Raw genomic sequence first — 71,238 nt, forward strand, 5'->3', positions numbered from 1 at the left:
GGTCACGTGACCATTTTGCCAACAGGTCCTCGCTGCTTGGTAGCCTCCTAGTAAGTCAGAGGCTGCAAGTAATTGCTGTGACCTTGTTATCTTGGTTTTGTGCCACAGGATGATCCTGAAGGATGGGAGTAGACTTACATATGTATGCCATGGAGCAGAAACTTCTGCTTCCTCCGTGTGCTTCCTCCCTGTGCCTGTACTAAGTACCTGATTTTACTCTGGCATCCTGTGACATGTCCGTCCTGAATCCATTGATGTGGAAAGAGAGAAACTCCTCCTCTTTTTTTCCTTTGAAGCTGATCTAAAAAAAGAAAATGGTTTCATTAAAATGAATTGTAGCTTTGGGAAAACTAATATCCCAGGCAGGTTCCTGAAAGAGGATACCTACGTTATCCTAGCGTGAGAGCTGCCGTAATACATTAAGGGTGTGTTACTCAGCCTCGCACCTCCCAGTTGCTCCAATTCTGCCCTCTCCTAGGCTGCGCCGCTCTCCTCATTCCTTCTCCTATAGCCTACCTTCTTCCCAAATCCCCTGTATTTACTTCCTCCATTTTTTTCTCATTAGTCATCTTCACCTTTCTTCATTTTTTTCCACAGACATTTCTTAGTCGGTACACTGAATAGTGCAATTGAGCAAAAACGAACTCGCCAAAGAAGATCTCTATCTCCTGTAGGGAGGTTTGCCAATGTATCACCCGTACCTTTTGGAGAAGAAACTCTGTGTGAACAGAGGTCAACACTGCTAGTAGTGTCCCACGTGCTAAACTGTGAAGCTAGAGCACCACTAGATTGAGTTGCAAGGAGTTACATGTACAGAAAATAAACACTGAGGCCTAAGGTGAATTCTTTGTCCTGAAATTTTATAATGAAGGTTTTGCCATTGACTTCAGTAGACTAAGATTTCATATACTCTATTATAACGCAGATAAAAACCAGAACATATAGCGCTTGTCTCATGGGATCTCAAAACAGGTTCAACTGATCAGCTCCTAGTGTTGTGGGAATTGCTTCTGGTGACTGAGAGATGCCCTTTTCTCTCTCTAATTGAGAACTAATTCACTAGAAGAGAAGCTGTGGGGGAGCACAGTCTTGCAAGAGCTACCGCCTTTTCAATGAGAAATAAAACGTAGTCCAGCCCATTTTTAGCAATTCTCAAACTCACAATGCAATCTTCCCAAATATTTTAATCCTAAAGCCACTGACAAATCCTACACGTCATTGTCCTGAATTCCAACAGAGTTTCAGCTGAAGGTTTATGTAGGTAATGCTTCAGCTAAGTTTGCATGGCAAGCTGATCAGCTCTCTTCTCGGCTTCATGTGCCACACATGGGAATGTCGGGGGCTTTAGGAAAGGGCTTCGCAGAGGCCGCGGACCAGAGCTGAAAATGCCGCAGGCAAGGACAGCGCTGGGCACTGCAGGAGCGCTCGCCGGGATTATCAGACCATTGGCCTGTCAAGTGAGAAACTTGCTTCAAATCCCCATCCTGCCGGTTTTTTAGCAAAGTCTTGAATCCAGTTTCCCTTCATTCTAGGAGCACCCAAGGACTCACTGGGTTACAGAGTCATGTTTTCTGTCCCTCCTTTCCCCCCGTTTTTTTCCTCCCCACTTTCTGGTTCAGAGCGTATTTAACAATTTTTAGCAGCCTAGCTACTTTTAGAGAAGAAATTGGGGAAGGAAAAAAAAAAAGCCTTGCTCCTGAAAACCCTCCCATCCAATATCTGGGATTTCATGGGCTGAAGGAAACTGGATGCGAAGTCCGCTGGGGGCCCGCGGCCGGGGCGGGGGGGGGCGGGAGGCGGCGGGGCCCGGCCGGGCCCCGCCGCCTCCCGCCCCCCCCCGCCCCGGCCGCGGGCGGCACCTTTACGGCGGAGCGGGGAGGCGCCTTCGCTCGCCTTCCAGTAAAGCGAAATAGAAACCGGGGCCGGCGCTGGCGGCGCGGGGAGGGCGGCGCTGCCCGGCCGCCCCCGGGAGTTTCCAGCGGGGCCGCGGCGCGCAGGGCAGCGCGGAGCCCCGCGGCGGCAGGTGAGGCGAGGGTGGGGGGCGGCGGGTCGGACGGTGCCCCCCGGCGGGTCTCGCTCCCTCCCTCCGCGGCTCCCTGAGCTCCTGGGCGGGGGCGGGGGGGGGGGGGCGGCGCTGCGTGCTTGGGATTTGGACGGACATCTGAGGAAAAAACTACTCCTTTCTGTTTGTGTTTGAGAGCGTGTAGGAAGGCGGTAGAGCGTAAAGCGACAAACTGTTTGATATCGTTGCCGACGAGCCTGCGGCTGGAGTTGGCGAGCTGCCGTGCTGATAAAACCGCTTTTCAGCCTGTGGCCGAGCTCAGCTCTGAGCCCTCTTTACGGAGCCCACAGCGTGAACGCCAGAGCGCTTCCCTCTCAAATGTAGGTTAAGCTGATTTTTTTTTTTAAGGGGCCACAGCGCTACAGCTGTAGCGTCCCTGTATAAGGAGGCAGAGAACTAGCGCCGTAGCTCGTAGGTGCGGGCAGCCGGCGTGCAGACCGCCTTCCCCCACGCGCCTTATGGGGCAGAAGCGCCTCGGCTGTGGCCCCGGCTCAGCTGGGCCCGGTGCTGCGAGCGGCGCGGGAGCAGCCCGGCAGCCGGGGGAGGCGCGGGCGCGGCCCCTCTCCCGCAGCGGCGCCGGTGGGACGGGGCGGGCGAGGCGCTGGGGATCCTCGGCCGGCTGCTGCCTCCGGGAGCCGCGCTCCTTCTCTCTCCTCTGCTGCTCTCCCAGCTTGCTGCTGGCCGGACGGTGGATCAAGATTCACAAGGTTTTAGGTGGGCTGTCTCCTTACTGCTGTCAGCCTCTTCAGCAGCATGGTATTTGCTGCTAAAATCACTTAATCTCTGGCACCTGTTCTGCTCCCTAGTTTAACGGGCTCTGCATCTGCAGACCAAAAAGGAGAACAGTGAATCTCTATTGTAGATAAGCTTTTTGCCACTGTAAGCATTAGAAGCCCCCCCCCCCCCCCTTGCTCCGGGAAAGTCTAAAATTATGTGGAAATTGAAATTTTTAGTTACTTTGCAGCAGACTTTTTTTGAAAGGGATTGTGTTTTTCAAGGTCTGTCAATAGTTTTTCTCATGAGCAAATATGGATTTTTGTCACCGCTGATGGTTAACTGCATGCAGTCAAACCAGAAAATTATTAAAGACAGTACAAGAAATTTTTATATAAGTATGTGACTGTGTTGAGCCAGTCTGTGCAGACTTTTTAAATGCTGGGTTTTTTCTTATTCTTGACACACAAAAAATCCTGCAGGAGCTCAGAGGAACTGGGCTATCCAGTTAACCTTATGCCCTTTAATATGGCATATGAAGATATTTTCAAGCAATTTTCTTCTCAGAAAAAGCCTTTTCAGGGAAAAGCTACTCATGACAAATAGAGAAATAAACTCTTTGCGTGCTGGTTGCTCATGTGATGATGATGAAATGATGCCAGAGATGGAGAAAGAATCTTGTGCTTTATCAACTGATTTAAGTGCTTGCATTTAGTTTTCTTTTTCCACTGTAGGTAAAACCAGACTTTTCATTGAGAACTCAAGTAAAACATATTTAGTGACTTAAATTCTTCAATCACTTGAATTGTATAGAATGTTTTAGAGCATTATTTAAGTGCTCAGTGCAGATACTAGTACAGGATTCTAGAGAGGAAAGGGACAATGAATTCACTGCTGGCAAATGGGCAGCCTTTGCCAGTGGTGGAAATGTAATCCATAAATTGCTGCACAATTTAAAAGCAAAAAGGGCTTTATAAAGTCTAGAAAATGTTCTCGCTATGTAAACATGTAGTATTTGGAATTTACTAGGTATGGGAAAAATGAAGGGTTTGCAGCTGCTTTCAAGCACTAAAGGCATAAAACTGAGAATAAGCTGGTTATAATCACTTTGTTCTACTTATTCAGACCTTTGTGGGAAGTCGTGCAACTGTTGAGAATAATATTAGTAACATGCTGTAGTTTGGGAACATTTTGAGGAACAAAGCAGAGTTGGCACTGAGGGAAAGCTGCATTTGGTCTAAACTGCACAACTCTTATGCATGAAAATGCTATGAAAAAGTGAGTTACTATAAGTATGTTATTGACTTGTCTATATCCAGGAGAGACTACAACTTGTGCAGGCTCATATTCTGTTTCAGAAAGTCCCTTAGGACTTGTTTCTAACTTACCTTACTTTTCACATGCAGTCTCTTAGGTCCTCTTATGACTGGACTGAGTGTTTTTTTCCCCTCCACCCCCATCAATTCAGCATCAAAAAGCAATGAATAAAAGTCCTGCTATGGAGAAAGATATAAATCTCCTTTATAAAGAGTAAACACTTTCAGGCTGCTCTAACAGCCTCTGATTTGGGGATGGAGCATGAAGGTGGGCTGCTGCAGGTTAGAAAACAGCCTTCACTTTTGTTATTTCTTGCTGTTGAAAAAAACCCTGACCCCTCTCACCACCCAAATACAAATTCTGCAAAATTAATGCTAATGACCGTTAATTTAGTTTTCCTACTCCCACTTCCCTAATGCTAGGGGTGATGTTGCATTTACTTGACGCTGGGTGAACTGGTGTGCGTGAGTACTGGTGAAACGCATTAACCATGGAGGCCGGGGGCGGGGGGGGGGCACGGTGCTGCCCCGACACTGCAGCCGCAGCGCTCGGCAAGGGCCGCGATGTACCTTGTCGTGCACCGTGTCTGCAGTTTTCCTGCCCTGCCTTTCGAGCTTGCCGCACGCGGTCTGAATTTCTTTGCCAAGTCCGCCACGTCACTTTACTCAGTTTTCTTCAACGTTAGAGCTGACGTAAATACTCTCGAACCCATGAGAAATATGTGCCACAAAAGTTCCGTGTCCCTGTGGGGAGGGCGAGGAAGATAGTGATCAAAACCAGAGACTGCACCTAGGTAAATGCATTGCTCCGTGGCCCCAGGGGACTGAGTCTGCTATTTGTCCTTGAGATAGGTTGTGCTTTCTTTCTTTCTTTCTTTTTTTTCGTTTTATGTATCTTTTTTTCTGGTTGTTATCTTTTGCCCAGAATAGGTGTTTGCAGTGGATTATGAAAATGAGAAGTGAGAGTGCTGTGGATAAGATATGTTCTACTCACTTCTGCTAGAGGAAAAGGAGATTCTTCTTTGTAACTTGCAAGTGTCAGACAGAGAGAATAAAACTCAGAAGCTTACTATGGAAAACTTATTTTTCACTACTACTTGGAAATCTAGATGATCATACAGTAGCTTGATTCTTGTTTGAGCTGTCATTTTTTTTTCTTTCTGCAAAAAATCCCCTATTATCTTGGCATTGTGATTATTAGTTTTTCTTTCCATGAAGCCTGTGAAGCAAATCATCATATGAGTAGAGGCCAGTCCTTCTGCCTGAGCACGTCTGCCATTACTTTACTTTGTTTTGCTTTTTTAATAGACTGCTGTGGAACACTGTGAAATTATCATCAGTGGTAAATACGGGTTCAAGATACATGACAAACTGAGGGATTATACTGAGACATTTTTGATGTTTTTGTGTGATGTAACCGGGATAAATATAAGGTAAGTGTTCATTGAAGCGTGCATGTTGAAAATTATTTGTATAAGTATTTTAATGACTGGCTATGCATATATGTTTTTAACTTGAATACAAAAACTCTGTCTGGCTCGTGTTAGGAACCTGGGATGGGAGGGGACTTCTTGGGACACTGAATCCAGTTTCCTGTCATTGGTCCTCTTTAACAAAATGGTCAAGATCTATCTTAAAAGTTATTGTTAGAAATAGTGAGGGCCAAACAAGCTGATGGAAACTGCTTCAAAAGCTCATTGCTCTTATGTTAAGTCAGTTTCTGATTTTCTTCTTAAATGGGTGAAAATTGCAGTTGAAATCCAGTTCTGGTCAGTAATGCCCCCCCAAAATGGGTGGTGTATTTCAGCTGGTGTCTTACTTGTGCATTGTACAATGATACTAACAGATGCTTTTTGCTATTGTAATGGTCTTGCTCCATGGCTTTCTCCTCTTTGTGGACACATCACATAAGTTACTCAAGAACATTTGGGGATAAACTCATATAGTACACTTATATCTCTGTCGTCCATTTCAAAATGATGAATCCACTCTTACAGGAAGAGTTATTAGTTTGTGAGGACATGAAATATTGGGGGTTTTTTTGGTCCTATTCCATTGCTTTCTATGTAATCTCATCTGTATTAAGGATGCTTCTTCATTTTTGTGTAATCCAGCAAAATATAACTAGTTCATGCTTCCTTGTTGTACCAGCATCCCTAATGAAAATCTCTGATAAAGAAAATTCCAAGAGTGAATGATTGGGGATGTTCACTAATAGCTTTCAAACAAAATTCCGCTAATAAAGACTTTGTTTTTTCTATGTCCTCTTCACCTGGTCTATTGATCATGACTTTTTTTCATGATACAATGTACTCATCTTAAATCTAACCATATAATGATGAGCTTTCGTTCTTGCTTTGCTGAAACAACTTTAGATGAAGTGATTTCAGGTTTGTTTGTTTCTTTTTTTTTTCAGGAGTGGTTTTGCAAAGCGAACAGTAATGGAGTATATGAGCACTGGTAGTGATAGCAAAGAGGAAATTGAGTTGTTGCTAACTAATTTAAATATGTCTGAGGTGATAGACATCATGGAAAACCTTTATCCAGGTGGGGACCTTGCAGTTTATGAAGACAGCATAATTACCATGTGTGAAGAAGCAAATCAAAATGAAGAACGTGCAGAATCTTTACTATTTTGTGAAAGGGAAGTTTCTTTGATGTCATGCGTCAAATACGGGACTGTGGAAGATTTGCTTGCTTTTGCAAATCAGGTGTCTAACACTGCGAAACAATGTAAAGGATGCAGACAGCAAGAATCTGGAATCCTCTTGAATATGGTATGTCTCTCTCTCTTTTTTTTTTTTTATACTTAAAAAACAAAGTTATTGTTAGTTGATAGAAGTGATTCATGAATGTACATAAAGATCACCCCCAGTCTGAGGAGTGACAGTCAGAGCGTCGTTCCCTGCAGGAACGTGGGGCTGGAGGGCATCTCTGAGGCCGTCCAGTCTAGCCACTGCCATCTCAGGTACCCATGCAAAAAGGTCGTTTGTTCAGAAAGGTCCACTGTACGTTTGCCTCTTGGTATCTCTGAAGATTAGAAAACACTTTCCAACATTGAAGACAAACTTGAGACAGTCGGTAAAAGGGAAAAAGCTGTAATGGCATACAGGAAGAGCTTAGGAGATGATAAGGGTTTTCCAGTGCCTTGTGTCCATCACGCAAAACTCCCAAGTAAAGGTTTAGGATCTATTTTAGTAGAGTAGCTGAATTTACTCACTCTCTCTGACAAATTGTTGTAAAAAGTGGTTATACAAAGAGAAATGACATATAGTATCAACTCTAACTTTCAAAATTACTGCATTATATAATATCATATACTGCTACATACTAGCATAGTCATGGTGTTTTGAAATACGTTCTTTTTTTTCCCCTAAAATGTTTTGTGCTCTATAAGCATCTGTAGAAATTAGTGTCAATGTACTTCTGTTAAAAAGCAGTTGCTTTGGTAATAAAACATCATGAAATGGAAGTTTGTGCGAACAGCTTTGTCCTGCTGTTTTAGTTTCTTGATATATTCTAAATCTATTATCTTAGATATCTTCTATGCAATATGTTTTTCATGTGAGCATTGGTTCTCTGTTAGGCTCACTGTTTACTCAAGCATGAAATAGCAGAGTGTTGTTTTATCCTGACTTGCAGGGAGTGTTGCAGTGTTGCAAAACAGTCACTTTTTAAACTCTGTAACATTGAAGTGACACTTACTAACATTAAATGTTTGCCATACTTAGGATAGACACTGTTCTACATACTCACGGTTGTTTTGCTTGCATATTACTTCTGTAGATGCATACAATTGGTATGAACCAAGTATTATTAGATGCACGTGACCCATTGGGCAACTGAGGATTGGAGGCAGGGCATTGCTTTTAGATGCATCTCAGTGGGTGCACCTACACTGGAAATATTTATAGCATTTATTTAGGATCCGGCGTGTGTTTCTGATTGCCTGATGACCCCCCACTGACCATGCTGCAGCTCACAGCTGAATGATGGTGTTTGAGCGCACAAGCTGAATTTAGTTGAAACTAAGCAGGGAGATGCTCTCCAGCCACAAATGAGCACTGGCTTCACAAGGCTAGAAGCTTTTCAGGCTAGAAACTAGTCCAAAGTAAACCTTCCTGAAACGTGAACAGTGTGACGTTGGTGGCTCTCTTTCCCTCCGCAATCCACTCCAATCAGTCTGTATTATTTACCAGGATAGATGCAGCCCATGTGGCTCAGCTGCTCTCAGCCCTTCAAAACGCAGAAGTTTGCAGGAAGAATGTGCAGATTGTAACAGGCTCTATCTTGGTTCTGACAGATGAGAGGCTCGTTCTGCATGTCATAAGCAAAATAAAAAAAATACAACCTTCCCCCCCCCCCCCCCCCGGCCCTTAACAGTTTAGAATTTCTGAGAATTAACTTTCTTATTTAGATACTAGTCACAAATGACAATTGTAGTTTTCAAATATTTTCCTAATTGAAAAACACAAAGGTAATTAAAGCACAGGGAGATTGTGCATGACGGCTTAGAAAGAAATCTAAAAACAATACTGTAACCTTCCTAATGTTAGGAAGCAGCTGAAGAGCTGAGTGCGTGAAGCTGTGTAAAGACATGGAATAATAAATATCCTTGATCTGCATTTATATACCTTTGAGTTAAGAATTTTGATCAAGTAGCAGTAAACAGGTTAACAATATTCTGGATACTAGTAATACTGTATATCCCTGAATTAATTAGAAACATATTCACAAGAGATGTTAATTCTTGTAATGTTTTTTTTTTCAGCTAAAGGCTTAAGAAATAGAAAGACTAAAGCAGTACTAGCATTGCGGTAGTTAGGTGTTTGGTCTCTCTGCCATGCGCAGAGGGAAGGAGCTGTTTTAGAGGCAGATTCAGAGCGAGAGGCTCGCTCAGGCGCTCCAAATCGCTTGCTGGAGGAGCCTCCTCGCCCTGTTGGCGGTACAGAGGACCTCTACTCCTCACATTGCCTCCCTAAAGCAGGCAGTGCGACTCCTGCTCTTTTTTGAGCTATAATGTAAAAGTGTTGCAGGGTGGCTGGTGAAATCGAAGCAGACTCCTTTTACCTTTTACTAAGCAGCAGGAATCCTGATACAAGGTGGAAAACTAAGATGTGCTCCCCCAGGAGTGCATGCGATATTAGGAAATGCTGAAACTCTTGCTCACGTAAGATAGCCTGTGAGTAACAGGTATGTGGCACAACAAGTCAGCAGATTACAGGAAGAACAAACACGTGCAGGTAAAGCTAATAACAAGAGGTGGGTAATTTCGTTAACCCTGCCGCTGTTGTTGTTTCAAGACAATTAATTGCAACTTACACTTTAAGTTAGTCACTGGAGAGAAACGTGGATGCGTATGCTGTGAATGAGTGCCACACCTCGCGTGCTGCTCCCCTTTGCCGTTTCTAAATAAAGACAGCTGAACAGAGCCCGTGCATCGTACACGTATGTGTGTGGTTTTTTTCTTCGCTACATGTGTCAAATCAGCATTGAAGTAGCTTTAACTTCAGTGTGTTCAGTGGTTTTCTTTTTTTTTTTTTTCCTTTTTACTTTATAGATTACACCCAAGAATGGGCGCTATCAAATTGACTCAGATGTGCTCCTGTTTCCATGGAAGCTGACTTACAGGAATATTGGCTCTGACTTTATCCCTCGGGGAGCTTTCGGCAAGGTGTACCTAGCTCAAGACAGAGAAACCAAAAAACGAATGGCATGCAAACTGGTATGTTAGTTCAGTGGTTTTATCTCTGAGCAAACATTGTATGACGTGGTACACTCAGGGTATTTTTAAATTTGTCAGCGTCGAATTCCATCGTTAGCTGGTTATCACCTCAGTTTTATTGGCCTACCAAGGCCAATGAAGGTAAGAAAAATGTTCTATAATTCATACTTGGACTTGCACTTTTTTTAACTGTTAATTTGCTTTCATTGTTTGGATCTGAGGCTTCAAAATTTCAGCATCCTGACAGTAGCTGGAAGTGCCCCATGGTCAGGCCAGCTGCCCAGCTGCAGCTCTGGGGTGCAGATCCTGTGGCGCTCGCTGTGGTGAGACACTGGCATGAAATCCTGTCCCTGCTGAAGCTGTTGCTGCAGGTGGTACTGGGGCCTTCAAAATTAAGTTTTCTTTATTCTAGTGCCATTAAAGTCCCCAAGAGCTCAGCTCACATGCAAGTCTCCTCCTGTTTTGGGCCCCAGTGGAGCAGAAGGCTGTGCCATGCTGAAGAGAATTGCTGAGCAACCCCCTGTTTTTCTGCAAGTCAGCATTTTGTTCAAAGTGCTATGCTGAATTAAGTCATAAATATTTACGGCTAGTAAAAGCTCAGCTGTGGAACAGTGCTCAATATTCCAGCACGTGTGAATAAGTGTTTGTATTACTTCTGTATAAAAGAGCTGGGGGAGGCAGCTGTAGGTCCTTTTCCTCTTGCACCCAGCATATCCACGTGACGACAACTGTAGCATGCCACTTCTGCATAACACACTGCAGAGTTAAAGCTCCCTAATGTTTCCAGAAGTACAAACAGTATTTCTCCTTATAGTAAAAGTATTAAACTGTTACCTGGTTCACAACCACAAGTCTGGGGGGGGGGGGAAATAGAAAGCATGGTCAGTAACCTTTCTGTCTGCAAGCCAACACTGCCTGGTACTGTCTTAACTGTCTGCTATCAGTACTCTTTAAAGAAACACAGTATTGCTGAGTGCTCATTTAAAAGCAAACTTCACTTCACATAACCCATAAAGCAGTGTTGGTCAGGATTTAACCAAGGTCACTAGTTGTCCTGAACACAGTCAGTCTGTAGACTGTACTGAGTGTTTCGTTACTGCAAGTACTTTCCATGTGCCAAATGAGTGTATCATTCTCGTGGAGCAGATGAGACTTCACAAAGCTAATTGAAAAAGCCATGGGATTTTTATCTCCTTCACCAGGAAGTTTGCATAGAGCTTTTGCGTAACCAGCAGATTTTGACGGGAATAGCTCTTGCTACATTGCTTTTTCTGGAAGATTGCACTTTTTCTTTGGGCATGATTCCAAAAACTCTCTCGACTTGGAACAGGATGTATCTGAATTGGAAAGGAAGAACAAGTCACAGAATCAAAATTAAGCTTCTTACTGTAACAAGTGGATAGAGATGCTTTGCTTCCTTCTCCCATTTTAATATATAGGAAAACTAATATTAGTACAGATAATTAGTACAGTTTTTGGACCTGCTTTCATGTGGTTTTGTTTCAATGACGTAGGTCCCAGTGGAGCAGTTCAAACCGTCAGATGTTGAAATACAGGCCTGTTTCCGTCATGAAAACATTGCTGAATTATACGGTGCTATTCTGTGGGATGAGACTATCCATCTGTTTATGGAAGCTGGAGAGGGAGGATCTGTCATGGAAAAGCTGGAGAGCTGTGGGCCTATGAGAGAGTTTGAAATCATTTGGGTGACAAAGCATATCCTGAAAGGACTTGACTTTCTCCACTCCAAGAGGATTATCCACCACGATATCAAACGTACGTGTGTTTCATTCCTCAGGGTGTCCCATGTTACTCTGCAGCTCCAGCAAAAAGCTTGGTACTGTGGTAGATGTGTCTTGGGGAGGGAGGCACAGAGAAATGGGGTGGTGTTCAACAGACAACATCAGGTTCTTAGGATAACAGTTGCTTATGCTTTCTATTAGTTCAGTTTAGTAAATGTGCTATTTGGAAGTCCTAGTTCCTTTTCCCCTCTTGAGCAACTCGGTTTGAAACAAAAACCTAAAGAAATCAAGCAAAATTATCAGTAGGTTTTATGGAAGAAGTTTCCCTCTTTCCTGTAAATTTATCCTGAATGTTGCTCTGCCCACCTTCCACTTGTACCCTCTTCTGTTATTGGTTTTGTGTTTGTGCGTGACTGGCTGTTCCTCAGTTTGTTTCCACTTTGGAACTAAATATGTAACTTTTTTCATTGTTTTTTTTTTTTTTTTCTTTCAATGGTTACTGCAAATTTTAGTATGTGTTTTTTAAAAAAAAAAAAAAAGAAAAAAAAGAAAAAAAAAAACCCTCCAGGTGTTAACATGTACGAATATTCAATAATACATTGATGTTACACCTAAACTAAACAGAGAAATATTGAATTGCTTTAAAGTTTAATGTGTTACACTTAATATTAAATACTATTTCTCCAAGCAACCATCCTTGCTGCAGATAGATAAACGCTGCCTGCCTTTCCAATAGCAGTATTTCTAACCAAGATGTATCTCTTTTGCAAGTTCATTTTTGCTAAACTTGAGGGTTTAAATTATAAAATAGAAATATCCAAACTGAAATGTTACAGTAAATAGATGACAGAAGATGCTTATATCAGGAATTACTAGATTTTGATCTTTTTTTTGTTAATATGGATCAGTACTTAGAAGTAAGCCTTTGAAACCCTGGCAACTATAAAATTGAAAAATTTTTCCTTCAGTTGTGCTTTCTCACTTGTATTAAGTATCTTTCATATTAATTTATAGTAATTGGCATAATAATGGAGTTAGTTAAAAGGTTCTAAACCAAATCAATAAAAAAACCATCCTACTACATCTAGATAGTGGGTAAAAGAGCTGACGTGCTGGGAACTGGGAAGACATTAGTACCTTTTGGGTTTGCAAGCACTATTCTGCATTACTGCTGCTGCTGACTTAGAAGGATAGAAGCAGCTCGGGACTGGTAGCCACCACGTCCGTCTGCCAGCAGCGAAGCTGGGGACAGGAGGTGGTGAGGTATGGCACCGCTCTGAGGTGCGCAGAGAGGGGAGGAAGAGGTACGAGAGAAGAACTGAATTTAAAAAGAAACAAAAAGGCCTGCAGTCAACCAAACAAAAAGAGAGTGTAAGGCTTATTTTCATGTCTCAGGAAAAATTTGGGGAGTTTCCCAAGGTGCCTTTCTGTAAAGGCTGCAGGGCTGGTGATCTGTGGCTGGCTCATCCCCCTGGCACTGCCGAGGGGGTTGGAGGGAGCAGTGCCCGGGTGCTCGCCCCGCTGCCCGCACGCATCGTGAGCCCTGCCTTATCCACCCGCGGGCTGTGCTGTCACTGACGGAGCGAGTCCTCTTCACCCCGCGTTCCCACCTTCTCTGGGTACCTTCGCTATCACACGTGGGGTCACGCAGGGAGATGGAGGAGAGAACTGGTCTGGCTGAAAACTCATCTTGCTTTTTGGGCAGTTTGGTTCTCTGAGCACTCTTTTTTGGCAGAGGCATGGACTTAGGTCCCACTGACTCTGAAACTGCAGGCTCAGGCTTGCCTGGGGATGCAAACACAGGCCATGGAGCGCTCCCAGCCGTGGCCCGGGGGTATCATTGCAGGGAGCTGTTTTGAGTGATGTGAGCTGGGTAGCTGGACTCTTAATGGTGTCGCTGCACTCCAACCATGTACCTGAGCAAAAACCCAGCTGCCTGGCAAGGCTGCACCAGCTGGCGGAAACCGGCTGTCTTGGGGGAGTGCAAGCAGGGATGCTGCTCCTTCTTCCTTACCTGGAGGACTCAAAATGGAAAAGGTTGTGATGCAAACATCTGTGATCCTTTGCTGTCCATGTCCTCTCCTACTGAGTCTCTATTCTGCTGACAAAGGAGGATATTGGGGATTTCAGTGAGAGAAAGATTTCCTTGAAATATAGTAGGACTTTTGCTCTTAGTGCTGTAGCTTATTTCAACTATTGGATGGGAAGCTGTTAAATCATAAGATTATTTGGTGTGGGTGGGGGGACCTAGTCCAAAGCCCATGAAAGTTTGCAGTAACACATCCACTTGCTTGAGTGAGCCTAGAATCAGCCTTGGGTATTTTCAATCGTGGCAAAAGGAAGAGTTGCTGGATACCTTTCAACAGAGCTGGCCCTGTTAGAAGATTCAAGCTCTTACTGTTTCCCAGACTGAAGCTAGCATTGAGTGTGGTTTCAAATATACAGCAGAACTTGTTGCCTTTACGACAGTGTTACATTCTGCATCATCTTGCATGTGGTGTTTAAACTTGTATCTTCAGAGTTACGCCTAAAATTACAAATGTATGTACATAATTTTGTAGCACCTAGAGAACAAACTCGTAAGTAGGCAAATACCTGAAAGATTATTTCAGGAAACAGGACAGCTGAAATCAGAGTCTGTTTTCTTTTCACTGTATGGTAATGGTGCTTTTGCATATGCTCGTATGCTTTTCCAAATTATGTTCTTGGTAAAGAAAATTCACTTTGGGAAGGAAAAGAAAATTCACTTTTGGAAGGAAATGTTTCTTGCAACTCATTTTTTAAAAAAGCGCAAAAGGTAGGCTTTCCGCATGTACGCATACAACCAGACTGTAGGATGAAACTGAATGTGAAAACATTTGAATGGGGATTTTTTTTTTAATTTGCCTGAAGAAAATTTTATAAAAATTATGAATATAACTATCAAGACAGAAAATGATCCGACTCCACAGTTTCCTTTGGAGGGAGTGTTGTATTTGTGTTGTGTAACTTGCAGACTTCATTTGTCTGTGGCTTCCAAGACAACAAACATCTCTGAGTTTCTCAAGGCTTACACAGAGCATTATCTTTGTAAATCTTTGATCAGACATACAGCTGTAAAGAAAGCCTGTGAGTAGAGTTGTGCCTTAGGCAGAGATTTATGAAGGAAAGTGAACTAAGCTCCTAGATATTGCTGAAACTCAGTGGGAGTTTGGAAGTCCCAGTTTTTGTTACTTTTACAGCTGTAGTCTAGCTTCTGTCTTTACACTGAGCCACTGTTGCTGATCCATGCAAGAGACTGGTGTGGATGCTGTGGAGAAGCTTGAGTTCTTATTTAGTTTTGTCTTTGTTTAAAATGTTAGTATAAAGAAGTCTCTTGGTGACCAAGAACTATGCCTGCTCATAGCAAGACCTGTCCAACCTTGGAGATCATGAAAGATCCTCAGAGCCATGCAGGAGACCAGCTGTGCTGGGAAAGGGTCTATCAGTCTTCCAACTTCCTCACTTACCCTCAGGCTTTATTTATTTATTTTTTTTGACACCCCCCCTTACCTTTTTCTACTTTTTAGTTAGGAAAATGACCAAATATTGGTTCTTCTGTTACACAAACCAGTCCAGTTCGATTTCTAAGATATAATTTATGTAGAATGACTATGCTGGCTGTAGGGATGGGTTGTGCTAATCTCCTGTTTTAGACTAACATCTAAATGAAACAGTTATGTTGTAAAATAATTTCCCAGCAGGTTAGAAGCTAAATACTGTCATTTTTGCTTTTCTTTTAGCAAGCAACATTGTATTTATGTCAACTAAGGCTGTTTTGGTGGATTTTGGCCTAAGCGTTCAAATGACTGAAGACATTTACTATCCCAAAGACCTTAGAGGAACAGAGGTAAGAAGCTGGAGGGACAAAAATCCTTATGTTGCTTCACTACAATTGTTGTGATGCTCAGCCTCAGATTTGGAGCTAAAAGGTAGATGCTTGGGCAGAAGGGTTTTATAATAATTTATTTTAATGTTTGTTTTTAACTTTTTGATCATCTCAAGTTTTAATTTTCAGCTTGCTGAATGGTGAATCAGGTGTTATATTTTGAGAGCTGTATTACCTTCTCAACAGTCCCATTTATTAATGATCATTAAATCTGAAGTCAAGGAGGAAACTGGGATCCTCTCAAGCCAAAGGCAGGAACAGTACTCTGAGGAGGGCTGTTTGCAGTGAATCAACTGCTAGCCGAAGACTCTGCAGACTGAAATTTGTTTCTTTGCTCTATCAAAGTTTTCTTCTGAGATGTCAGATATGGGCTTGGATGACCAGTTCAATGCAGTAGTTTGACTCCTCCTTTGAAACCACAGAAATTGCAGACCTCTGGGTTTTGTCCCTTAGCATTTCTAAGCTCTATTTCCCATCTATATGTAACCCTCTCGTCCTATGGGGATTATGTATTGTGTGGTTGATGATTATCTGGTGAGATGCTTAAACATTACAGTGGTGGAGGTGAGAGCCTTTTGCATATCTGTCATGATTTGGGCTCTGAACATGCACAGAGTTCTTGCCTGCCACTAAGCCTACTCTCATGCAAAGTGTTTTCCAGGTTGGAGCTTTAGCAATTAGCTTGGCTAGCTGCTGCAAATATCGTTTTGCCTCCTTTTGCCAGAGGAGGCTGGTTACAGGAGACATTTCAGTTGAAATGCTGGCACTTTACATTTTTATAGTCTTCCAGAGCACAGGCATGCATCTAGAGGAGATACGCTTATAACTGACAAGAGAACATTTCACTCCTCAAAAAAGTAGGATGAATTAAGGTTTCACAGAATGTCAGGCTTGTTCTTTTATTTAGTTTTAAGATTTTGGGGAAAATATTTGAACATTTGTTTTCACTGGCTTTCCAATCAGAGAAGTCAAGAACTTAAACTGCTCATTGTACTGAAAGGAGTATGCTCTCTGGCATTTTACTTGTGCTTTAATTTTATGTGCTGTTAATGAGAATAAACAAAATTGTGGGAATGAGATGGAAGCCCTGACAGGGAATTTCCCAAGGTTGAAGATGTATGTAAATAGAAAATTTCCAGGCTTATGGAGTGGACTGATGATGATCCACTCCTGGCTCTTGGAGGCTGCACCAAATTCACGTTGGAGAGAGTAATTGCAAAACACACTTAGTCTTCATTTAGCAAGAAGAAAATGATTCTGCCCTGTTGAGTGCCTACAGTCATGTCCCCAGGAACTGGTCAGTCCACACAATCCCTAGACACGTGGATACATGTTTTTTGCTTTCTTTGGGGACAGGGGTGGTGCAGAGAGGTAGTTAATTCTTGAAGTTTGCACTCCTGTTGTTTTATTGCAGCATCATGAATCAGAAGTAAGGTTGCGGAGAGAGGACTGGGAAAGGAGATGTTCAAATGCCAATTGAAGACTTCTAAGAACATCATGCAGGCTACCGTATAGGTTTTTCTGCTCAGAAGAAGAGTCTCATACCATACTTCCTTCTGGTCATCTTCTTCCTCTCCACAGTGCCTGTGCCTGTTGGAGAGCCTAATCTAGTCACCCAGACATACCCTTTTAATCTTTGATAGCACTGTCTTTCTTGATTTTCAAAGTGAGATCTCTGCTGCTAAGCCAAGGTCCTCTGAGCTTTGCATCCTGCTTTGTGCAGCCTTGAGGAGTGGTGTGACTGTCCAGGAGTGCTGTTTCTTTTTGCCTGTGGCTGTGCAGATGAGCCGTCTCTGTTACAGCCATACCGCTGCCATATGGAGTCATGCCTATGAACTGCCTTGGCTTATCTAATGTCTGATGTTGGCTGGGACTGGCTTCCATGAAGGAAGTGACAGTAGAAGTTATCTTTCTCCTGTGCATGTTGTCCTTCCTTTGAGAGTTTAGGATTCACTCGTATAGCAAGGAAGGGCTGAGTGTAGTGAACCTTCTTTGTGGTTATGCAAATGAACAGGTTGCAATGCTGGGCAAAATGATTGAAGGACAGTTAAATTTTTTAGTTTATGTAACATGAAAGAGCTAGGTTTTCTGAACAGTATATGTACAATGCACTCAGCACAAAAATGATGCTTGTGATGAAAGTGCTCTGCAGGAAACGCTTTTTCGAGGCATTTCCTACACTTTCTGTTATGCTTTTGTCACTGATAAAATGTGTAAGCTTCCGTTACAAACGTTCAAGGGGAAAAAGTTGTCCACTGAGGTTAATCAAATGTCGAGGGTGTGATTATTTTCAGAAATGCTAAAGTAAGACTAGCACAGTAGGAAGAATAGGACTAGTTTTTAGGTGGATTGTGTCTCTGGTCTGACTGATAAATGAGGGCTAGTGGCAGCAGAAGGAAGAGTGTGGAGAGGAAGATGTGTGGGAGCTGGGCTGCCTGCTTTGGCAGCAACACAGCCCTAGGTCAGTCTGAATCAATCTGAAGTCACAGCTTTGGTGCACATCTGATCTTTGCTTCTGTTCCTCTGCAATTAAGGTGCATCTTGACTGGTTTTCACAGTTTGGCTAGAACTTCAGACAGGTTCTTGTTTCATCCTTTTTTCTCAAGAAGGCAGCTGCTTTTTCTGTGTGTAGTTACTTTCACTGAAGTTGCATGGTGTGCCCTAATTACTTTTTTAGAAGGTAGAGATTCCTTTCTTTGCTCATATGGCAGGTGCAGACAGACTTTTTTATCTTAGCTTTGAGGAAGGGGATGGATAGGAGTAAGTAGCACATGTAAGCTTCTGCTGCATAGACTTCCTATTTGAAGTTCTAGTTGCAAATATGAGGTGTGATTTACTGGGAAATAGTCCTTGGAATTTGCATGAGCCCCACAGCTGTTCTCAATCTGTAGTAATAAGTACTCAAACTGTGGGGTGATGATATAACTTCCTGCCCTTGTCTCAGTTAATGGCTTGTAATGTGATTCCTTGTGGCATGATGACTTGATCTAATCAAAGTTCTGTTTGGATCCTCTAAAGGGAAATTGGGCGAGGGAAAAGTAGAAGCCAGAAGCAAATATAATGGCTTGCTAACTTAGTGTGTTGTGGGCTGTGCCAATGTTGTGTTGAAACCTCCTGCTTTTGCCAGAGGGTTGTGGCAGTGCTGTACATGCAGTACCTTCCAGTGGCAGGGAGTGCCTCCTGCATCCTGTTCGTCTGGTTCCCTTCAGCCTAAACACAAAACTGCCAGGAGCTGGCAGGGAATTGCATTGAATACTTCTTTTGGATTTTGACAAATCTGACTCTTTCAGTGAAGTGTTTGGATGGAAACTATATCTTGGTTTAGACAAGTCAAGAAAGGGTGGAAGAGGGACACTTGCTTTAATAGCTACTTTGGGGATGGCCTAGGGGAAAGGGGACACAGGAAGACTTTAGAGACCTGGTTTTCAATATATGTCCTGCCTGAGACCTGGCTTGTGCCTTATTACCACATTTCCCGCAGTAGTGCCCAAATGTGCAGTTTACTGGATAATGGGGGCAGAGGGAGAGAGTAAGGAAGACGGAAGGGAGTGTATCTGTCAGTTCTTCCATAAGAGTTGTATAATAGTTAATGTAGCAGAGATTTGAGCCATCGACTCCTACACCCTAACTGGGTGACTCGCAGTGGAGTCATGCTCTCGCCCTTCAGCCTAATGAGTGTCCATTTGTTCATGCAGAAGGGAGCAGTGCCAGCAGGGCCCCACCACCAAATAAATGGGCAATTCAGGCAGCTCCCTGTGCTGTGGAGGGCTGTGAGGCTCCTGCCACTGGGCTGAGCAAAGCAGAGCAGTGGCTTGAACCTCAGCCTCTCACAGCTTAGGGAGCTTTCAGTCACTGAGCTGTGGGGCAAACCTAGAGAATGAGTCTGTTCTGGTGCCAGACCAGAAAATCCCTGAGATTGCGATGACGTGCAGAGCAGAAAATCAGTTCCCCAGCTGGTGCTTGGTCCTCAGGCTGCAGATACTAATGGGATTTGTCCCTTCAGATGGGGGATTCTCAGCTCACAGAATGTAATGATTGGTCTTTGCTTGCTGTTTTCCCCTATTGATTAATCTTTTTTGACTGTTTTTTACAGATTTACATGAGTCCTGAAGTCATTCTCTGCAGAGGCCATACGACAAAAGCTGACATCTACAGCATGGGAGCTACTATTATTCATATGCAAACTGGCATCCCACCCTGGGTGAACAGATACCCCCGGTCTGCATATCCGTCCTACCTCTATATCGTAAGTGTCCTCAGAAAAGCAGAGCTTTTCAGTGGAAGGATTTCCTGTTCCCTTGTTGGGAAAGCTCCCATCTTATAAAAGAGTATCAAAATATGTGTCAGAGAGATGACACCATCTTTTTTGCTTTGGGGGAGGGAGGGAAGAAGTGGGTTTTGATCATTTAGGGGAAGACAGAGGCTGAGCTGGAGTCATCTCTGTGGTTTGTGTTACAATTTACAGGCCTTGGTTTTCTTCCGGGACAGGGTTAGAACAGTGTGAAACTTGATTGTAACAAGCTCATCTGTGCTTTGCACTTCTGTTTTGCTGAGAAGTTACAGATTAAAAACTGGAGCCAGGCAAATTTGAATCTCTGCTTCATCCAGAGTGGTGCAGGAATCTGGTGAATTTACATTGCAGCAGGTCTTAGACTTGCTTGGAGCTGCTCCAAGCTTTAAAATTTATGATAAAATCTGATTTTAAAAAAAAAGTGGATTTTGCGCAGTTACGTGTTCTGTTGTAATTGCTCAGCCCTGCTTAGAAAGGTGTAGAGTTGTAAGTTGGGAATTTCCAGACTACTAATGTGGTTATCCATGATTTCCTCTCCCATCACTTTTGGAATAGTCATTTCAATGGTTCCTTTTATTCCAACAGATACACAAACAAGCTCCCCCCTTAGAGGACATAGCTGAAGACTGCAGTACTTCCATGAGAGAGCTGCTAGAAGCAGCGCTAGAAAGGAACCCTAATCACAGGCTGTCTGCAGCAGACCTACTGAAACATGAAGCCTTGCACCCCCCGCCGGAGGAGCAGCCACGGTGCCAGAGTCTGGACTCAGCATTGTTTGAAAGAAAAAGGCTGCTCACAAGGAAGGAGCTGCAGTTGCCAGAAAACATTACAGGTAATGGGGTCAGACCTACCTACCTTGCACTTTTTAAATTTTACTTTATGTCAAAATTGGATTTGGCTAAGTTTTTAGAAACAGACTAAACTGAAAAAGCTGCTGGAAAGAGACCAATACAAATCTCGGTCAGATGAGATCAGACCCAGAGCTCATTAAGTGTTATGCAAAACGCCCATTGACTTCAACAGGACAAAAACTTAGCCTGAATTCTGCAGCTACGGAAGCACTGGCTCGTGAAAAAACCCTGGTGGTTATTCAGGACAGTTTTTTATGAAGTATAGGTTGCTGTCACAAAGTTGCCTTAATTCTTCTTAGTGGTAACAGGTTTTTTTATTAACAGTGGTTTGCTTTTTAACAAAAACAAAAGCCTCAACAACCACTGCCACCAACAACAAAACCATCACTTTTTGCCTCCCTAAAAGCAAACAAACATAAAAACCCATAACTGTAATGATTCTGAGTGTCAGCAGTAAGATAAAAGCCATTTGTCTTAAAAATCACTGTAGGATAGAACACAGTTCCCTTTTGCATTAGTAAGTTAAAAAACCTCAGTGTGTCCTCAAATAATATCAAGCCAAAGGGAAATTTCATGCCTGCAACCCGCTAACAGGCTTCAAAAATTTTTTTTCCTACTTCTAAAATTGGTTGGGAGTGTCTTGGCAAAAGGCGTTTAAAAACAGATCCCAGACAAGTGGTTTATTTGACTGTGATAATTATTTGAAAAGATACCTATGCAAAATTCTTGGTGCTCTAATGCATAATTGTCTTTTGCAGTTGCAATGAAACCACTTAACACTTAAACTACTCTAAACGTTCTCATTTATAATGGCATTGCTCTTCTGGTTTTGCTTTGTTGGGTACACAGTCCTTTGACAGGCACAGGCCATCTGAATCAATTCTTTTGGAGATGAAAGAATATTTGGCTGTTAAGCTGGAACTCTAATTTAGGTGCTTGAGATTCCAGCACACTCATTATACAAGTATTCAGGGGAGTTCTGCAGTTGCAAAGGTTTCCTCAGAGCTCTGATAGTGTGTACATTCATTTACAAGAAAGAAATCTGAGACCAATGGTGTTAGATTTGTTTTGTGTTGTTGCATCCAGCGACACAGAGGATGTCATTCGTCTAGATGAGAATTCCCCCATAATGAGGGGAATTCTCAGCTGGCAGAGAGCTAGCAGAGGGTTTGAGGTTTTTTTTTTTTTTTCTTTTTTTTCTTGTACCAAACTCTCCTTTGACACTATAGCTCAGTGGATGAGGAAGCTCTGTGTAACTGTCCCAGATGATGGAGGGCTTTTTAAAAATATTGAACAGTCTTTGTTGTTTTCAGTGGAAAGCTGCAGTTGTTTTCTCCTTGCCTGGAGTTATGACTTGATGTGGTATCTTATGTTTTATGTAAGAGGTTTATATTATGTTCCTTAAAAATGAAGCTTTCCAAAACACAGATAAATAAAAGCAAATATGAAGCCAGTTATTCCAAAAATGTCTGCATTTATTAAACTGAACTAATGTAGCTATTTGTGCAACAATTACATGCTTCATCTCTTCTTTTTAGATTCCTCATTGTGCACAGGGAGCACGGATGAGTCAGACCTGCTAAAGAGGCAAAGATCACTCTACATAGATCTTGGAGCTCTAGCTGGTTACTTCAATATTGTTAGGGGACCACCAGCATTAGAATAAGACTGACTTGGTAACGGTTTATGTCTGCGGGTCAGAAATGGACCTCTACCTCTTAAAACTTGATTTTAAGACTTGATTTTCAAATTTGTACATAAAAATATTGCCATTGTAGGCTGTAAAATGTGAATGGTGTTTAACTGCACAGATGATTAAGCTAAACCCTTAGGGGCTCTGATAAGCTGATCCCAAGCGGCGATGTTTGTGTGTCTGCTGGGACCAACAAGGAGGCAGAAGAAACACTGCTGGGAATATCTTAATCTGGGGAATCTTCCTGTGCTGGGCCTGCACTTTTGTAAGACTTGTAATATATGCTTGCGACTATTGCCCTCAAAAAAAATTAAGCATGTGGGCGGTAAGAGCTGGTCCATCTGAGCTATCCTTAGTTAAAAACTTCTTAGAAGTCTTTGACTTAACTCAGTCTGTGGTCATTCTCGGTGCGAATCAGGGCCTCCCTTAGGCTGAGCTAACTTGCTTCAGCTGACTCTAGAGCCAGAAACATCTGGAGCCAGACCCTCACTTGGTTACAGATGTGTTTTATCTTTGCACTTTCCCTGGGCTGTCAGGGCTAAGTTGGGCACTCTGCCCTCTTCTACCTGGGCAGAGGGAATCCTTTGCTGGCTGTTTTTTGCTTCGGGAGAAGTGCAGCAAGCCAGCCCTCACAAAGCAGGGCAGCGACTCCAGCTGCACTCAATGTTACAGCTACTGCAAGGATAATTTGGGTAGCATTCAAGGGTAGAGCAAATGTTATTTCCTATTGGTAACAGTGGGCAAACTCCAGACTCTTGCTTTTTAATGCTTTGAAACTGTACATGTGTATAATTGCCTTGAGTGCTATGGTTTGGAAAGCGTGTCATTAGTGACAAGCTGTGTTTATGTTCCTATGGAAATGGAATTATGTTGTTCTTGCTGTGCCTCATACATTTGAAACACGATGTTTTGGATGATAGTAAAACTATGTAAACTGCATAGTTCTGTACATCCCATGGGATGAGAACGTAAACTTTTATAAAACTCCCTTTGATGCTTAGATGACTCTTTTTAAGCATTTATGTTAAAATGGCATACTATGTATGTTGTACACTGAATCTTTTCTGAAGCACGGTTTCTTTTTCATATATTTGTTATTTAATACTGCTCCTGTCTAACAAATGATCTTAAGCAGATGATTTCCAGTTTGATACTGATATGGTCAAATGAATAAATCCAGCTCAGTGCCTTGAGGCGTGGTCAGTCTGTCCTTTAATCTTTGAGAACAGCGGGGTCTGCGACAGTATTCGTGCCAACCTCCCCTGTCATGGCCCAGGTACGTTATGTGCATCATTCCATGTTTTGGGAGCTGGGCGAAGGTCAGTGTTGACAGGTCTTCAGACTCAGGTCACAGATGATGAGTATTTCTGACAAAATCTCATTATCAGACCACAGGATTTCTGGGCTGCCTGACTGGTAGACTGTAGTCGGGTGTAACATGCAGCACTTCAGTTTTCATGTTGGTTGCTGTAAAAAGTCCTGGGAATACCCCCCTGCTCCAGTACTTAGTACAAAATCCCTAGACCAGCTGTTTCGAGGCATGCAATGCAGGGCACACCTCTTCATGTTTATACTGGCTGTTGTGATCGGGATATTCAGGCATCAGATTTTCAGTGTAGGTGGTTTAAAGGAGAGATGGCATAATGATTTGGATACTCGCCTTTGCCTTGAGAGGTCTGGGTTCAATTTTCTGTTCTGCTGCTGCTGGGTTTTGGTCTTTAATGAGATTCATGGGATCAGTAGGAAGTGGCTTTTCCAATGACTTTGAATGGTGGTGGTTTTAAAAGTCTCTGCTCCCCAGTTTCCCTTCTATAAAATTAACATGTTTATCCCCATCAAACAGTGGCTAGATATTATGCAAATGCTTATCAAGTGCCTGAATACTACATCACTGAAATCAACGTAGGAATTGTAAGCTGCTAGAGGGCTCTTACTGTTACCTGAAAAATGTTAAGATTTTTTTCTCATTTTTTTAATCCCTTCCTTCTCTCCCCCTGCCCAGCTAAATGATTCATCACAGAAATCTGCAAATGGGGGCAGTCTCACTATTTAATATTCTCTCCTATTATATGGCTGTCACGTCTTAACGCTATGCAGGTAATAGCTGACCAGATAATTCAAAGTAATTCCAGCGTGCGTATTGCTGGATATGGGTGATAAGGTTTGAGGGAGTGAACCAATAGCTCTCTATAAGCACATCCACATGTGTAAGTAGTATGAGGCTGCATGATAAATATTGCTTCAAAGGATTGGTACACAATCAACAAATAGCTGTTCAGGCACACTAAACACCAGGTGTTACTACTGGCATTGCGAACTTTCTAATAGCTGAGGACTATTTATTAGGTGAGCCCCAGGCAGCAGTTAAGCAGGGGTTTCTCTGTGGAACAATATTGGCTAGAGCACATCCTGCACTGGTTGCTGCCCGTGTTGTGTAGGTACACCTGTTTGTGCGGCTGCATGGGGAACGGCATCAGGAACTGGGTTAAAACCAGCCTGCAAAGGGGAGAGTTGTTTCTCTGGTCGGGTTGCTGGAGCAGCTGTGCAGATGGAGCAATTGAGGCTGGGGGAGTGCACAGAAGGGAAGGAAACGGGATGGCAGTAAAGCTCTGCCACTACAAGCACCAGTGTGAGGGCTGGCCTGCACTTAGTGCTGAGATTTTGCAGTGGTTGGTCTCTTTCTGTTAATTTCTTCTAGTGTGTAGTTTTATTTTTACTAACTGTAGAGAAAATCTAAGAGGGAAGAGAAACCCAGTGCTCTTAGTTCTGTTTACGGATGAAAATGGATGACACAGCAGTGTGTTATCGCCTCCTGGGCTGGGTAGGTCTTGTCTTCAGATTGGCCTGAGACCCGGACCACTAGTGCTGTCCTCTACAGAGGGTCCTGCTGCAAGCTGCCACCGGAGCAGGTCAGGAGAGAGTGTTTTAAGACATGCTAAGCTCTTCCATCCTCTTAATGGAGGAAGATTGGTTTTAAGTCATGCCTTTGAGACACGTGGGGGGAGGAAAACAAGTCAAAGCCCCTTTGCTCCCTGTTTCTTGTAGCCGCTGCTTCTTTGTCCCTCCCCTCCAACCCCCTGCTTTTCTTTTCCATGTTTCCTGTAGGAATCTAGTGTCTTGACTGCTTCTAAAATCAGGACCTTCTTTTCTAATCCCATAAAAATGTCAGTAGGCAAATACTGAAAGACCTGGAGGAGCCACTCAAAGAAGCTGAAATAAGGGTTTTCTGTTTGGGGGTTAGATGAGCTCTTAACCAGGATGGAGATTTGAGGAAAAATTGCAGTAGAAGTACAGGGAAGTCAGACAAGTGCTCCTCGTGTGCAGTGCTGGAGGGGATGGGGAGGCCCTTTACTGAGTACTACCCCCTTTCATTTTGATCTTGAAGAAACTGGCAGGTTGCTCTTCTGGCTAAATGACAGAAGCAAATATGCTCTTGGATAAAGGACAGTTGCATGTGTAAAAGAAACTCACACTTAGTAGTAGTTGGGAAGACCTAACTCAGGGGAAGCAAAGGATAGATTCAGAAGAACTGAGGCATCGCCTGGGACATTACATGGCTCCGTGCGTGACCGAAATTGAGAACATATGTATGACTGGACACAACTTCCCTCGGGTCTCTACTAGCTGCTTCTGAAGCAGGCCCAGAAACTATGAGCAAAGATTTTGCTTCCTATGGCTCATTTGCTTCCTGTGCTTCAGGAAGTAGGACTTTGCGTGTTCTCCATAAATAAACACCAAAGCACTACTTGGGGCCATAGCATTCATTTCTTTTCCTGGCCCAGTGAGGTCTATTTTTGAAACCACCACCAGCTGAAGCTAATCATTTGGGCAATGGGAAAACTAATCCTTCACAAATCCTGCATGCTGGCCAAGCTCAGGACTCAGCACCACCTGAGAAATCCAGTCGGACCTTGGGAGCGGCTCATTATCCATTATACAGTGGGCGCTAATACTGCTGCAGGCTGTGCACAAGAAGTAGTGCCCAGCTGACTGATACTGGGGCATGGTGACTCACCAGGGGAGGAAATGAGCCAAGGAGCCACCACAGCTCCAGCCCCGTGCCAGGGGCTGCGCCGTGAGCCTTTGCTGACCTGCTATCTTCTCTGACCTCTGAGTCAGAAGCCTGTGCTTGATGACCAGAGGGGTGGCACAGGCATGTTGTTAGCTCGGCCAGTATTTGGAAGCAAGTAGCTTAGTTTTGAGAGGGACTGCCAGCTCTGGGGAGGAGAGGCGTGGATGATCCAATGTGAGGTATGGAAGAGAGAATGTCCATATGTATTTGATCTCCATCAAAACCATCATGCAATAGCAGTGTCATGGTCACCCATAAATATGGTCTCGAATAGGGACCTTGTTTGAGTCCCAGACCTCCTGTATAAAGCACATGCCATAGCTCAGCACAGCTGAAGATCAGTTACAGGTAGAAATGAGAGATGGAACAGGGAGAAACTTCAAGATGTGTGTGCACAATCTGAAAGAAGAGGCGGTGGCAGCAAGGTGTCTATTAAACTTCCTTTTGAATTGAAATGACCTGGAGTCAGAGAGCAACCTGAGGTTTTTCCAGCCTGATAGTGGTATAAAAAGGAGTGTGCTCTCCAGCCCATGGTAGCCAGAGAGTGTCACTGGACAGGGAGGAGGCCTGTAGTACTGATATCAAAGACCAATATCCTTCCTCTTTAACTCTCACTTCCAGTAAGCCAAGATCAACGTTTCTTTTCCCCCCCAAAAAAAGAAAAAACCGGCTTGCACAAAGAGGAAGTCTTTAAAACTGGTGTCTGAATTCTCAGCATAGATCTTTTCCCTTTGTCATTTATTCTTTCACCCATCCAAACTGCAGGAGGGAAGGAACTGCTGTATACAATACTGATCTATGTAAGCTCATTGCAGAACTAGCTCTGAACAAGCCTGTTTCTGTAAAACATGGTCATTGTGGACACAACTAGGAGAGCCTTTATTCGCTGGTGGCATAAAGATCCCTTCTAGTCATCGAGCTGTTATGCCTTACTTTTTTTGCATAACAATAATAGTTATTACATGTCTCCATTATTTAATCTGTTCCCCTCATCTGTGCCTGACGGCCGAAGCCTGTTTGGTCTGCTGCTACTGGAGAACACGTAATATTTCCAAGCTGGCTTGGAAATTACGAAGTCCCCATTACCAGTCCCAGCTGCCCTTCCCTCTCTGCAGTGTTTCCTCTCCCTTTGCAGTCCCAGCCAGCCACCAGTCCCTTGCTAGTCACAGCTTGTGCCAGTGCACCCCGAGGATGGCTGGGCTTCTCTCTGGCACCAATGCAAAGGGATGTCAGAGAAGGCTCCTTGAGGACATATGTTTGTACAAATGAGAAGGAACATGGTTCTCCCTCAAGCGTCTTTACAACAGGATTCCTTTCTGCCTTCACAGCCAAGGCCTTTCGTAAGGGGTCTGCAGCCACCCAAGCAAATGCTTTTTGTTGGGGACCATCACTAATAACCATGTGAGGCAGCAGCAGTGGGCACAAGGACCACTAGTGACAAAGCAGCTGTGCCTCTGTGCTGGGCCACCAGCCACTCCAAAGTGACTTGGTCATCACTAGTCCTTCAGCCAAGACCCCTCCTGTGCCATCCTGGTGGCCTGGGTTTGCACAGGCCCCTGCTGTGCTCTCGGCATACAGAGCAGGTGACACGGGGCACCAGGGATGCCAGCGGAAGCTCCCGGTTAGGGATGTATCTGAAAAATAGCCTGGAAAACCTTACATATTTATATGTGATTTAACCAAGGCCCTGCATTTTTCAGGGTGACCTGCTGTGGCAGGGTATACTGTTTCAGAGCAGCCAGCAAACACATGTTAAATCCATGTGTTCACCACTGGTGTTGCTACCAGAGTGACTCTTCAGGCTCCAGTACTGATAACAGCTATACTCAGGAGTAAATGATTTTGAATGAACAGAAAACCAGCTTTCACCATCTCATGCACAATTAGCCAAATGCTATTTTCATATATACACTGGATTATTTTCAGGGAAAATTGAACCATTTTCTACTAAAAAAAAGATCTTTTCAAGCAAACAAAGAGTACCTTTTGAAGTTAAGTTGGCTATTCCACAGAAATATGAAAACATCTTTGGCCACAACACGTCAATAATTCATCTCGCCAAAATAGCAACATTTCAGCATGTATTCATTTCAGTGACCTAAATGACGACAAAAATGTTCAGGAAATTCTGACTCCCTTTCCCAGTTTTATGCAATAGACATATCTACTACCCCAGTTAGGTTATATTTTTCAGCTTTGTGGCACGACTCTGTTATTGACTGCAGCATCTTCTCTTAGCCTTCCCTTTAACGCAAAAGAATAAGAAGTAAGAAATGACATGGAAGGAGGAGATCTTGAGGTGTGTCTCTTAGCATGCACAGCTTAAAGAGAGGTGTGGTATTTCCTCCTGCATCCCATTAAATCTGTAAATGGGGCTAGAAACATTCCTCCTTCCCTGATGAGTGTGGGGTGACTTCCAGTGCTGATGGCTCAGCCGAAGGCTCAGGTTGCACAGTCTGACATCTGACGGCAGAAGTAGCTGCATGTGCCCGGCCCGGCCACCTGCTAGCAAGCTTCGCTGCGTGCAGCATGTTCTGAATCGCAAAAGGACAGAACGTGCCATGCAACAAACCCCTCATTAAGCAGGTCATGGGCAAGAGCTACATTTTATGCGCACCTCCAGACTTCACAGGCAATAGGGAGAAGCTGGCTTTTTAATTTATTTGAGAAGCCTGACATGTTCGTAAAGTCAGCCATGACACTCAGGAGATAAAATGGGAACAGTATGAAGGCATACTGGAGATGATGAAAATTCATCTCTTCAGCTAATTGGTGGAAAGACGAAAACTTTGGGTTTAGACAAGGAAATGTTATGCTTATTGCAAACTTCAGTCCATTCCAGCTGCTGTTAGCTGGAATTTTTCTTCTCTCAGATGTTCACCTTTTATGTGCTAAGCCATTATATTTCAGTTGATATTACTCTTCTAAATTTTGCAATACTGATATTTACAGTACTTCATTTATTATAGTGTTTGTTTAAACAGAAAGAGTCTTATTTGTATTTAGGAAGTGGTTTTAGTGAACTGGAGAGTGCTGCTTTGTGAAAAGGCATCACAGCAGAGTCAAGCAGCCCACAATTAATGCCAGAAACCTTGAAGACAGATCAACTTCTCAGAAATGTTATTATTGGTATTTTATTTGCAAATGTTGTCACAGACAATATCACCTCTGCCCTGAATGATTATGAAATGAGGCAAAGGTTAGACACCAAAGAAACATGTCCATCTATTAAACGTTGGACTGCTCACAATGACTCATCTTTTGTAATATTCTCTCCTGGGTCCTTCTCTCACAAGAACTATTCTGCAACATTGTGATTATTAAGCTGAAGTCACATACTCTTAGTGACAAAGCAGTTTCAGAACAGAGTTTTTAAAATATGAGCAATAAACCAAGTGCATAAGATTGCGTGCACAATTTCTAATCTAATTTATAAGGTCAGGTGCCTTAAGTATGCAAATTGGTACTTCAAGAGATACAGGTACTTATTTTAAAACTTGAGTGGGAAAGGCCAGGAACAACCTGACCTACCTTTGCAGTTGGCCCCGCTTTCAGCATAGGTTGGACTAGAGACTCCGCATGGTCTCCGATAACCTGAATTTTTTTATGCTTCCCTCCTGGGTATTTCTGAGGGAACACTGCTAGCAGCCAGGCAAGTGCTGCAGGGGCTGCAGGCAGCTGGGGAAACGCTGAGCTACCCTGCACACCATTCCCCACTGACCCATGTTTCATATGCAAAGCAGAGCCTGGTGCTGACGGCAAGGACACTAAAGGGTAGCCTCATCCAAAAGCCATCATGGAGCTTTTCTCTCTTCAGCTTCCATCTGCTCCTCACATCTGGCTGGCTTCCGAAATGAAGTCCTCCTCCACTTGCTTACTTAACCTCACTTACCAAATGATCACTTCTCCTTGCAAGGTCTCAGGAATGGTTTTTATCATCTCCATCTCACTGTGGTACAGTATCTTTTACTCCCTGGCCCTGCCAGCTCTCCCCAGCTGTTCCTTATGCTTGTGGGGGGCTACAGGAAGAAAATTGTTTCCCCTGGTCAGACCTCTTATGACATGCTGCTGCACAGGGATGTGCATGACATGAGGCACATGCCTGCTGGCTCAGTGGCACTGCCTCCTTGTCTCCCACTGCTGCTCTGCGGGCTCAGTTGTCTTCTGCCTCTTCTCCTTAAGGTCACTGGGAGAGAGAATATCAAATTTAGTGCCTGTCTTGAGCAGAGCAGTCCACCTAAACACTAGCATTAGCACCTCCTCTCTTCTGCCAGCACTTATAAGGGCAAGTTTTGTCTGGAGAGGAACCAAGCTGGAAGCCTGGAAGGGTACAAGCCTGTAGTATAAGATGAGACTTCTCAAACTTAAATTGTCACCAAAATGTGCTGAAGAGGGGACATGGTTAGAGAGTGGGAGTAACCTGAGCCAGTCCACTGGCAGTGCTGGAGGCTGGCTCAGGTAACAAGTACTTTGGGGAAGGACGATTTTTGTGACAGTGGGTCCTGTGCTACGCATGACTGGTGGTGAGTAGTCACCACATCCAGCAAGTCTCTGGCTGGAGCACCAATTTATTACTGTAACACAGGGCAGAAGGATTAAAGATTATTTCCACTTTCCCAGCAGTGTCAGTGCCTCCACCTCATCTCCTCTCAGGACATGAGGCAGTAAATCCAAAGCCTTTCCACTGCCAGCTTGTGAGTCAAAGCCATAGGGTGATGTGTCTACTGAAAGGGCAGTAGGGGAGACAGAAGCTGGCTGGAGACATGCAACATAGTCCAACCCTGCTGGTCTGGCTCATGCACTTATCCATAACATGCACGCAGGTTTCTCTTTTGTTCAGACTAAGTCTCTTACATGCCTTCATCTAGCATACACCTGCCTTTTTGCAGGACACTAGCTAGCAGGTCACGCTGTGTCTGGCTGAGCTGGCTCGTATCTGGACCTAAATCCCTCCTTTCTGCTCAGCAAATGAATAGCTAGAGACTGGCTCCTGCCCAGTCTGCTTGGGTCACTCGCAGCTCACACAGGGCCTAGGACACTCTCAGCTTTGCTGGGCTAGTGGTTTCACGCACCTTGCCATATGTCCTCCCAACTCCCATGCAATCTGCAGGAGCTGTCAACATAGCAAAAAGGAAAGCTGCTTGCATTCAGTGACCTCCTCTTTCACAAGGCACTGGTTCCCAGTGCCGCTCCATGGACTGTATGGGCATTGTACCAGGAACAGGATACCTCAGTGCGTGTGTCCCAGTTTGTAATTGGTTTCTCAGCCATGTGCTCTGGAGGGTTCAGCTTATTTCCTTACTGTCAAGAGCCAAACACAATATAATGTTTATTTATGTGTGCTTGAACTGTGTCTCACTTTTCACAGGGTGTGGGAAGGAAAGGCTCATGTCCAGAGAGCAGCGTGTCCTGAATGCTGTCTGCTAGATCATGCTGTCCCATGCAAGGCAACACCAGCAGCCCTGCTCAGTCCCAGAGCAGAGCGCCATGGCGGCCACAGGGACCGCTGCCCTTTGGCATGCTGCCCCATTGCCTGGTTCTGGTGGCCCTAGCTGGGTGGAAGAGCCCTGGGCCATCGCTGTGGGTAGCACTGCTCTTTGGCACTGGAGGCAGGTCAGGCACTTTCACAGCCCAGCAAGCAACAGTACACTCTGGCTTGTGCCTTTCTTCACCTGTGGTTCCCCCGACCCCTTGAGGTGTTTTCCACAGCAGCGTCTGTGGAGTCCCTGCGGGGCCGCAGGAGATGCTCTGGTTACCAGACACCACTGCAGACCTGCCGACTGTACTCGGAGAGGACAGCTCCAGTGTGGGGCAAAAGGAACAGAGCAAAAGGGTGAGATAGAGAGAGGAAATGGTTCAGAAACCTTAAAACTGGAAGGGATGATTATAATCTTGTCTAATTTTTTGCATAACACAAGCTAAGGGACTTCTTGCAGAAACTCCCCCAGCTCTTCTTCCCTGCCATGCTCCCTACAGCAGGAGGTAAAGAAAAATGGTGGATAAAATACTTCAGAAATGCAAGACCTGAATGGCATGGTTACTTCACACAAACTGCAAAAACTGGTTTCACAGGTGTCAGTTACAGGAACTTCTGCTCAAAGTCCTCAGAGAAGCCTTGGATGGGAGCAGAGGGGCACAGCCGCTGAGGAGAGCACAGACTCTCCTGCACTGTGTGGAAGCGTTCCAGCATACCCAAGCTGTAGCTATCTGGGTCACAAGGACATAGAAACGCCCATCTGTGTCAGACCAACTGGCCACCTAGCCCACTCCGCTGTGTCCGACAGTGGCAACAAAAAAATGCTATTTAGGGAGAACATGCAAGCCTGCTGCTGTTCAGGATGCATCCCCCACTACCTCCCCTGCATCCACAGTCATTGGCCCAGGGACCTTAGAAGCTGTATCCCAGCCTATTCCTCCATAGTATCTGTCAAATCTCTTCTTGAGCCTGCTGCTTTCCACCAGCACAACCTCCTCTGGCAAAGCAGATTCCAGGGAGCCACTCCCTGGTAAGTAAAACAGTACTCTTTTTTCTCTGTTTTAAACAGATCTGCTAGTTGCAGTGAGTGCTATTAGTTCCAATATTGCAGCATTTAGTGAATAACAATCCTTCATTCACTTCACTCATCATCTTCACGATTTAGTGACTACCCATCAGCTCCATTCTTCACCACCTCCTCCGCAGACTGCAGAGCCCCTGGTCTGTGCTGTTTGCCCCCAGGCATCCACTCGTGCCCCGTGGGTTTCGGTCGCCCTCCTGTGGGCCGTGGCTGCAGGTCTCCCGCAGTGGGTACCAACCTACAACTGTGGCACATGGGTGGGCGCATGGCTGGGGCTCCTCACCTGATGCCTTTTGAGTCACAGCTGGGTACAGTTCCCTGGTATGATGTGGCCGGTATTCCCCTGCTGCCCTCCCGTGCTGTGAGTCATCTGCCGGGGCACCACGCGCTCCTCCGGTGCCGCATCTGTGTGTACACGAAAGGCAGGGGAAGGCAGCGTGACCTGGGGTAGATCTTGCTTTCATTTTACACCCCTCTTGGCAACTTTCTCAGAAAAGCATGTCTCAGGTTAATGTTTCTCATGCACGGGAGCAGTAAAGAAATGAGTTGGCATTGGTGAAAGTTTACTTTAAAAAGCACTTTTAGACAGTACCTGATTGCAGAGAAAAAGTCTTTTTTCTGTTACATTTTCAGGTGCCGTTCTGTACTTTGGTAAGTTTGAGCTGGTTTTATTTTAAACCCTTCTTGGTTGGGGATTTCCTGAGAGCTTAAAGGAGGAAGGTGTCCGGAGCCAGATCCTAAAAAGGACTTAGGAACTGAAGTCTAGCACCTGATCAGCTGATGCCAAGTCTTGATCATGTCTACAGGCTCTTTATTTTATTTTATTTTTTTACTTTATGCCCAGTCTTCTATGGAAACTGGAGGAAAACTAGAACTAAGGAGGAACTGAGAGAATGTAGTAAAAATACTGGCAGGGAAAAAGTCAGCACAATCCTACTAGTTTTTGCAATATCTCAGGCATTGCTGCATCATGCAGCAGGCTATGAAAAAAAAAGAGGAAGAGTTCCTGTGGTAAGTTCTTTCTCCACTTCATTTAACCCATATTTTGCTGTTTGTTTTGATGTCCTTTGACTAATTCGTCTTGCTCCATGACAACTCTCACTTTCCCCTTACACTGTGAGACTTCCAAGACATGACTTTGGCTGCTCAGTCCCTTTTCCCAACCTTTGTAGGCTCCCTGTTTATGCCTAAAACCCTTACTCAGATACTTAGTCATCCCATTAGGGATGGAGCCTTTCTATACTTTCTTCTTACTCTAGAGGAGCACTTTTTCAAACAGCTTCTGCACCTTCAGCTTGGGAGAGGTTTGGATAATGTATAGCCCCTACGCTAGTCACCAGTCAACACTGAGACCTGGATAGGGAACCATCCTGGCTGCCTGCAACCATTCCCTGTGGCTCCTGTTACCACAGGCTCTCTGTTTTTTTTCTCCCCAGTGTGACCTCTATGCATCTGCTGTGCCCATCAGACATGCGACGGCTGCCCATCTGGACACCTGGAAGATGTGGGCAAACATGCTGCAGTCATATGATGGGCACACATCAGCTTATGGAGTGGGGAGGGACTGCACACACTAGTCCTGCATGTTGGCTCAAGAGGAAAAAAACCTGTTGACCACCTCCTCCGCAAATAGCTGGGCCACTGCTGGTAGGGCCTTTCTCACCTATTCAGTAATGCAGAAACTATAAAGTCCTCCTCTGCCCCAGAGCTGTCTTTATCGCCCCCCCTCTTGAGAAATTTATAACAGATTCTTAAAACTGCCTGGCTACCACTCCTTTAAAAAAAATTCAAAAAATTGATTTTACACAGATCAAAATTGTTTTCTTTCCCATTTCCAAAATGAAGAATGCTGTTCCATAACCTCTCCTGTTATTATTGTCTTTCCTGCTCTCTATATACCTATAGCACTTGAATGACCTTCTCCCTGCTGTTTTCTCTGTACTAGATGATTTTGTATCTTTCACTGGAAGTTCAAGATCCTCCATTTTACTACCTAAGCTTTGCATCTATGTACAATCCTCTTATATTTTTGTTTTGTTTTTTCTTTCTGTCTGACATCACTGTATTTTTTAGTGGAAACAGACATAGTCCCATCAGTTACTGTGATGTTTCCTTAATAACTGTCCTTATCAGTATGACTACTTCCTTTCTCCTTGATGCACATTCTTTTATCTTCTGGAGTTCTTTTATCTCCTACTGTATCTTATTTTTCTCTTCCTTTCTAGCAAGACCAGGCACAACAGATACAATTTTTTTCAGCTGTTGAAACTTAGACTTGAACAGGGAATTGTCCTGATGGTAGGTTGTGGGCTTCCAGAACATCTCCCTGCCCAGAACTAAGTTTCAAAGTTTACCCTTTTTTTTAGCTGAAGTATCACCTAGTATCAGCTGGACAAGATCCAGCACCCAAAGAATAGTTTTTCAGGTACATAGGTTTCATTCTGTGAATGCCTCCCTAAGATCTCACATCCCCCAGATGTCCATATAGCTCAAAACCTTGAAATCTGTTTATCTATCTTCAATGTGCAGCCAGAACTTTGCCCTCCTTCTCTGGGGCCAGAAAACTTGACTGGACATTATCTAAAATGTCTCTTCTTTAAGCATCTTCCCTAGCTTGCTGTAGTTGTGTTGACCTATTCCAGGATGAATTGGTCACAGTTAATTGGTATTATCATAATTGGTATTATCATAAAGAAAAATCCATAGGCTTTCATTGCTTCCACATGATTTTTTCAGCCTTGAGTCCACACTGTGTGTCATTGCTCTTGGCAAACGTCTTTGCTGTTCAGATAAATCCATCACTCTCCCAAGCAGGAAGTGTTCAGGTATGTAAGCAGGTCTGGATCTCATTTCTCTGTCCTGACCAGACTGAATTTCTCTCAGAGCTCTTCATTCAACTTTGGCTTCTGGGTCCAGGTCATTTTCATTGCACTGTAACGCTGAACAACGAATATGGATCAAAGTCAACAACAGAAATCAGTATGTTCCTCTTGTTTTTTACTCCAACATTTCTAATGATACCTGAGTGAATCTGAAGAAAACAATGGCCATAGCAAAGCCTTGTGTTCCCCACTGTGTCCTTGGCCCATGGTAGGAGGGCAGCCAGCAAAGAAGAGTGAACTGCTGAAGTATGCTGGGCCTTAGCCTGAAAGGACTTAGGCTTCATTGGCAAGTCTGACATTGGCTAACACCAAATCTGTATAAAAGAGTGACTGTGAGAAGGAGCCAGTTACTATTTATATCAAAATATGGTCATTTGCTGAAGGAAAATTTGTAGAAATATTAGCTACTTAAGGAAACAGGGTATGTGTTCTATCCCAGAAATAGAGCATAAGCTTGGGCAAGGAATGTAAGGTCCAGTATTCAGAAAAGCTTTTGCTCCTCAGTTCCTACTTTAGTGGAATAAAAGTTATCAGTTATTTTGAGACCTCCAGACAGGAATTCCTGCTGAATAGCGAAACATTATTACTCACAAACTTTTTCTGCTAGGCAAAAGTGGAACTGAACTGTGGATGTTGTTACCTAATGGGTAATTCAGAGGGAGGAGAAAGTATGCGGCTAGTTCACAGGGACAGGCAAGCGTCAGATTTGGTTTTCTGTTAGCTAAGCACACACTAACTTACCTCATAATGCCCCTATTTTGTTTCTAAAACCTGGTTCTGGCTGAGCCTAAATTGTCCTGAGAATGGCCTTTCTCGTTGCTTTTCACTTCTGCTTTCGGTTGTAACTGGAAACCACAAGCACAAACACGCATGAAAACGAAAACTGTGGTGATAGGAGAAAACGAATTATATCTACTCCTTTGAGTTACCAAAGGAAAAAAAAAAAGCTAAAACTTCCCAAACTGATTTGAGGTTCAGGTGGAGCCTGAAGGAAGCAGGCTGCACCTCTTCTCTGAACTGCTTTGCCTCTACCTTGCAATTGTGGCTACTCTTGTCAGTGTGTAAGGTTGCATGCCAGCTTATCTGTTCCCAGGCTGGCTGGTGGCTGTCCATCCAGATGCTGGGATAAATACTAATTTGCTGACATTGAGTAGGAGTGGCCAAAAAGCAGCTTTAGAGATTGTGGGAATTTCTTTTTTTCTTTTTCCAAGTACACCGATTGGTCAGGACCCAATTGAAATCAGCAATTTTGAAATAACCTTCAGGATGGAATATCCAGTGTAATGCCAGAATCAGGACCTTGCCTTGTATGGGGAGAGGGAGGCATTTGATTGTAAGTCCTTCATTTCAACAGAAAACTGCTTGTCGGCTCAGACGGAGTCTTTGGGCCTGTCAGGGGTTTGGTGAGCTGTTTCCACTGGTAGGAGAAATGGATGATGTAATCCTGGGTTTTTCTCAGGCAATCCTCTGCAGCTGCAGCAAATATCAACCAGCACTCTTGATCATGGGAGGAGTCAAGCTATTAGGTGAATTTTCCTGGTGAGAAGCCTGCCTTTCAAGGTAGCATTCTGCCCTTGCAGCTGTGAGGTATGTTTCAAAGGCTTTTCCAGCCATCTCCAGACTTCTTCCCTCTGACAGCCCTCCGGCCTCCTCTTGCAGGTTGGATGCACACACAGCCCTGGCATACGCAGGAGCCTTGCCTGGCCATGTTTCATCCAGCTTCCTTCTTGGCTTGTGCCTTCCTGCCAGCTCCTATTACAAGCTAAGTGGTGTGTAAGGAAAGGAGCAATGTAGTTTCACCTTCTTTCCATAACAAGGCCTTAGAAACACAAAGATGTATTTTAAATGGCTTCTGTGATGTTCCTGGATTTCCAAGCAGAAGTAGTTAGGCTCTTCACATTCAGATGCTTGGCGGGTGCTAACACACTTAGACTGCCAAAAGAAATGAAAAACAGCACCAAATGTAAGATTCTCTCAAACTTTTCTACAGCATGTTTTCTGAAAGATATCCGGCTTATAAACAATGACAATGGTGTATGGAAGGTATGTGGGTTGTGTCACCGCTTTGGGAATAACCAGGGCAGCAACCAGCACCATCACCTGTGAACATGAGCCTTATTCAAAGTCATGCAGATAATCACCTGGTAATAATAATGCAAATTCATCATGTCAGGTATTCTGCCTTGGCACAACAGCTGTTCACTGATGCATTTCCCCATGGTGCTGTGTGGCAGTGTCCTTCTGGCTACCAAGCTTTGCAGTAATCAAGCAGAGTGCTTGCAGGGGGAAATGAAGCATCAGAGATATTCATATTCTCTGCTGTCAGCTCCCCTGAGTGACTCTTTTACCTGAAAATGACCTAACTGTGACTGAAAGAGTGGCTCAGCAGCTTGGCTGGGGGTATCCTATGGCTCAGAAGTCCTGGGTACAACTCTGCTACAGGCTCCCAAGGACACCTGGCAAGTCAGTTATTCTCCTGACCCCCTGATTCCCATTTGCACTTTCTCGTCTTACAAAGTTGTCGTGCCGATAAATACTTTGAAGGTAGACAGCAGCCTTTCTATCTCAGGGAGCCCAGTGTCATCCAGACCATCACTGTAAGATGCGGGTCTGTAGGATATATAAGACATGGCAGGTGCAGGGTGGCACAAGGATGTGAAACCCCTGAGAAAGTGCTCTTGCTCTTGATTTCACCCTTGGCAATGGAGGGCTCATTTTTGCACTACACAGAGACCACCAGTCTGCCCATGTCTACATTCATCCGTGATGCTAAGGAGGAGATAACCTACCCTTAGTGAAGTTTGACATTTCCCGAGTCACTGGGGAAATCTGGGGCACAGGCACATGTAAAGTTCATCAAAATATGCCCTGCAAGGCCATGAAGATAATGTGCTATGGGGATCGGAGGAGCAGGGGACAAGATTTAATGCCCCAGCAGGGCCTGCTCTCCCACATCCTGATGCAGTGGGGTTGCCATCCCTTTTGGCATGCCATCTCTACTCCCCCTTCCACAGCAAAACTGGCAGCAGCAGAGCAGAGAGTAAACAGGAACATGTGGCAAAAGGGCATACGTGGCCTTGGAAAATTCTGTAATACTCCAAAGTGGATCAGTTAATTAAGCCTTTGTGCTGTTACAATTTTGCATGATGGGCCAGAAACACACCAACAATTTGCTCAAACTCTTTTTTAAAATTTTACTTCAACTGGAACTGAAATTCCTGTGTAGGTTGCCTGACAACAGTAAGTGATAGCTGAGGGGTCATTTACACAGAAAAATAAGTTAATCATGTTTACAGCATATAATAAGGAGAGATGCCTCCCACAGCTTCCCTGGGGAGTAGATTAACACCCAGAATGTCAAGCAAATGACTTCCTTGCAGATGATTTTTACTCTGTATAATGTTAATTTTTTTTTCTTTGCCCTTCCTCTTTTGCTCCATTTTTACCCCCACTTTTACATTGAGTCAAACGAAAACAAAGCCTGAGAGAAAGACCGTTTCTGAGGGATGGAGACCTGCCAGGTGCAGGTGTTGTGGTGAAAGACTCACCTGTGGGAAGGCAGTGTGCTGTGGCCCAGGAGCTTTACAAGGGACAGAGCTCAGACAAGCACTTTTATTCCTGAGTGACGTGGACACTGTAGTGTTATTCTGGTCCATTGACCAAGCTCAGGTTACGCTACTGAGGACAATGAGCTACAACATATGTAATAGGATGTGATTATTTGCCTTACCTTGTTGGCAGACAGAGGCCCTCCAGCTGGGGTAACCTGCCCATATATCACCACCCCATGCATGCTGGATTCCTGACATGAAGCAAATGTAAGGATAATATAATGTTGTTTACTGCCTTTCTATGTGGGAAAGGGGGTTATGGCCTGAGAAAAGAGGCCCAGTAGCAGCCCATGCTATAGTTTCCATCCCATAGGGTTATCTATAGGAAGAGGAAGTCAGACTATTGTCCCGGGACTGTACAGGGTAGTGCTAAAATAACCTTTAAGGCCTTTCCTGCTCTCTCTGACTTCTATTTTCTGCAGATCAACTGGACTCCAGTCTTAGGTCTAACAAAGTCAACCTCCTTCCTTGCAGGTGGTGCTGAGAGCTGATTTTGAGGAGCTATAGCCTGAAGCACATCCCTTATACCTTATGGAAATCCAAAGTAGTCTTTAGTCCATCCATCACCATCGGTCTGAAAACGTCTATCGCCATCTAGTGCTGCTCCTTCGGCAGCCACGTTTTCGGCAACTGCAGAGCCTGGACAAGCGTGTCTCATCCTCAGGAGCCTGGATAGGGATATGAAAAAAAAGGAAGACTAGCTACCCCAAAAAGCAGTGCCATTGCAACTGCTTTCACCTCGGTGAACTAATGGGTTTGTTCTGCCTTGTATCAGACACCTGCTTTCCTCCAGAGAAGTCATGTTTCCAAAATGTGGCTGACTCTGAACGGATGACCAGAATGGCACACCAGCTACCACACGTACTGGTGGTATCCTGCCCAGGCCCCGCACGAGCTGTCTGTCACTTTGTCACCCTCCACTGTACTGTCCGCAGTCAGTTGCCCTATAGACTCAATTGCTAGAGAATGCTAACGAGAGTTCACAGACTAAAGGAAGGGATTACTGTGATGCTCAGTTTAAATCCGCAAGCAGTTAGTCTTCTCACTTGTATTTTACAGGTTAAACTAGCCACAAATTTCCTTGTCCTCTGGCGTTATCAGCATTTTATGGGTAGTCCAGATTTACTGCTGCAAAATATATGACAAAGCTTTAAAGCTGTTCAGAAGAAAATGGCAAGCACTTGAAAATTATTTCACCAGAGATGCAAATTCAGTCCATTGCAGGTGAATTTTCTTAAACAGAAAATTTTTAAGAGATAAACTGAGCTGTCTGTACAGTAGGAGCAGGAGGATCCAGATTCACAGGATGAAAAGTAAAATGTAAACACAAAAAAATTAAATAGTGACATTAGTCATTCATGGGATCTGTCCTTCAGTGCAGCTGTGCAACAGCCAGAGGTTTTTAATCTCTCTTGGTGCTGTTGTCACAGGCTGATGTTGCCTGAAAGTAACCCTCTGCTGCAATGCTGGAATAAGGTGTTCTTTTCTCTACCCCGATACTTGTTCCCACCCCTATACAGAGCAAGTCTCCCTCTCCTGCCAGCAAATGGATCTGACTTAAAAATGATCTCACAACAGAACTCAGTAAATTTGGAAGTGAGCAGCCAGGGACAGAGAGCTGGAGTGCCTTCAGCTGTGATGCTGCTGAGTCTCTGGATCTTGATAGTGCAGTCTCAGCGTGCTGTGGAAAAACATCATGACAAACGTAACTTATCTGTTACTTTCCTTTTGATTTTAAAGCTTAATTCATTTTTCTGGAATTTCTTTTAATTCCATTCTTCTTCCTTTCCAGTCTCTTCTTTCTGCTACTGCCCCCTGGGGCACCCATGTGCCATCATTTGCAGGCACGTGCTCATGCTGGTTGCTGGTTTCAATGCTGTCTGGGTGCTATGGGCACAGCTGTGCCACTGATTCACCATGCCGTTGTGCAAGTGCCACTCTGCGCTTTCTTTCCTCCACATCTCTGCTGATACTCAGCATTCCTACTTCTCCCTTTATTTCTTGGTCTCACTTTCATTCAAATGACTTTTCCCCTTTAAAAGCAACACCCCAAACTTAACCAGGCATGACTCATGCTCCAGTTCCCTTTCTGAAGTGTCACAGAAGGAAACAAGTATTTGCTCTTGCATGCTGAGATCAGACAAGCTGCAGCACGTTTCCAGTATCGGGAGCCCTAATGATTATATAGGCTTCACTTAAGTGGCTCTGACTTTGGTGACCTTACTTAGGGGGCCTGAGCTGGCCTTTCTATTGTGTGCTGAACTGCTGTGCTTTTGCTCGCCTTCCATTTCTTCAGGATTATGTCCACCTGTTTGCCTGTGTCTTTTTCCCCTCCTCATGCTGCCTCACCCGTGGGAAAGTTCCCACCTCATCTTAGCTTTCACCAGCTTCAGACTCACAAAGCTAACCTGCCGCGGGTCCTCGGTGTTCACTGCACTCTGCACGGCTCTTGTCATCACACATTTTTTTTTCTGAGCAGCCTTCTAATATTATCCAAGGATTTCATGATTTTTCCAAAGTTTTTTCCCTGACTCACACCTGACTGATTCATTATTTCTGATGACAATTGCTAGAAGTGCAGAAAGATAAATCTAGTCAACATATGCATATAAAACAACGTGAGGAAGAGAGATTTTGTACTGGCTATACTTGTTACATTAACATTTTTATTACAGAAATGTGTGTGTTTTTCTAAGAGCAGAGAAGGTTGGTAAAACAAAGCAATGCACAATGCAGATTAAACTCTGTGAGAATTACAGTCTGAGAGGGAAAATATAAAATACAATCAATATTTTGTTTAATGGCTGAGACTCGGAAGATTTTTACTGGGACTTTACCCCAGTGCTAGGGCTGTTACTCTTTCGTAATCATACCAGCACTGAAAAGAACATTTGTGGAACCACATTTTATAACCAAATGGGAAGTAATGGTGTTATTTCTTGTCTTGGGAGAGTTTGCAAATTTTATGTTGAGGCTTTCTTGGACTTTCCAGTGAGGTCACTTGTAGTGGAAGGCTGGGGACAAAAACATAAAAGCCTAGGCAAAATAAATAAAGTGAGGGGAGTAACATTTGAAAACAAGCAGAGATACAGAGGTACAAAGTTGACAAAAGTTTATTCACTGCTACTAAAGCTGAACTGGTTTTATTTATTTATTTTTAAGTCTTGGATAGGAGTTTAAAACAAGGTCTTGCTGATTGTTCTTAGCTCTTGTCATGACTATTAAGTAGTATTTTAGAAAATGAATTCATTTCCAGTGGATTTCAAGCCAGAAGTGCAGAATAAAAAAAATTAGCTTTGTTCCAAAAACTACAAGTCATTTACGTCTGAAATCTCTTTCTGAAATTTCTCAAAACACAAATGTTGACCAGCTCTATTTTGTCCAAAACAGAAAAAAAAGTTTGAACATGGTATATTTATTATAAAGTACATAAGAAAAAAACCCTACAGACCAAAAATTATTAAGGACCTGCCCCTCCCTCCAACATTTGGCAAATAATCTCCAGGTATAAAGGAATACTGCCGCCCCCTTCCCCAAACTGACTGCTTCTGAAGAATTTGTGATCAGAAAAAATTAATTATCCAAGTCATTTTTGAGTATTGATTTAGTTTTTCTTGGTAAGAAGATAACTTTTCTCTGCTGTCCCTGGCTCTTCCTCTTCTGGCACTGAGAAATAATCCAATCATTTCTTCTGCTTTCTGAATGTAGTTCCTGAGATGGGCAGGCGTTGCAAACAGTTGCCATGTTGGTATTTTAGCAGAAGTAACTCTTACGCTGTGGTGTTACTGTTATTTAGAGCACACACCCAAGGAGAAGAGAGAAGGGACTAAAATTAGTATCGGAAGTCAGCTCAACCTCTCTCATTAACGCCCCATAACTGCAGCCCATGGTACAGCTAGGTCATGATGTGTGATGTGGGTCACCTGCTCTGTGGTCACGGAGCAGAAGCATCACGAGCACCCGGGGGCCGTTCCTGAGTACCGGGAAACCAAAACCCAAGATCAGCACTGCCACAACCATGCAATGGCCAAGCCGCTCTTCGGAGGCAGAGCACAGAAGGCAAAAACTTCATTTGGGACTTCTGACTTTTTGATGACTTCTCCAGCATTCTGTAAGGATAGGCACTTGTTCTCAAATTCAAAATGCTATTATGAGTGAAAATAAAAAATTATGACAGTGTACAATGGGTTTTGAACAAATATAAAGACCTTCAAACTTATATAAATGTAATTTGATGAAGTAACCAGTGTTCTGTAATAAACATATGCCAGAAGGGATAGATGAAGTCCGTGTCTGCTTACAGCTCAGATGGAAAAATGATAAGCCCAGAAGGAATCAGGACTTATTCCATTCAATCATTATGATTACTGTCCAGCCATATTAATGTCACCTTACTTGTACACCATACCCAGTCTGCAGAACACTGTTAATCAGTTGACGTATTAAACAGGAACTATGGATTTCCCAGAAGTTCATGTCACTTCCTTGACAATTATGCAAGGACTTAATACGTTTAATATATTCTGGTATCTCGCTCCTTCATCCCCAGACAGGATCCTGAGAGCTGAGTAGAACTTTTTTCTGCAAACAGTTTTTCTTTCGTTGGCAAAAGGTTCTTGTTTCACGTGAAGAGAAATCATGCAGTAAGGCAAAGATTAGCCTCCTCTTGAAAACTTCATTGGTTTATAAAAAATGGCCAGGAAGTTCCTCCCTGCATGGCTATAATACAGCTTCCTCCAGCCTGCAAATTAAAAACTGCCCTTTGGCTGCTCTGCTCTGTATACACTAGAATTATTATTAAATAATATCTGACTGAAAAGGATCTGGAAAATCAAATACGGTTTACAACTAGTTGATAGAGATAGAGGAAGCTACATGAAGATAAGCGCTTTCAAGTTTCAGTAACAACAACAAGACCTATAAAAATAATCATCAGTATACAATGTCATTTCCTTGAAGTATAAACCACTGTTCCTGTCTTATACAAGCCTGGAACTTGTATCTCGATAAAAGTCATACACAAACCACTTATTTACCACTGGCATTTTAGCAAAAGCTTTAGCTTGCAGTGGTTTTTGATGAAAAAATGCCTCAGTCACATGAAGTTTTCTGAATCTTCCGGTACTAATACATTTTGTAACCAAGCTGGTTTAAGGGCCTGTATGCCTCGAAGTCTGTCATTATCAGCCGATTTTAAAAGCAGCTCTTAAATCTCTGCAAGTTGTTACAAACTTACACATGCTGAATCTTTCAGACTGACATTTCCTGGGTTTTGGGGGAAAGTGGTCAGGTTTTTTCATAGTTTGAGCAGTAATGGTTTACTTATATTTAGGATCAAGTGAAAATCATGTTTCCCATTAAAACTTTTGTTTGCGATTGAGGCGGTGATGAACTGGCACTGGGAGGATGCAAGTCTCTCAAAAGGTTTTCATGCTGAATCCTGTGGGCAGAGCATATTGACATTTTATGCATAGATGAGCTCACTGTCCAGGCAATCTGGGCTTGGGAACTGGCCTTAATAGGATAATTGTGTGTCTTTTTTATATACAACAATTTATAAAACTAAACACAGCTAATGCTTTCATTAAAAAAACCTTAAAAAAATCTAACTCAAATTCATTTCTTTTGGAGCTAAATAAAACTTGATATTTGTTGATCAAATATACACCAGAAAAAGTTTTGCTGTTTTGACTGACTGTTGAGTGAAAATCCTATGATAGGGAAATTAGTTATTTAAATACAGTTAATACCCCTCCCCCTTATATTTTGAGTAAATGCTTTACACAGCCTTACTTCTTCTTTAAGTAACACCACTTCTCTATTTATGTCATAGCAACAGCAAAGATGGTAATTTACCCCAAATTTTGCAATAATTTGGTTTTTTAGACTCCCTAACCCTTGGACTCAGCAGATATTTATGCAAATTTTGCTTTGCATTAAAAGTAGTCTGGTTGTGAGAATTGCAAGATATGCCTGCTGCTGTGAAGTCAGTGTGCCTAAAACACACCAAAGCTAGAAGATAACCCCTCCATTCCCATGCTTATACCAGAAAACGAGCACTTTGTGACCTCTAAGCTAACTTCAGGAGCTGAGGGAAGGCCGTTCCCACTCCCCATGTCCCCCCGCGTCCTGGGTGCTGGTGTTTCGTAGAGTTTCCAGCAGATTTCACACTGAATCAGCAGTCTGGCCTCTGCAGAAATCCCTCCTGTCTGCAAACCCAGAGCAAAGGCATCATCACCTGTGAAACATGGACTGAGTTTGTTGAAGAGGAGATGAAACCTAACTGTTTTGGAGGGTGTGGCTGCGAGATCCGCAGACCCAGGACTCCCCGTCCTTAGCCGGACTGGGGGTCAGGCCTGGCCTGCGATCCCACCCCGCTCCCTCGCAGACGGTGGTGGGTTTCGGTCCCCCCGCAGCCGGCGGGTCACCCTGCGGCAGTGACGGGGCGCCCAGCGCCAGGCCAGGGAGCTGCGCCCAGCAGCTGTGTCCATCGGAGGACACCACGGACACCGCCAGCGGGCTGGACGGTGCGGCATTCAAGAACCATGTTTTCTAGGGTCATCAGGGGATTTTGTTCTTTTATGCCGGCAACGTTTTTCTTTGCTTCTGAAGTGAGCAGGGCAGCAAGCCATGGAAACAGCTAACGCGTTTGAGGTGGGTGCTGGCTGCCCGCCGCCACGCCGGCTCGGCAGCCGCCTTCCCTTCCCCAAGTACTGCGAGGCAGCTACTCTTTGGTGGCTGTGACAACTGCACAGTCCAGACCAACCCTATTCCTGGGAAAGCTCCTTTCCTCTCGGCTCGGCCGGGGAAGGTAGGTGCTCAGCACCGCACAAACTCAGCCTCCTCTCTTGCTCTGCTCCATCTTTCCAGAAGCAGCTGGGCTGCGTCCCTGCACAGCGTCTGTCGGTAGATGGCAGTACATTAACTGTGTTTTGGAAATGATCTGCCTACATCAGCCGTGCACCCGCACTCTGGAAGGCCGGAGCTGGGAGGCTGGACAGGCCTGGTCTTCCTCTGAGCAATTCGGGAACTGCCGGCCTAGATTAGCGCGGTGATGCTGCAGGTCGCGGCAGCGCCAGCTGCAGCAAAGGAAGGTCCCCAGGTCCTGAAACTGGCAGCTGAGAGAGAAACAGCTACCGGGGCAGGTTTCCTTTCAACCCTCAGTAGTTAAAGTTTAGCTTAGTCCTAAAAGCACGAAAACCCGTTGTGTCACAGGCGTAAGGGCCCTCCACGCAAGGTTTCAGCCCTGGGACTTCCAGGTGCCCAGGACAGACCTCTCCCAAGCTGGTGGCAGGCAGGACCCAGCCTCATCTGGTGACACCACTGTGCATAAAGGTGGTTTCAGCTCCGTGGGGACTGGTGGAGAAAAAGGACCAGAAATCTCACACTTTGGGATAGTCATCCCCCAGCTTTCCCGCGATGTGACCCTGCTGCAGCCCACCAGCCCCACTCCTGTGAGACCCATGGTGCAGACACGACCAGTGACGCCCACGTTTCTGTGGGGCCGGGGACCCCATGGGCAGCTGCTGCCCTGGGTGGCCGGGACAGACCTGCCCATCCCACGCGCGGTGTCTTAGGGCCGGCGGTGCCGCTCTTCCCTTTTGCGGGGCGGGAAGCACCGCGCATGGGTGACCGCGGCGGGGCAGGACGGTGCCAGGCAGCCAAGGTCTGGTCTGGCATTGCGGAGCTGCCGTGTCCCCGGCTCAGCGGGCAGGGGCTGACGATTACATCCCTCAGCCGCACGCGTTGCTATTTTTATGTATTCGTTATATATTCATTCCTGGCACTTCTTTTGCAGTTTGGCACCAGTGTATCCAGATTAGCCTTATGCACAGCAACTTGGCTGCGCGGAAGGGGAAAATCCTGTGCCTCACATCATCCCCTCCACCCGCAGTGAGCACATTAGCTGTGCCCGGCCAGAGCTATCCCATCAGCACGGCATATAAAACTTCCTGGTTTGCATTTCCCACATGTCAGCATAACTCACTGTCGTTATACCACAGGCCCACATGCTGTGTTCCTTATAAGAGGGAGGATGCAGGAGAGATCATATCTTCTAGTAATGAGCTGCAGTCGTAACGGGGATGGCTTGGCTTTGGCTGGTTTTCTTTCAGATGTGAGAGAAAGTTCTGGGCAGGGACGAGAGGCGCAGAAAATATATGGTTGGCCAGGAGTAGGAGTATTTAATATGCTGTCTGAAGTGGGCCAAGAGAGATAAGTGACATATCTGATAGTATTTATAGGGAAAGATCCCCACACAGCACCCAGCTCAGCAGAATGCTTCCTTTTTATTAGATATATTTACAGAGCAGGAAATAGGCAGTGTTGGCTAACGAACAGACTATGAGATAGGAATCTCTCAGAGCCCATGAGTTTTCTGTTGATTTGCTGTGTGACCTCGGGTGAATTATTTAAACTTCATATGCTGGCTCCTTGCTGAGTTATTCTGGGCACACTGGACTTTTCCATGGTAGCTTCCCACCCACACAAGCCTAGAGGCAAAGGGACGTGACAAGTTACAGTTCCTCAAGGCTATCTTCCGTGGGAGCTCGCTGGAACGGCCCCTAGAAGGTCCGTTTGATCAGTTCTGCAGCACTGGGGGCTAGGTTTCTTCACTGCTTTCTTCTTCTGCCTTTTTCTCCCTGAGAAAGTGGCAATGGGATTAGCACAGAAGTATTTCAGTGACAAATATTTCGTGCTTCATAGAAAGTACAAAAAGTCCTGTAATGCACAGCTATGGAATAAACTGACTGACTCATGAAAGTTGTGTATTAAAAAAAAAGTTTGTATTTTTTACACCGTAGTGATAAATGTCTTTATATGGATCTAATTTATCCACATGTAGGCCTTCTTGGAAATCTGATATATGCTTGGCCTCAATCAAATCATGAGGCAGTGAGCGCCAGAGATAATGTGATATAAAAGTTCATTTCTTTTGTTCACTTAAAAGTTATCCTTAAAAATGCAACTTTTCAGTTTCATTGACTTGTATAATTTTAATCTTTCCCATTTCTCTTTTTCCACCTCTATAATCATTTTCATTTCCTATCTTTCATCTCTCTCTCTCTGCATCACAACTTGACACAGATTGACCAGAACTGAGCGAAGTATTCATGTTGGGGTAGACTTAGGACTTATCTAACATTTTCAAACACTTTTTCATTGACTTTAAATGAGGTATGGCTATTTGTAGTATATGAAGTTTCAACCTGTGAATGTCATGGCTTTTCCTTTAGTCTTGGGTCTCAAACCCCTTGAAATCAAAGGACACTGCCACAAACAGTGAAAAGTGTCAGGCTTTATGAAGGAGATTCAGCTCACAGCTAAACATAGGGGTCTTAGCCTTCAAGGGGAAGCCCATTCATGTCTGTACTGCAGAATAAAAGGCAGATTCAAGAAGGACCTTGCGCACACTGCAGCTTACAACCCTTGTGCTTCCCTCCATACTGCCCATGTAACTTGTGTGTCATGGGGCTCAAAGGGTCCACACTCGCCTAGAAGAGCTGTGTTTGCAGATGGGCTGAGCTGCAGCATGCGGGCCCTGTGCGTGTAGCTGCAGAGGTCAGAGCTTGTGCGACAGTGCCAACAGTGCCCAGGCTGTGCCTCTCCTGGTCATGGCACAGCAGGAGCTCGTTTGGGCCCAAGACAGCTGACAGGGAGAGTGAGCAGCCCTGGTGGGAAGAGCTGGTTCATAGCCACATGTAGTGGGGTAGATATGAGTTTTGTCTGATCTCTTGCTTGTCTGGAAATCCTACTGCCCGTGGCTGATGGCTTGATTACTGTCCCAAAGTCTCCTTTAATGTCACGATAAGAAGGTCACTATTGCGCTGTGAAGTGAGGATAGGCAGGGCTGTAGCAAGGGCAGGTTGACAGACATTGAATGGAGCAAATATGTGATTTCACACTTCTTTTCTACATACAGTGGCATTTCAAGTTCTGGTACTGTTGTGCTCTGTGAAGAGTGTTGACACCTGCCTTTAAAGTGCTGGCATAACATGGAGACACACTGTGACCACTGCAGGTACGTCTGGAGCGAGGTGGTGCCTTGAAGAGCCAGGTTTGCGTAGCATGGAGGGAAGTGCCAATCAGCACCGGAAAATTGGCACCAAGGATGTTTCTGACCTGGTGGGAACGAGCTCAGCCAGTCCAGACAAGTGCAGGTGTCTAGACTTTGAGCTGTGCCTTTGGGAGTTCTGCTAGATAGAAGAATAAACTGGCGTGTTTTAAAGGGGAGAAAATGACCACAGCAAAGTTATTCTGTCAGCTGAAGGATATGAGAGGAGACACTTTTATAACCATCAGAGTAATCCTAAACAAATCCTGAAACTTTAATGGGAGTCATTTTAGCATATTTCCTGTAATTTGTAATATTTATTTTGATATACGTTCAGAAAGTTTATGTAATATTTTTCATGCATGGGCTACTTTTGGCAAAATAGAGAGATCTTCACATGCATACAAATTTGCTATTATGATTGGCTGAGCTTTAATAAATGATTTGTAATACCAAATATTGGACATGTGTTTGGAACAGACACGTGCCAGGACCGCATTACCCAGTGCTCCAGCATGGAAATATCTGCTTACTGCAGACGACCTGACCTTAGCTGGCCTTCATGTGACCGCTGCAAGAAATAGTTATGACTTGTAGCCCTGCTTTCTACTCAGAAAGTTTTTCCAGACTACACAAGATTGTGGCTTTAAGGGCCAGATTTATCACTTACACCCTTTCTTACACTCTGTGTCTCTCATTTTCCTGCATAAAAAGATCAAAAGAAAGGTATAAAAGAAAGGTATAAAAGACTCTAACTGGTGGGAAACAGTGACTACTTGACAGTATTTTATTCTATATCTGAACACTCTTTGCAGAATGTGAAAAGCACTGGAAAACAGGGCAAGAAGCTGATATCGCTGTCACTCATGTAAAATTAGAGAAATTCTATTTCATCAGAGAGAGTGATTCTGAGTTAAGGTGTGGATCTGAATCTGGCTTGTCATGTCATTAGGAAGAGTGATTCATTTTTGCAATTCATTAAAAATACTGAAGGAAAAAATGAAAACTGCATTTAGGTAAGAAACACTTAGAAATGGGAGTTTCCACTGTACTTGCATTGCTACCCATGAGAAAACAGTGTCCTATGTTAACTAAACATAAATAGGGATTGCTTTGTATTAAATGTATTTTTTCACAAAGATCAAACTTTTCAAATGAACTGAAACAATTTTCTGGAAATATGAGAGAAAGTGTCACAGTGCCTAACACCTTTAACCTGGTCAGTCCCTTTCCCCTCACAGGTCCCATCCACAGTCTCGGTAGCCCTGCTCGGGAGGAAGATGTCCCCTTCTCCCAACCCGGTGTGTGATCCTCCTAGGCTTTGGTACATTACTGATCTCTGTTTGTCAAAGAGATTTTCTGCTGGACATGGCTTGTCTTAGTCTCAGTTACTTAGTCTCTGGGCAGCTGCAGAAATGACTTGTATCACCCACATTCTTCATATGGCTGCATCTGATTTTCTTGGACCAGGAATGGTGGAAAGGAAGCATATTTAAGGGGAATTCTGTGTAGGTATACCCCGAACAAAACACAGACCTGTATGGTGAAAATACCTAGAAAAAGATGTGGTGGTTTCCAGATATGCAGTTATAAAGATTTTCTCTTGGGCAGTCCATCTGGTAACTCGCACCCTGTCACTCACTGAAACTGAGCTGAGGAGCGTGCAGGGAGGTGCTGAGGAGTATCGGACCCTCTGTACTTGTACAGCCGCATGCTGAGATACATCAGGGAACTGATCCTGGTCAAAATTAGACAACAAAAACAGTAGCTAGTTTTCAGCCAGCTCTGTTCTGGCCTCCTGAGCTGGTGTTTGCACCCAGGAGGCAGCTGGGCAAGTGGCTGGAGGTTTGGTGTCAGGCTGCCCCTTGGGCTCTAACATGGAGTTTTGCTGAGCTAAGGCGACTGAGTAACCAGACCCTAACTGGAGAGATGATCCAACGTCTTTTATTCATGTGCTGCCATTTCCCAGTTCCTCATGACAGAACTCTCGGTTAAGGCAGCAGATCTAATAAAGAAAATGAATATTGACCTTCATACAAAGTGTGTCCTTCACTCTCTGCCAAATCTCTTGGTCCTTAACTTAACTGATTAAACACCCTCACAGAAACAAAAATCAAGTTATCAGAAACCCAAGAAATCTCTGCGAGGGTCAGCTTGTCAGGATGCAAAGCACACGTGTGAGAAGTGAGGCTGAAGTCCCCATGGAGACGGCTCCTGCTGGAGTGCACATCTTCAAGCACCCCTTGGCAAGGGGCAGGGGTACCTTTGAAAGGCAGGGCGATCAGTGTGATGTCTGCAAAGAAGTGCCTTGGCAGCTGCAGGAGTTTCTCTTTGAGGAGGTGTTCAAAAACTCGTCTGGCTTGAGTGAAGGGAATTTCTGTTTCTCTGGCTGCTGACCTACAGGACACTTTGGCTATCCCTGATCTGCCCTATGAGTGTGCAGCTGCATTAGCTGTTGCCCATGTAACTCTGGGGCAAAAGCAGGGGGGTTCAAAGTACTCCTTGGCTGAGTGTGGAGCAGCTTTGCTACAGGTGAGGAGTCTGAACTTCGCATCTATGTCTCATACTGTAGTAGCTACCCTAGTGTTTACTGCTAGGGGAATGTGTTCACGTAGCAAAAAACTGATGACACCTGGCCTGAACTAACACATCTCTTTTAGGGCACATCTATACACCAAGTAGGTCAAATTCAACTAAAATCAGGTTAGAAAGTATGCTGGATTCAAACTAATTTTAAACCACACACTTTGCACATTGCAAAGTTGTGCATCACAGGAACATGTGATGTATAACAAAGAGAAATGCGAAGTCCTGCACCTGGGGAGGAATAACTCCATGTACCAGTGCAGGCTGGGGGGCCACTAACTGGAAATCAGCTCTGCAGAAAAGTCTGGGCGGTCCTGGTGGACCACAGGTTGAACAGGAGCCAGCAATGTACCCTCAGGGCTAAGAAGGCCAGCGGTATCCTGGGCTGCATTAGGAGAAGTGTTGCCAGCAAGTTGAGGGAGGTGATCTTTCCCCTCTACTCAACTCTAGTGAGACACATCGGGAGTGCTGGGTCCAGTACTGGTCTTCTGAGTACAAGAGAGACATGGACATACTGGAGTGAGTTCAGGGAAGGGCCACAAAGATGATAAAGGGATTGGATCATCTCTCGTATGAGGAGAGACTGAGAGAGCTGGGACTGCTTAGCTTAGAGAAGAGAGGGCTCAGGAGGATCTTATCAATCTGTATAAATACCTGATGCGAGGGTGTAGAGAGGATGGGGCCAGACTCTTCCCAGTGCTGCCCAGTGACAGGATGAGAGGCAACGGGCACAAACTGAAACACAGGAAATTCCACCTGAACAGAAGAAAACACTTTTGGACTGTGAGGGTGGTGCACACTGGACCAGGCTGCACAGAGAGGTTGTGCAGTCTCCATCCTCATAGGCATTCAAAACCCAACTGGACACAGTCCTGGGCGACCAGCTCAAGCTGACGCTGACTGAGCCGGGAGGTTGGACCAGACGAACTCCAGAGGTGCCCCCAACCCCAGCTGTGCTGTGACTGGGTGAACATTGCCACTGCAGCCAGCAGTGGCTCATCCCTAACAAAGGGAACTGTTTGCAGGTGCCACTCTCAGGGCAGTTACTTTATTTTCTAGCACCATCTAGTGGGTAGATACGCCACAAAAACAGCCTTCATGCACATTTCATATTAGGAAAATGTTTCCCCATTATTACAGGTTTAAACAAACAGTTATAAAAGCTTTCAGTTGACCTCTAATCTTTTTTTCCATTCATCCTTATTAGCATTGTTTCATGAAATGATGTATTAATATATGAACAAGAAATCTTTCCCATTTCCCAGAGGCATGGGAGCTGCTGAAGAGCACCAGAAAATCTCAGTTTAACATCCTTTCATAGGAACTTGGCTGGACAGGCACTGAAAGAAATAGAAGATTTTCTAAGAAAAAAATATATGTTTGACAAAGCTGCTACTGATCTAATTTTGCTGCCTGAAATACACTGGACAAGCCAGCTGTAAGCAGATATGAAAAAAGAAAACATGCATTTTCTTTTATTTATAGCACGGCTGTCACATGCAGAAAAAGTGCCAGAATTTTCTTGGCAGTTTTTTCCCCCTGTTTTAAAAAACATGCACAAATAGTAAACAGAGAACAGATAAAGCTTAGCCATAGCAGACTGGAATATATAAAAAGAGGCAGTGAATAGCAAGACTGCATAAAACGCCTGAGCACTCCTGTGACCTAAACTGGGTTTGTAAATTGTGATTAAACCAAACAACACTTCAGCTAAGCTTCAACATAGTTTTCCCTGTCAGTGTATGGAGAAGCAAGTACCTGTGGCTGTTTCCCACTCTGTTCTCCCAGTATAACCGTTGTGGAGGCATTTCTCATTAACACCCAGATTGCCCAGCAATAATTTCTGACTCTGTAGTAGGCACACCCATAGCAGTGAGGTGCAAATGTGCCATACCTCTCTGTTCACCACCTTGACAACAGCCAGTTGTCTGATATACTCCTTTCAGACTATACGATTATCACACCAGTCCATCTAGACACAGATCCCCATTTTTTCCAAAGTAGCCTGAAGGCCAGACTGGAAATGGATCTGAAAGGCACTGGATATACTGGCTGGAGTAGCCTCAGAAGAGCCCTGGAGTTCACTTTTAATCCAGAAACGATGGATGATCTGCCACAGGAACAGAGCTGACATGCTGGGCTCACTGTATGACTGTATCCTATTTGCCACCTCATCTAGGCCTTGTCAAAGGTTAAGGAGATGGGACCCACAGCAGCTGGATGCAACTCTAAAGTCTGATTGCCTGGGCTCCACCGTGGGTCACCTGTCTGTCCTGACTAGCAGGTATTTTCCAGCAGGAGCTCAGACCTGCTACTGGTTTGCCTGGTTCAACTCCAAATGTGGATGACAAGCAAGCCTGTTTGTTTTCAGCCAAGGGAGACATGCAAATTTAGGTGCTGCCTGAAGACATATATGGGAAAAAACACAGAGAGGAGAAGTGGGTCCCTGCTCGCGTAGGGGAACTCCTCATGGCTCAGGGCCGCAGGCTGCTCCCTCCAGTGGTGCTGCACCAAGGGAGCTGGCGGAGCTCCTGGAGGCAGCGCTGCAGAGGTGAAGCACTCTGCTGCAGGGATGTCCCCAAGCATGGGAGCTTTCAGCACAGATGTTTTTCTGGCCTGGTTACCAGCTGACAAGCTCATTTTTTTCAGAAAGGCCTTACAGGAAAAGTTTGTAAAAACACCACCCTCAGTTTCACAGAATACTTTCTAGCAGTGATGCTTGTAATTATTTTTGCTATTTACTAGCAAAAAGATATTCCTTCTACCTGCCAGTTCACAATTTCAGATTGGGCTTTTACTGTCTCCATCGCCATCAGAGCATTTTAAAATGTCACTTACACATGACCATCACCTTTGCTGCAGATTACCACTACCTTTCACATCCTCTCAGCTGCTAAGCCTCTGGGTCATTTATAAGTACTTGGCATTTAGTAACTAGTAGGCATTAGGGTCCAGATGGTACAGGAAACATCTGTTTTAGCTCTGATGGGAAACCTGCTGGTTTTTATCGTTACTGTTAGCAGGTATCGCTGCAGGATGCACAGGTGTAACTAATTCAGATCTCAAATATCTGATTGTTTTTCACTCACTTGCACTCCCCTGCACTAGGCCAGTGATGTCAAAAATATGCAAATTATTATCTACCTAGTCCAGTGGCTTTCCCCTCACTGATCCCAAAGGTGCTCTATCCACAAGTGTACACTGCTGAAGCATTACTGGCCTTCATAGACTTGTACCTTATTCACTCAGACTTGAAGCAGAATTGGGTTCTGGATTTCAGAGAGTTGGAAAAAGCTTTTCCTTTGTGTTTGTGCAGAGGCTGTTTCTGTGAAACACTTGCATTTCTGTTACCGCTGTGTATTATCATTACGGAGTGATTAAATGCCATCTGTTTTACCAGTATTCTTCCAGACTACCTGGTTAATGCAAGTTTTATGTTGACTTCTGGGGAATTATTTCCAATTCTTGCCAAATCAGAGAAGAATTCACCCACTTTATGTAAGCATATGTTGTAAATCACTCGTGCAAGAATCAGTTGCAGAGCCGCAGAGAACGCAATCAGAAAAAGGCATTTGGCTGGATTCTGCATTGCACTGATCTACCAGCACTAAACAGTCTTCTGGGAGAAGATTGTTAGAGGCACTGCCAAAGGAACAGAAATGCTTGGGTCCCTGTGTAAGTGATTCCTGCTTTGGAAACCCCCCTGGAGGCTACTGCAGCTGGCACAAGCACAGGCTTTCACCCAGTTAGTGAGTTGGCTTCTTTGGCTCTGACCAGACCTGTGCTTGCAAACCCCAAAGGCTCATTTTTCTGCACCTTATTTCAGTTTTTCCCAAGCATAGAAGATCTAGTCTCCAGGATTCAGCTGAATGTTTTTTTGTGAGCAGAATTGCACCCAGTTTGTACAGTGGTGATGTAAACGTCAACCTCAAATAATTAGTGCATGTGGCCAGTTAATCATCTAGCTGGTTCCAGGTGGAAACATGCCAAGACATTTCTCTTGTAGTGAGGCCATTACAGTTGTATTTTATTTGCATTGGATGTTTAAATATTTCTGTGTCCCAGTCACACTTTCCCCCACTAATTCTTGAAAGTGTTATACACGTTTTGGATGGAGCTGAGCAGAAAATATTTTTGATTAATAGATAAATTTGCAGCAGTTTTAGAGCAATCAATTTGGGTCAAGTTTGAGAAATTAATTTGACAAAAAAAAGGGGGAGAAAATCTGGAAAGCATCTTGATGTTTCATTTAAAACTGATATTTTCATTTTGAAATTGGAATATATTTAAAAATGAAAAATTCATATCAGCCCCAAGCACCTCTTTCCAGTTAGCACCTGAAAAAAAATTCCTGTTCACCCATTATTATTCATTATCATCTGACAGAAGATACACTTATTTCAATGCTCTTACCTGTTTATACTTGCACAAGAGCACGGTGTATATAAATACCCTGCCAACACGCATGTATATTTAGCATATGACAAATACCTAATTGTGAATAAACTCTCCGATCAGACTCTTCTGGTCATGTTCTGACTTCTGTTTGCTTGTTCATTATTCATAAGCATTTGCTGAATAACACAAACAATTTTCAGACTATGAGTTTTCTGGGAATCATTCACTTCAGCTATTCACTATTCATCTTTTGTGGTGGAAGACTGGCTGCTTAAACCACACAGTGGTTTTCCCCTAATTCCTCTCTGGGTATTTATAAACAGTAAAATGAAGACGGACGAATTGTGAATGCTTTCCTTTGATTGTGAAGACCCTTGTTTGCATGCCTATGTGGGCATATGTCCCAAGAGCAGCATTGCCCGGAACCATGTGCATCCGTATAAACACACTGAAATTTGGGCTTTGGGGAGAGATCTATTAAAATAAGGGAGCACAGTACACTGGAACCACGTTTCAGGGCATTCAACCTACTGCTTATGTGGCTTGGACGGAAACTGGCAGTTCTGATCTTGGCTTTACAGTGTGCAATAAAGCTGCTTGTTTTCACTCTGCCTACCTGCTACCTTCTCCCCACATGCACATCTCTCCTACCAACAGGGCGGTCTGTTTGGGTGGCTTGCTCCTAGCCGCTGAATCCCTGGGTAGGGCCGTAATGCCAACATTAGAAGTCATTAGAAAAGGAGGGACTGAGAGATCTTAATCACTGAAGTTTATCTGCAAAGGATAAAACTCTTAAGCCCCACTGAGCTGATATAAACCACATGGGAATGTTTCCATTCCCACGTGGAATAGCTTTGTGGACAGGTGCTAAGCAAAGTGAAGAGCATGCCGTGGCAGTGCTGGGGCACTCCTTTCGCTTGCTCAGAGCCCCTGGCAGAGAAGAAGCTTGGAGCAGAAAAGCACTGCAGAGGGTCTCTTGTGGGGTTCTCTCCTACATTACACAAATATGAGAAGAGCCAGCTCTTCAGCCCTTCCTGAGTACTGATATTCTCCCTGCATCTAGATAATGTCAAAGATCGACAAAATCTTTTCAGGCTACGTGCACTGGGGCTTGGATTTCTAGGTAGAAAAAGCAGCTAGGTGTTGCTTGCTGTTGCTCACCTGCTTCTGAAAAAGATTTAAGGTCACCTGATTTAAATCAGGACCTTATTTTAGTAGGTGTGTTTTCTTTTTTTAGGCTGAGAGTGGGAGAAGATGAACAGTTTTTATATTTCGCTAATCACAGACTTTTTCTCTTCGTGGGCTGACTCTGCCCGTGAAAACCTTCACGTGAGTTTGTGCTGTCACAGGGCTCCAGTGTTTCCTGGGGCATCGTGCCTCTGCTGTTCAGACTGGCAGTGGGCTGCCATTTTACTTCCTTCACTGAAGAAAACACGCAGCCCTTGCATAGCCATGGCAGGTCAGCACCATGGGCCCTGGCCAAGCACCTCTGAAACGAGGCCTGACGAAGCAAGACAACGGTGGATTCCTACCAGGCTGGCTGCAAAAAGCCTGTCTAGTTCCACATGATAGTGAGGCATTTTCAGAATTACCTGGGAGCGATACATAGAGCTAAGGAGACTAAGTGAATGACTGTGATGTACTGAACTAGATTTTATTAGTATTTTCCAAATAGATATTCTTCTGGTAAGTGCTTCTATCCTGCCACCACTAGTACTGTCCTGCTCAGTCAGCACATACTGAGCTCCTCTGGAGAGTGTGAAAACTTTGGGCACTTGGGGAACTGTAAAGTAAAAATCTCCTGAGGTGTCTCCGGAGTTTTGAGAACACAGCAAGTGTCTGGGGATTTTGCAGATTGCACATATATAGTTGCTTAAATGTGCTAGTTCTGGAGGCCATATCCTTTTTTTATCCTGGGCCTAGACAACAGTGATATCCTGTGGTAGGGAATGACAGACTTGCTGCCAGTTAAGATGTCCATTTTCTGTAATACGTTTTGACTTGGCTCTGTCTATGTATCTATTCCAAAGTTTATTACAGATCCCATCATCATCGTAAATGAGCAGATGCAGAAAGGGGAGTTTCCACGGTGATGTGCTAAGCAAGTAGTGTTTGATCTAACCAGTTTCTGTTCTAAGCTTTTCTGTGTCTGTAACTTAATAAAATCGCTAATTGGATTGTGGATCCTGTTGAGTGGACGTTGTTACTGCCACAGAAGGACACCAGCCCTGACCTCAGAGGGCGCAGAACATAAACCTGCTTCAGAGAGTACCTTCTGCACCCACTGCAAGTACATGAACAGTGATTCTTCCTCAGTTCCCTGCAATGTTTTTCATTGGCAGACGCCAATGTGTTTTGCAAAGGTGATCAGATTAATTATACCCATTCAAAGACAGAGGCACCAGCACGCAGGGAGGAAAACCAGTCATAAACTGAGGACTAACCATAGGGTGGCTTTGCACAACACCCTGCTCCATCCTGAGAGCACGCTGTGCGGGAGGTCAGGAGGGCTGCGGATGCGCTTTGGATATGCTGGCACCTGCATCCCGTGGTGGGTCAGAGCTGCACTCACGGGGCAAAGGGCAGAGCAAGAGGTCAGAAGCAGTGGGGGCTGTGCTTGTCATTCCTTCCCCAAAACGATGCAAGGGAGCTGGGGGGATTAGGAGAGAAAGGGAAGCACCACCATAGGCACCAGGAGAAAGAAATGACTTCAAATGTAGTAGATTTTACAAAACATAAGAAACAGCACAGACACTGTCAGAAAACATCTCTAGAAAGAGGGAATAAATAAGGACCATGTACTTCCCAGGCTAAGGACTAAATACTGTAAATTTAGAAAAATAAGACTTTTGGTAAGGAGTCTCTGCATTTTGGGGTGAAGCAGTGTTTGGAGGGTGTCAGGCAAGGTGCCCTTCTCTTGTGGTTGTGACTCCCAGGTTGTTATATTAGCAAGCGGAGAAGGGCTGGATTAGCCAGTTGAAGGCGGGGCTTCGGAGGAGGAATGGTTTCCTGCACACACAAATCTTCCTCCATCTCCAGCAAGAAAAGAATCTGAAGTTGGGACAGTCAAAAAGAGCAAACATTTCTTTAGCATATGTAGTATGAGTGCCAAAAATTTTGAAGGAGTTAAGGTCAATGGCTGTACTGCCCAAGGACTGAGAGAGGTGAGGGTGCTGGTGGGCGGCAGCTCCTCCGCAAACTCTCATTAAGGTAAGTCCAACGATACTGTCATGTTACACCCAAAGTCCTCAGATGAGAGCACTTATTCCTCTGCAGATGCATTGGTGAAAACTTTGACGGAGCTGGCCAGCTAGTGCGCCAAAGAGCTATACTTGATTCGACTTACTTGTTTGATGAGGTACAAGTTTCCATTTTCGCCATGCAATGTCTGTAAACCCGTGACCTTGCTAAAGAAATAAAATAAAAAAAAAAATAAAACAAGGTCTCATTTTGTGTCCATGTGCAAGATTACTTCAACAGTCAGTTTTCAACCACAGTCAACAAAGTACCTTATGTTTATTGGGGCAGATTTTCCATTATATATACAGATTTTTTTAAAATATGAAAGGTCATTTTGAGAGCCCGCAATGCCACCCTGTTACATAGGCCTAACAGAATTTCAGGAAATGTTTAATTTGTGTACCGTGTTGAAAGCTCTCTCAAACAAAGTGTGCATCATTTAATTTATTTATAGAACTCCTTGCTTCTCCTAAGTATACTTTTGTTCTTTCTCTCAGCTAAGAAAGCCTTACTTTCTTTTATAGTCAATTTTTTAATATTTTATAGTGAATGTTAAGGGGTAATCAAACTTGATCAAACCAAAGAAGAATGCCTGGCATTTTCTGTCTTCTTTTTGTTTTTTGGTGTTAGTCTGAAAAGGCTTTCTTGAGGTCTTGGAAAAACACAAGGACTGCAAAAACCCAAAAGGCTAGAAAGACTAAACTAAAAGGCTCCCACAATATCTACTTTGATGGACTACAGAGAGTGCAGGCCCACGAAACCTTCAGTAGTACCTGAGCAGCCTCCTTGAAAATGTAGAATTGGTTAAATATGTCTGAGGGCAGAGCTGAGCCTTGTGTCCTGTTCCCTGCCAAGGGCTTGAGCCTGCTCTGCTGAGGTCAGACCCATAAAGAGAGGTAAGGAAAGGCTGCAAAACAGGGCTCTTGGCTATGCTGGGTGCACTTCAAGAATTTAATTTGGCCATGGAAATATTCCCAGCACAGCAGTATTCCCCCTCATTAACGGAGGGAATATCACTGTAACCCATAACCTCTGTAGGGGAGGAATTAACTTTTAAACTGAGCACTGCATTTGGATAGGAAATGAGCTTAGTGGGGTCTGTGCGCTAAGGAATGCGGTGTGCTTTGATACAAACATGCTTTCAAGTTCCAGCCTGAGCATGGAGTAACAACAGCGAAACACAGACCAGAAACGAGTTACTAAGAAGTGGATTCTAGTTTAAAAAATACCCCTATCAGAGTATTATTTCTTCCCTGGATGCTCTAGTGTAATTTAATTGTGTTTATTACTAAAATAATTATTGAAATGAACCATGGAGATTATTTTTCCAGATGGAGAGTGTAAGAGAAGATCTTTCAAGCAGCTTTGCATTATTTGTGAGCAGGTACTTCTGTGCAAAGCCCCCTTTAGACGTGCAGAAGCGCTGGTCTGCTTGTACCTCCCTGTGCGGGTCACCAGCAAGCACAGCCACAGCGAAGCTGGTACGGGCTTGCTAGGCAAGGTGGCAGGATTTGGGGCCCCTTGTGGGGTTTGTACCCAGGAGTTAAGCAAGACTTTACTTCATTTAGTCTTGGAATTAGTTGCTTTGTGTGTGTTTGGTTCAGGCTATGAAAAATAAAATAAAAAAGATAGAGCTTGGTTATTCCTTCAGGTTGTTTTTAATCTTAACAGAAATAAACAACAAAAAAAGAGAGTTAAAACCTAAAATTGAATCTCTTTTTTGACCATTCATTTTTTTTTGCATGGTAATTTGGCAGAATATACTCTGATGTTTTCAAGTTGTCAAACAAACATGCTTCTCTTGAATAATTTATTTGACAAATCTGAAGTAACATTTTCTGATATTTGCTCTGTAATATTGGACATCTGTGGTGAAAGGATAAATTGGAGTCCCGAAAATATTCTTTCAACACTCACATAGCTTACTGGAACTGCAAGTACAATTTCTGCCAGTTAATACAGCTGAAGCATAACATTTTTATGACATTCCCAGTCATTTAATATGTTTTCTTTCTAACTGAAATGTGGCTCATCTGCTAAATGAACTAAGAATTAGCTTAATCCTTTTTGGAGCATTTCTAAGTCCAGATCACTCTTCTTGGGAGATTTCATAAGCCTTAAGAAGTTCCAAATTCTCATCAGATCTTTCAAAGCAAAACGTGTCCAACTTTGATTTTACATATGTATAAAACATTATTATTATTTTCAATTTCTGACTGAAGCATTTCCAGTTACATCCTTTTTTGATTAGATGAAATTTTGCCTCGCTTTTTACAGAAGAATGTAGAGTCTGGGTACATGTATAAGAGCACATGTCACCCTGTTTTTCTTAGGGTTTTTTTTTTCCTGGTTGCTTTTCATCATTGTTGGAGAGGACTCATGAAAAGGAGAAAAGAAGTTTGATATTTCAAGGTAATATTTTAATTAAGCACCATGCATGCTTGGTTTTTCATACTGAGGAATTTTTACTGCCATTTTAGGAGCTTCAGTACAAGCCCAGTGCCTCTAATGGCATTGTTTTTTTCAGGTGAAATTCCTGTCCATGTTCTGCCATAAATTCCTGTATTCCAAGTGTCACTGCAGCATCCCAGATTGTTATGGAAGTTAGGCCTGTCGGCCACCATAACAGGGCTCGACCCTAGGTTCCCGCAGAAAAGTTCAGAGTCAAATCAAAACAAATCAGATAATTTTAATCACGCGTGTGCCGTAATTACAGCTCGAGCTGGGTGCCTCCGAAGAGGGACCCTAACATAAACAAATTCTGGGTAATTATAGTCTTTTCGACTTACATTTCCCACCCCTCACGTGATAGTTAGACCAATAATAATTTTTTGGTCTGGGGTCTCCTGCTCCTCATTGGGTCTCATCGTCATTCTGAGGCAAGCTGTTTTTCTCCTTATTCTTGTTTTTTGCAGTCTCTGATGACGGTCGTACCTCTGTTTTTGTTGGGTCTGGCGGTTGTCTCCCAAGGTCTTATTTTTCCCCATTGTTTTGGCGTCTTCCCTCTCGGAGTTGGTGACACAGGTGCGCAGACTGCGTGTGGCTCCCCTATCTTCCCAGCCTGAATGAGCTCTGAGGCACTATTTTTTATTAAACTAAGTAAAGATTCGTTACTTTTCCCATGCTTGGCCTAAGGCTTCAGCAAATCTAGCCACTCATGCTAAGCAAGTTTTATATAAGTTGTGCTAAGCAGCCATTTCTAGACAGTTTCAATTCACTATTCTTTAACACAGATGCTCACTGTCTGGTAGGACAAGCATATTCTTTAAATTTCATTTTAATTTTATAGTTAGAACCAGCACTGGTTTGTTTGGGTTATTTCCATTTTTCACAGATATATTGTGCTTTACCAGTTGTGCCAGAGGCTTTACATTCTGGCAGCATGACTGTGCTGCAAGCTGCAGTCTGGTGGTAGAGTGATTTTAAACTCCTGGCTTCAGCAGAGGCAGTAAGCCCAGTGCTCTGATGCTGATCATGTCAGCTCTTGGATACTTTTTCCTGAATTTCCATGAGAAGACTGAATTTCAGTTTTCAATTTCATTTTCCTTCTTTGTTTTCCTTGATCTTGCCAGTCATTAGGTTTGCTATTTTCACCGTATTTGCTCCATTATCTGTTCAGTTATTCCAACTATGCCAACAACTTGAAGAATCATTGATTTTAAAAAGAAATAGTTAAGGCTTTCCTTTCACTCCTCCTACATTACAGTCCAAGAGCAGCCTGTCTTGCAAGAATGTAGTGAATGTTCATCCCCCAAAGGACTGTGCAGTGAAATATGCTACAATGAAATTGGATTTTTTTCATTAGTATTTTGATAGCATCCTGAACGATGGTTGCTGATGTGGCAACTTTGTCTCATGTGCTTTCTGCTTGCAGTGTAATTTTGACCTCAGGCTTTTCAGGATGGAGTCAAGAATATTGCAGCATCTTGAACCCTACACTAGTTTAAATAATCTGTTTTCAATGACCAAATCTAGGCAAGCGCCCTGGAAGGTAGCTGCATGGAGTACTACTATGATGGTCTTAGGTTTGAACATGAGTACAGAACAGCTTGTGTTATCATAAAATCTGTGCTGGGACTTCAACAGTAGTACACATTTGTTACAATACTTTATCATTCTTATTCTGTATTTCTTCCATTGAAAAAAAAAAAGCAATATATCACTGAAGGCAATATCATTGAATGTACCTTGCAGTTTGGTCCCCTCACATGCCTGATGCTCCCTCTGGCTCATGTGGTTAACAAACAGATCCCATTTTTCACATTGCTGTGTTTGAAAAAACTCTCTTGTGATATTCTCTTGGTTTTTCTCCAGCACCAAGACTCAATTGCCCAAATGTACTCCAGAGGAAATCTAATTTCAGAAGGAAACCAAAGCCAGTCATACAAGCCTGGTGAGTGTTCCCAGGTATCAGGTGTGCCGATGGTAGGGTGTGGGCAGCAAGTCTGAGGAGCAGATTAGGGAGGGATGATCATGTGTCATTACTAGCGCGGGTGAGCAGTTTGAGTTGGAGGAGAGGCCGTTCCGGCACGGCTGAGGAAGGGTGGTACGGTCCTGCCTGCTGAGCTGAGATCAGCCGCTGTGCAGAGCAGGTCCAGGCCCTGACCAGGCCTGCCCTCCACCCTCGCTTTTATTTTCTTAAATGTTGAACATAAAAAATTGCTTTATTTTCCCTGGATATCCATTGCTGTCCAGGTCAGGTCAGTAAATAGGACACAGTTACGATCAGGTTCCATTCTGGTTCCAGTAAAAATATCATTTCTCCATTTCCTATTTGGTTCCTGTTTAATTGCCTGTAATTGCCACAGAGCCCAGGCGGAGCATCCTGCATCCCCTGCACAGTGTGGCTTCACACCAGGGCAGAGGCTGCTAGACGATGACCAGAGCCAACGGGTCTGTCTGACGCACTGGCTCAGAGGAGAGCCAAAGCGCCAGAATGACTAGCTGTGGCCACCGGATGGGTCACATGCAACTGTGTGCGAGTCCCTGTCCTTGTCTCATCCTTACAGAAACTGCCAAGTCAGGTTGCTTAGGAAAAGAAAGTGTGAGCAAGAGATTTAATCCTAACATCACATCTGCATTTGCAGTTATCTGGAATATGTCTGAAAATGCGAAGTGGTCACTGAAAAGGAGCAGCAGGCACTGCAGCTGAACCAGGCAACACTTTTCAACCCTGTGAATGTGCCTGAGCCCTGTATGAGAAAAACCTTCATCCTCCATATGCAATTTAAGTTCTTCTGACACTGCTGGCAGCAAGGCTTGTCTGGCTGGAGGCATGGCAGCAAGGTGCTCATGCTGATGCCCAGTGGCACTCACCCATGTCTGGTCTACCCTGGTGATCTGGCCAGGTAACCCTCACCAGTGTGAGCTCCAGCAGCGCGTTTGCGCTATGAGTATGTGCTGATGGTAAATTTGGGGCAATATATTGTTTCTTATCCTTCTTTCTTATTTCTTTTTCCTTCCATGTTCTGTCTTTTTTCCTCTGTCTCCTGTCTTCTTTCTGAGGATAAAAAAGAGGTTTGGCTACCTTTTTGTTTGTTTATTTGTTGACATCTTCACTTGCACCAAAAGTTTGAACACTGACATTTTAGTCAAAGCCATAAATATTTTGACCCAGAAATGCTATGATGGTGTCCCAAAGGCCCTGCAGCTTCAAATCTCTGCAGGCTGGTGGCCTGACTGGCCAGCGGCTCCCAGTGGCTCCTGTTTCAGAAGCGTGAAGTAATGCATCTTCAGTGCCCCTCAGGAATTTAGTCCCACCAAGGAGCCCTGCGCCACAGAGAGCACTGAAGAAAGATGCCACCAGATGCATGCAAGAAGCATCTCCTTCACAGTGTTTGTGCAGAGAATGTTGTATCGCCAGCAATCAAATGTCTCCTTTCGCTCTTTAAAGCCATTTTTATCAATTAATTCCTTACAGTTAAAATGTGGTTGTTCGTCACCTCACTGAACAACTACCACACTTTCAAACTCTGACTGGTTGGCAAAGACCAGTTGGATGAGGACATGGTAGATGCAAGTTTGTCTATATGAAATTTATCTGTGCTCTTGTCCATGTGATTCATGCTTGCTCTGGGAATAGCTGTAGATGAGAAGGGGTGCTTAAGCCACCATGATTTTCTTTATCTTCATATAAAAGAAAAATCTCTTCTGTCCTTGTATTTATTTTCCATCCTATTCAGTGATGATGTGGAGTGTTGCTAGAACAATAGTCACTCTAATCCAGACAGTCATTTCACTGTAAATTACTAGGGTGCAGATTTTACAGTTCAGGTATCATTGGTTTTGTTCTGTTTCTTCACTTTTCAGGCTTAAAATCGGCCAACACAAGCTTTCAGAAAATGAATAGAAAATCAGATGGCTCAGGACTGGGACATGGCCTGCCAAGTCTCAGCCTGGGGAGGTGCTCTGTAATGCTGTGGTAAGCACCAATGTGTATAATCACAAAGGAAAGGCCAATAGACCTTTAGCAGTAGCTTTGCTGTAATAAAGTATTATTACTAACAGATCCTTTCATCCAGGGAGCTCAAAGCACTTTAGGAATATTCCTTTACAGGCAAAAGTGCAGGGGCAAAGCATACGGTTTAATCCTCTATGCCCTGCCATATTAGCAGTAGGGCCCAGGCACCTTCTTTATTCAGTGCCTGTGTTCTGCTGTGTGAGGGACTTCGACTTGGTGACATTGTCATGGCAGAAGGGTTGAGAACATGTGATCTAGCAGGAGGATAAAGGACCAGATGGGACATGCATGTGATAGCAAATTTCTCTGGAGAAGATGCTCCAGATGATGAGCTTCTCACAGATCCTGACAACGTCCTAAACAACATCAGGGACCTTAAACATTCAAAAGTATTTTTTTCATTCCTTATACAGCATGGTCTATACATTCTTATCTGTTTTGTAGTGACAGGCTGAAATGAGTACTCCTCAGTACCTTGTGAGGGATGCTATTTGCTTTGGACACATTCAATACCATGAAAACATGCCTGGCAAAACTGGTCTTCTAGGGACTCCTTAGCTACAGAGTCCCCAACTACAGGACCTGATGCTAGCAGGCATTTGAAGAAAGATAAACCTTGCATACCCAATACTTGTCCATGAAGCTTAGTTTGCTGCTTCTTTGCCAATATTTTAACAAAAAAATTCAATGTTTTTATTTTCACACTTAATTGCTGACCAGCCATTAGAGTACTTGGGGCTGGCATCTTCCTGTGCATCTTCCTGTGCTCAGACTATTTGAATGAATTTAAGGGATCAGCCTTTGGAGGGAGACTCAGGCTAATGCAAGTCTCACTCTAATGGCATGGGCCTGTCTTTCATGGATCCTTTCATTCCCTTCTCTGCTACACAAATATACCTCTCACACCTCTGTGTGCTGCTTGAATGGCAGCCGGCAGCCAGCCTGGTGTGGCCTCAGGCAGCATTTCTTTTCCTTCTCATTGCTTACCCCTTCATTCAACAGGTGTATTTATTAGATTACATACCCGCTATGCAGCATTTCACCATTTAGTCTGGAAAAGGTTTTATTAATTTCTGATTCCCTTCTGTCTTGCTCCAGGGCTGTTTGTTTAACATGGACTCAACAGGCTGCACACACAGCCTGCTAGACAATAAAGGTAGTCTTTTAAAGGATCTGTCTGTAAAATATGGTACATCTGCTAATGAATTTAAGGACATTTTGGGAGCACTAAAATAAACTGTGCAGTGCCTCCAGTGAAGATGCAGGACTGATGGATAGCCACATGAAAAGGAGCAACAGAGGGTACTCCTTGCACAGCTATCTGCGCACAGAGCTCCAGACTGCAGCCCACGTCCCGGTACTTCCATTGCCATAGGCATGGATGGCTGTGGATATACTGCTAAAGTTTTCATTTACCTGTCTTAGCTCCCTGAACTCCGTCAGTGTGCCAAAATTATCACCCTCTGGTGTGAATGTACCTTAACTGAGCCCAGCATTGGCCTGCACCCAACGGGCTGTTTGCCAAAGTAGCCACCATCCACAAGACACATCGCACATGCCAAGGCTGGTCTCTGTGAGTGTGAGCTCTTGTGAGCGGACAACAGCTCACGCCCCCACCACCACAGATGACTAAGCCTGGTCTAGGCATGCATCTGGCCCAGGAGCAAGCTGATAGTGCTGGCCTCTGCAGACCCGGGTGGCTTACTCCCTCCCATGGCCTTCTCGCCAGCCACAGTGTGTAATCCTGGCATGAGAGGCACTTGGACTGCTCGAGAACTACAAAGTGACCGAGACTGCCTTCATCTAAAAAAATAAAACTGATGTCAGAATTAGGAATTTGTATCCCACTCCTGAGAATGCCAGTATCGCCATACAGTGCAGAGCGACTAAGAGAGGTCATTCCCAGAGCATCTGCTCAGCCCTGTGAAAGCAATCAAGCTTGGTTTTGGGCCAGATTTAGTACAAATTGAACATCTGTCAGAATGGTAAAGTTGACAAGCTCCGAAGTTTATACTTTCCTCCTGCTTTCCCCACAGTTGAAATCTACAATTCCAGCCATTAATAAAACATACAATAAGCAGGTTTTCTACCTTTTAGCACACTTGCATTTCTCCTCTTTTCCTCTGTTGTCTTGCAGCAGACAGGTTTCTTACTGTGGGGAAAATATATGAGCAAATAATTAATGCTGGAGTCTGTGGGTGGCCCCAGAGGTGAACTGGTACACTGAGTTTTACATGCACACAACCCCCCACACAAACTTTGTGTTTGCTTCAGATCAACATCAGTGAGCCTACACAGACGTCTCCTGAGGCCTTTGTACAAGACCTTTATCCTTCTACCAACACGGAAGCCAAAACTCCAGGTTGAAAGACAAGTTGAAAGTTAAGATCAGAATGATTTGGCAGAAATTGGAGCTATTGCAAGATTTTCCAAGATGAGTCCGCTGAGAGACTGAAGAGCTCATGATGGTTTAATGGCTTAAGAAAGAGAATGGAGCTTAATCTAGACCATGTGCTGAAATGAACTGCTGAGCATGAAGGTAGACTATGGCAAACCCGCTCTGACTACAATGACTGACCTCTCCACATCTGGGTCACTTGGAGATGGTATCTATCTTCTTCCTTTCCTTGTTCTTAAAATAATGAATTACTAAGCCAAACATCCTTTTTGTGGTCAGGCCCTCCTACATGTGGCCTTTTTTGTACCCTGGGGGTGCCCAAGGGTGTGTTTGGAGAATTCTTGGCTATGTCATTTTGAGAACAGGGTGAGGGAAGACTATTTCTGCATTGACTGTGAGCCATGCTAGGCATGCAGAATTCTTCAGTTCCTGTAGAAGAGTCCCAGGAAAAGGGTCTTAGGCATTGCTGAAGCTAGTCTAAATTCTGTTTTTTTCTTGGCGCATGGGCAGTCCAGCACAGGCAGGACCCACAGCCATGATTTGCATAGAAAGTGGAGCACAATTTCGTGTACCTGAACTGGAGGCAAACCTCTGAGTGCTGAGGCTCAGCGAGTGCAAGCAGCAGCAGTTGGAGTTGAAGGCAGGTGTTTCTGTTTCTGCTGCATAAATTCTCTGATGACTGAACAGGCATGAAGTGGGAAGGCTGCAAAGGTAGATCATTCGGGCCAAAAGTTGAACCAGCATCCACAGAGCCACCTCTGTGCGTAAAAGGAGGCACAAAAAAACAGTTGTTCCTTAGGCCCTAGGAGAAGGTTTGCCCTTTCAGGCCCAGTAAAGCAGATCTACAGAGCTGCTAGCTGGCGCCTGGGCCAGCTGGCATCTTTTTTTCTCATCATGTAACTCTGGCAAGGCAGGCTGCAAGCGGGTGCTTTGAGCACTGCAGCTGCAGCAGAAAGAGTCCTCTGTAGTCGGGTTGTTTAAGGCACATAGTCGTACTGTGGCTCCTGAGATGGAGAGAAAAATCTCAGGTTGATAACTGAAAAACTTTTCAGGCCCCAAGAGACAGGCATTCCAAAACTACCTTCTTTCAAGCAGCAGTTAAGCGTAATTGTAAGCAAATGGTCAGCATTGCCTTACAAACCAGCAGTAGGAGCTCGAAGAGAATGTTTATGTACATACGAGTGAGTGCATACAGAATGAACTAACTTTAAGAAAGTGGTTTCACAGGAAACATCACCTCAGTTAACTTCTAAAATAAAGAATAGCTTCTGTGAGACTGAAATTTAGTGAAGTACTAGATGTTGCAAATGATGTTGACAAGGTTTCTTCGTGTTCCTGGAAATTAAACAATTTGGTGTTAGAAAATTAACCTGATCTAACAGCTTGTTCTGCCTTCTCAGCTTCCTCATCAAAAAGAAGAAAAAAAATCAGTCACAGGCAGAAAAGCAGGGAGCAGATTAGATAGGGGGGAATTTCCTAGGGACACTGGGTGGGAGGAGGGATTCCTGCTGGGCTGCCACCCTTTCACTCTTCATTAGCACTGTGTGGCTGGGCACAAGCTCCCCTTTTCTTGTGCCTTTGTAGCTGCCCACTCCCTCCATCCTCACAGTACTGCAGAAGAAAGGGAAAGAAACCATTACAGGACTTTGACTCAGAAATACCTTTTAAGTATCCGAGATGGGACAAGGTTGTTCTGCTTTTTCAGCATAAACACCCTGAATTATACTTACAATGACTGTCTTGACTGAGAAAGCTGCTAGTTTGGTCTCTCTGGAAGAAGTCCTCTTCTTAATCAGGGCAGATACAGTATGTTAGAGAGAAAACAGACCCTGCCAAGGGCTTCATCCCAGCCCAGGGGGATTGTCTCGAGGGAAAAACACAGCCTTGGAGAACCAGGATTTTTTTGTTACAACAGCTGAGAAATAAGACATTTATGCATTTTAAGTGGGCCACTCAGCCCTGATTGACCAGTGTTCACCTGCAGTTGTTAAATATAGAACAGCTAAGGCATCAATTTGAATGGAGGCTTACTGTGGAAACTGGAAGGTCTCACAACTCATAAACAGTTTTCAGCATCCTCCTTGAGACATGATATTTGCTTTTAAATAACAATACAGTTTAATTTGGTTTAGGCTTTCACAAGCCTCTGTAGTGAGAAGTGGATTCATCTCAGCTAACTCGAGGTGCCTGGCAGCTGGGCAAATGATCTGCGCTAAGCACATCGGCTCCATTTGGAGTCAGTGAGTGAGGCAGACACTTGCAAAGAGTCATTGTCCCCCTTCCAGTGGAGATGTCTAAATGAGTGGATAAACTATCACTGGAGCCATCCTCTCATCTTGCTTGACTATTGCAGGGACCTTGACAGCTAGCTCTCCGACTTTCCAGAGGTAGGTAAGATGAACTTCCTCCCAGCCTGCCCACATTATACCACTTCAAAACACAGCCGCAGCAAGACAAGGAGGCAGCGCTTAGAGATGGCACTGGCACACAGCACAGCAGGAAAATGCTGCCTTCCTGCTCCAGGGACAGACCGAACTCTGCAGTGGGAAAGAGCGAGGCATTGCATGCCCTGCAGATTGCTGGTGGGGTTAGAGCATCAAGCAGGGTGGTGAGGACTAAAACGCGAAGGATAGAATTTCCAGGAACCCTAATTAGGAGAGTCAGCACCAGAAGGTGCCA

At 44.2% G+C, this 71,238-nt stretch overlaps 1 protein-coding gene and 1 long non-coding RNA gene across 3 annotated transcripts; one reads left to right on the forward strand and one right to left on the reverse strand.

Annotated features, from left to right (window-relative positions):
• Nucleotides 1-1,854: 1,854 nt before the first annotated feature.
• Nucleotides 1,855-23,494, forward strand: MAP3K8 (mitogen-activated protein kinase kinase kinase 8). Of its 2 annotated transcripts, none has more exons than XM_064505861.1 (9): nucleotides 1,855-2,023; nucleotides 5,401-5,525; nucleotides 6,509-6,869; nucleotides 9,653-9,817; nucleotides 11,332-11,593; nucleotides 15,321-15,427; nucleotides 19,560-19,712; nucleotides 20,343-20,589; nucleotides 22,147-23,494. In XM_064505861.1, exons 2-9 carry the CDS (start codon nucleotides 5,491-5,493, stop codon nucleotides 22,272-22,274), a joined length of 1,458 nt encoding a protein of 485 aa, XP_064361931.1. In that variant the 5' UTR covers nucleotides 1,855-2,023; nucleotides 5,401-5,490; the 3' UTR covers nucleotides 22,275-23,494. The 2 variants fall into 2 exon arrangements, with proteins under 2 accessions (XP_064361931.1, XP_025957439.1); XM_026101654.2 differs by lacking the exon at nucleotides 1,855-2,023 and adding an exon at nucleotides 2,145-2,382.
• Nucleotides 23,495-47,738: 24,244 nt separating this feature from the next.
• Nucleotides 47,739-68,313, reverse strand: LOC135327277 (uncharacterized). The gene is made up of 4 exons (XR_010387379.1): nucleotides 68,252-68,313; nucleotides 59,808-59,868; nucleotides 52,718-52,798; nucleotides 47,739-48,065 (listed from the first exon to the last, which is right to left on the reverse strand). It is a non-coding gene; the product is annotated as an uncharacterized LOC135327277 (long non-coding RNA).
• Nucleotides 68,314-71,238: the final 2,925 nt, after the last annotated feature.

This window comes from Dromaius novaehollandiae, chromosome 2 (assembly GCF_036370855.1).
Source record: "Dromaius novaehollandiae isolate bDroNov1 chromosome 2, bDroNov1.hap1, whole genome shotgun sequence".
NCBI classification, from domain to species: domain Eukaryota; kingdom Metazoa; phylum Chordata; class Aves; order Casuariiformes; family Dromaiidae; genus Dromaius; species Dromaius novaehollandiae.

What these genes read in the sequence shown, in the direction of transcription:
- MAP3K8 (XM_064505861.1), top strand. Translation starts at nt 5,491, where the DNA reads ATGTTTTTGTGTGATGTAACCGGGATAAATATAAG. An exon ending in GTAACCGGGATAAATATAAG is followed by an intron (nt 5,526 to 6,508) that starts GTAAGTGTTCAT and finishes TTTTTTTTTCAG; the next exon opens with GAGTGGTTTTGCAAAGCGAA. An exon ending in AACGAATGGCATGCAAACTG is followed by an intron (nt 9,818 to 11,331) that starts GTATGTTAGTTC and finishes TCAATGACGTAG; the next exon opens with GTCCCAGTGGAGCAGTTCAA.